At 36.3% G+C, this 64176-nt stretch overlaps 5 protein-coding genes and 1 pseudogene across 7 annotated transcripts; 4 read left to right on the top strand and 2 right to left on the bottom strand.

Moving 5' to 3' along the window:
• The first annotated feature begins 13387 nt into the window (after window positions 1-13387).
• Window positions 13388-17766, top strand: LOC122308823 (transcription elongation factor SPT4 homolog 2). Of its 2 annotated transcripts, XM_043122073.1 has the most exons (5): window positions 13388-13474; window positions 13594-13688; window positions 14355-14410; window positions 15482-15543; window positions 17716-17766. In XM_043122073.1, the coding sequence occupies exons 1-5, from the start codon at window positions 13388-13390 to the stop codon at window positions 17764-17766; spliced, it is 351 nt and encodes a 116-aa protein (XP_042978007.1). The 2 variants fall into 2 exon arrangements, with proteins under 2 accessions (XP_042978007.1, XP_042978006.1); XM_043122072.1 differs by lacking the exon at window positions 14355-14410 and having other exon boundaries at window positions 13594-13746; window positions 15460-15543.
• Window positions 17767-19752: 1986 nt separating this feature from the next.
• LOC122309658 (cytochrome b5) lies at window positions 19753-23019 on the top strand. The gene is made up of 3 exons (XM_043123200.1): window positions 19753-20025; window positions 22278-22344; window positions 22484-23019. Exons 1-3 carry the CDS (start codon window positions 19939-19941, stop codon window positions 22729-22731), a joined length of 402 nt encoding a protein of 133 aa, XP_042979134.1. The 5' UTR covers window positions 19753-19938; the 3' UTR covers window positions 22732-23019.
• A 7511-nt stretch (window positions 23020-30530) lies between these two features.
• Window positions 30531-32406, top strand: LOC122309661 (peptidyl-prolyl cis-trans isomerase E). The gene is made up of 2 exons (XM_043123203.1): window positions 30531-30941; window positions 32010-32406. Exons 1-2 carry the CDS (start codon window positions 30638-30640, stop codon window positions 32222-32224), a joined length of 519 nt encoding a protein of 172 aa, XP_042979137.1. The 5' UTR covers window positions 30531-30637; the 3' UTR covers window positions 32225-32406.
• Window positions 32407-32560: 154 nt separating this feature from the next.
• LOC122309660 lies at window positions 32561-34309 on the bottom strand (annotated as a pseudogene).
• A 6679-nt stretch (window positions 34310-40988) lies between these two features.
• Window positions 40989-46441, top strand: LOC122309659 (fructokinase-like 2, chloroplastic). Its single transcript, XM_043123201.1, has 5 exons — window positions 40989-41936; window positions 42315-42643; window positions 42738-43378; window positions 44026-44497; window positions 46032-46441. The coding sequence occupies exons 1-5, from the start codon at window positions 41893-41895 to the stop codon at window positions 46256-46258; spliced, it is 1713 nt and encodes a 570-aa protein (XP_042979135.1). The 5' UTR covers window positions 40989-41892; the 3' UTR covers window positions 46259-46441.
• A 1699-nt stretch (window positions 46442-48140) lies between these two features.
• On the bottom strand, window positions 48141-52083 carry LOC122311848 (probable 6-phosphogluconolactonase 1). 2 transcript variants are annotated; one of them, XM_043126591.1, is made up of 4 exons: window positions 51916-52083; window positions 50944-51223; window positions 50372-50507; window positions 48141-48951 (listed from the first exon to the last, which is right to left on the bottom strand). In XM_043126591.1, exons 2-4 carry the CDS (start codon window positions 51114-51116, stop codon window positions 48460-48462), a joined length of 801 nt encoding a protein of 266 aa, XP_042982525.1. In that variant the 5' UTR covers window positions 51117-51223; window positions 51916-52083; the 3' UTR covers window positions 48141-48459. The 2 variants fall into 2 exon arrangements, with proteins under 2 accessions (XP_042982525.1, XP_042982526.1); XM_043126592.1 differs by lacking the exon at window positions 51916-52083 and adding an exon at window positions 51745-51901.
• Between the last annotated feature and the right edge of the window lie 12093 nt (window positions 52084-64176).

Here is a 64176-nt window from a genome sequence, read left to right on the forward strand (position 1 = left end):
AGATGGATTTTTTACCTGTCTTCTGATAAAATAATCAAAGGTTTTTCAACCATTTTTAAACTTGTTAAAGTAGGTTTTTCAACTTTATCCTCGATACGGTCGAGTTGTTGACCTATTGTATGGAGGGTTTGGTTGACAAAATTATTTTGTTCAATAATCTTTTTTGTTTTAGTAAAAACATTTTCATTCGAACCTGGATCTGAGATTTTAAAAGGTGAAGCTTTTATTTCTTTTCCTTTAACTAAAACAAGGATGGTTTCCAAAGGAGTGTGGTTGGTTTTCACAACTTTCCTGCCTTCTTCTTTAGTAAAACTTGTTTTTAAAACATTTAAACTCTTTTTTAAATCATCCTTCTTTGAAGTATAATGATTCTCAAGAAAATCAAGAATAAGATGTGTTTGTTAAGCTTATACATTTTTTTCTTCCATTCCCTTCGAATCTTCTGTTTCTTTGAAACTGAAAAGTTCGCATGATAAGTTTTTCGCTTATCATGATTTTCAGGGGAGTTGAAATCAGCAAATAAATTAATCATATTAATATCAAGAGCTTTGTCTAATACCATTAATGAGGTATGGACAGGAGCAACCATATCAGAAACTGTTGGAAATGTTGATTCAGCATCTTTTACTTGTGTTTCTTCCTTTATGGATTTATCTTTAGATTTAAGATCATCTTTGGTTGAATAATAAGCAGAGGTAACCTGGGACTCAGTTGAAATTTCTTTCAACTTTAGGTCTTGGTCATAGGATTCTTCTTTAGGATGAAGTTCCCTAATCATGATTGGACGAGTAGGATTCTCACGATCCTTCAAGCATCTTTTGAGATTTTCATATCTTAGATCTTGGTCCAAGCCAAAGGATGACCTAGAACCAGCAAAAGAATTTCTTCTTTCTCTAACCAGAAGTCGGTCAAAAGATATCTTTACAATACCATCAATACCATCAAGATACTGATGAATATATCTAAGGTCTGGGTCTTGGGCTGGAACTTCTGTTGGAGGAAGTTCTTGCTTAAGAACCTAATCATCTGGAAGATTCACATCTTTCCAGAAAAGCATCTTAGGTGTCATGATGTTGGCGTTCGAGGTCAAACTATACATCAGAAGGGTCTCATTTTTTGGAGATTTAATCTTAGCCTTTGGCTCAAGGCTAGTGCTTAAGACTCTGTAATAAATACAGTAAACTAAAGCCATGGGTTTGCTTCCTTCAATCATATCAAAACTAGAGGTTTGGACATTTAAAGTTAAAACAGAAAACATATTTTTATCAAATAAATCAACAGTTAAATCAGGATAGCAGTTAAAATGAACATGTCCATCAATCAGAGAAGTTTGGACAACTCCTAGAACACTATCATCAAATTTTTTAAATCTGCTATCACGCAAACATAAAAGAATAGAAGCATCAATACCCTTTCTAATCAAAGGGAGGATAGCAACTTGAACAGAAGCAATATGCATAAATTTAAAACCTTTTTCTTGAAAAGATTTAATCATTTTCTTTTGAAATAAAACACATTGTTCATGTGTTTTAGAAACAGGAAAAGTTTGTTCTATGGTTTTCAACTGGAACAAGCTTTTCATTTTTGTTTGCAACCAAGTTTGAGAATAAAGAGAATAAATTTTAATCTTTGGCAAATGCCATTGATCAGAAACTTTTAAATCATTTTCTGAAATCTCACAATCTTCTTCATTAATAATATCAGGAGGCAAACCTGACCTGGAACTTACAGATGAACTAGATCTAAACATCTTGCTCATCTTGGTAAGAACTGAAACAAAACTCAGGTCCTTCCTAGACCTAGCTCATTTCCTTTTCCTAGCTGCAGGATTGACACATACTAGAGGGCTACAACATCAAAGCATCAGCTCTATATCCCTTCAACGTCCTTCACATGCCTACTCGGCTAACACAGACAACACGGGACTCCAGAGACTTACAAATGATGTATTTGACTACGATGGTGTACAATAGGAAAATCGAGAAAAGTAACTAGATAGGAGAGACAGAGTGTCTCCAGAAGTTATCAAGAAAAGAAAGCAGTGAAGATAAATCACATCAATTAGCAACCAGAACCAGAAAATGGCTCTGATACCATAAAAGCGGAATCAAGTTAAGATCGGAAAGAAATGAAAGAAAAAGAATTTAGAGATTAATGACAAGAATTAAATAGCAGAATATGTGGAGTCTCAGACTTCCAATGCATGTAATGCCATAATATGAAATGAAAAATTAAAGAACCAAAACTTTCAAATATTATTAATGAAAGTAAACTTTAAATAAGACTTACAAGCTTGAGATCAGGAAAAAGGGGAGAGAATGAAAGAGAATTATAAGCTTGAAGTAAACTGGGAGTTGGAAGTAGTTATTGCTGAAGGTTGGTCCGGCTAGAAAAGTTCTGCCTTCTAAATGAAACTAAGCGTCATTTTATAAGTGAATGAACCGTTTTTACAAATAGTAAAATCCCTTGAATCACGGGATAAACAGTGGTGAATAGTAACTTTTTACTATTCACCTCTCAGAAACCTTTCTTTCGCCAAAAGTAGTTGTGTCTTCTTCCGTTGAAAGTGAAATCATTCTTTCTGCACCGAAAGCATTTTATCTTCTTGTGCCGAAAGTAAGCTGTAAGTAAAAAAAAAAAACCATCTTTCCGCCTCTCAAAAGCTGAGTCCTGGCTGAAAGATGAAAATAGACAGTGCTGGAGTCTTTTCAGTCTTCATTGCTGTAAACAGCCGGGCATTGCTCAATCATCTCCCAGGCAAGGTGGATAATCTTCAGACTCATGTCTGAAAATATTGCTCTATGGATTAGAGTCTGTTGAAGAGGCCTCTGATTCTTTAGCTAAATCATACTATTGTTTTCATCTTCAATAGATTTTTTCAACACTTTAATTAAATCTTTCTTCTTCAATTTGTCTAAGGGAGACTTTTTCTTTGAAAAAGTTGAATCTTGTGAACTAGTTGAATTATTCTTCTTGGCTGAAGATGATTTCTTCTTCTTTTTGAATGAAGAATTCTGAGAATCTGAAACTTGATCACTTGAACTTGGAATGGTTGGATATGTAATCAAAGCTTGTGTTGAAACCTGTGAAGGGGAAGGGAACTCCTATTTGTTCTTAAGATTAGGAACTGCAAGAGGAAAATCTTTTGAAACATGAGAAATAATGTCATTTGTGTGAGAAAATGTATCCCCCCATTTGACAAAATATTGACGAATCAAGATATCATCATTTTTTGTATATTACCATTTACAGATCCAAGAAAAAGCTTGGTTTCAGAATCTGTTTTATATTGAGAAATTAGTTAAAACAAATCATTTTCAAATTGCTTTAGATTATTTTCCCCAAGGTTTCCACTGGATCCCAGAAAACCAGTTTACCCGTTTTTGATATTGAAGGGAAGGAACCTAAGGGGACCCTGATGGTGTCAATACTCTAATTTATACCGTAGTTAAACATTTTGTTGGAACTCCTTCCAACATCACCAATAGAATTTCTGATTACTTAAATAATTTACGATGCAATAAAATGTCTGATTATTGTTGGTATAAAGATGTTTTTATGTCTCGTGTTATGCTTAGGGATGATTCCTAAAAATCTTATTGGAAAGAGAAATTCATTAATGGATTGCCTCGTTTCTTTGCCATTAAGGTAAATGACTCACTTACTGATATCTTGGGTTATCTGAATTATGACAATTATACTTATGATGACATCATAAATATTATTAAGAAACTTAGTATTAATATGTGCAATGATCAAATGATTATTGCCCAACAGATGAAGGATAGAAAGAAAGCGGAATATGAAATGGGAAATTTTTGTGAACAATTTGGCCTTCCTCCTATTGCTCCATCCAGGCAACATAAAAAAAATTTTAAAAAGTTTTCAAAACCTCACAGGAATTTTAACAGATCCCGTGATGAGTTTTACAAAAAACCTATTTCAAAGCCGGTTTCGAGAAAGAAACCATTTCAGAAAAAATGTTTCAATAAACCCTACTAAGGGAACATGTTTTAATTGTGGCCAACCTGGATACTATGCGAATAAGTGTACAAAGAAGCCACAAGGTTTTAAAAAAAAGCTTAATGAGTTAAATATCAATATCGTTGATCAAGAAGATCAGTTTCATTTACTCGAACATAGATCTCCTACATCTTCGGATGAGGATGAATTTAGTTCTAGTGGTTCAGAATACCACTCAGACTCTGATCATTCTAACTCACCAAAAATTAACCTTGGTTGTAATGATTCTTATTGTATTTCTAAAGTCAAGACAATCAATGTCTTAGATAAAGAGATAAAACAAGAACATGTTTTGAGTAAAGAGGAAGAACATGAAAGAATGCTTCTTTCTATTATCTCACAGGTTGAAAACCCTGACCTAAAAGAAAAATATCTCAAGAAGCTCAAGAAAACAATAACTCGTAAAGATTCATCGTCCTTTAAAGGGAAGATTTCTTTTGAAGAAATTTTGGGACGCTTTCAAAAACAAAAACCCAAAAAAATTTCATTAAAATATTTATAGCATGAAGTGTCTCTTGTTAAAAAAGATATTTCTAAACTCAGATAAGAGATCAAGACTCTCAAAACTGAGAATGTTTCTTTTAAACAAGATTTAGCATGTCTAAAGCTTGATAAAGAATTTGATCATGACAGTCCTTCTGATGATGAAACAAATCAGTCAAACCATGCTGAACCCTCTAGTCCAGCTAAGGATATTTTCTTAATTCATCGTTTTGTTCCACAAAAATGATTTTGTTTGGTAGAGACTATTGTTAATTATGAATACAAATTTTCTGCTATTACTTTGATTGATTATGGTGCTGACTTTAATTGCATTCGTGAAGGTTTAGTTCCTACTTCTTATTTTGAGAAGTCTGATGAAAATTTATTCTCGGCAAATGGATCTAAGATGAAGATCCGTTATGAGCTAAATATGGCTCATGTTTGCAAGGACAATGTTTGCTTTAAAATTTCATCTGTACTTGTTAAGAATTTGACCCGTGATGTTATTCTTGGAATGCCTTTTCTTCACATGATTTGCCCATTTCTTTCTTATGCAAAAGGGATCACCACTGACCCCTTCGGACAGAAAGTTAGGTTTAATTTTGCTTCTAAATTCGAACGTGATACTGCTAGAAGATCTGTGTTTTTGCTTTCTGCTAAAAGAAAACATTTAGATTTTCTTAAACAAGAAATCAAGTTCAAACGTGTTTCTTATAATTTACATGATTCATTGCTTAAATCAAAAATTGAAGATTTTCAAAAAACTTTAATTTCTAAAGTTTGCTCGGAACTTCCTAATGCTTTCTAGCATAGGAAGAAACATGTTGTTTTTTTACCTTATGTTAAAAAAATTTCTGAAAGTTTAATTCCAATCAAAGCAAGACCTATTCAAATGAATGTGAAACTTTGGAATTTTGCAAAACTGAGATTTAGGATCTTCTTGCTAAAAATATCATCAGGCATAATAAGTCACTCTGGTCTTGTGCTGCTTTTTATGTTTAGAAAAATGCTGAGATTGAGCTAGGAACACCCTGTTTAGTCATTAATTACAAACCATTGAACAAGGTATTAGAGTGGATTCGTTATCCCATTCCTAACAAGAATGATTTGGTTCATAGGTTAAGTGATGCAATTATTTTCTTCAAGTTTGACCTTAAGTCTGAATTTTGGTAGATCCAAATTAGGGAGTCAAACAGGTACAAAACTGCTTTCACTACTCCTTTCGGTCACTATGAGTAGAACGTGATGCCATTTGGGCTCAAAAACTCACCTAGTGAATTTCAAAATATCATGAATGATATCTTCCTATCATTCACCATCGTCTACATAGATGATGTTCTTATTTTTTCCAAATCTATTGATGAGCACTGGAAATATCTTCAAATGTTTCTTAAGATCATCAAAAGAAATGGATTGGTCGTTTCAGCCAAAAAGATTAAATTATTTCAAACCAAGATCAGATTCCTTGGTCATGACATCTTTAAATGCAAAATCAAGCCCATTCAACAAGCTATTGAATTTGCTGACAAATTTTTTGATGTTATTCTTGACAAAAATCAGCTTCAAAGATTTCTTGGTTCTTTAAATTACATTTCAGATTTATACAAGAATATGAGAAAACAATGTCGCCCTCTTTTTGCGAGATTGCGTTCTAATCCTTCTCCGTGGACTAACGTTCACACTAAAATTGTTAAACAAATCAAGGCACACGTCAAGACTCTTCTGTGTCTTGAAATTCCTACTTCAAACAGTTTCAAACTTGTCGAAACTGACGTATTAGACATAGGCTATGGCGGCATCCTGAAACAAGTTGTTTCGCTTGGTTCCTCTGAACAAATTATTCGCTTCCACTCCGGAATCTGGAATCATGCACAACATAATTATAGTACTATTATGAAAGAGATTTTATCTGTAGTACTATGTATTTCTAAATTTCAAAGTGATTTGCTTAACCAACAATTTCTTTTGCGCATCTATTGCAAGAGCGCCAAAACTATTTTAGAAGAATATGTTAAAAACATTGCATCAAAACAGATTTTTGCACGATGACAAGCTCTTTTAAGTGTTTTTGATTTTGATATTGAATTTATCAAAGGATCAGATAATTCTATTCCTGATTTTCTTACCCGTGAATTCTTGCAGAAAACATGAGTAAGAAGAAGAAACCAGCCCTGTCAGTTACTTATCCTCCCCCTACTTATCCAATGCTTATGCCTCTGGCATTTGCATCTACTTTGGCTTCCTCCTCACTGGAGATAGCCAACAAATTTACCAGCCTAGGACAAGTTCCTAGACCTATTCCACCAAGTTCTTTTGCTTCAACCTTAGCCATGCCATACAATCCGTATGCAAACCCCCTGACTTCGGTAACACCCAGATTTCCCTCTGCCAACAAGGCATAATATCAAAGTTTTGAAATCCGTTCCGTTCCAACCGGAATTGCCGGAATTTTTCATTTCAGAACAGTAGCCAAAACCGGAACGCTATATATTTTGTTCCGCTACAAATTCCGGCCGTTTCGCCGTGTTCCGGTCCATTCCAGCCGGAATACACTTTCTGGTCCGAAGTTTAACACATGGTGGCATTTTTGTAATTAATATTAACTTCACACCATTTTCATAATTTACATTTTTTCTTCATTTTTCTTTTGGTTTTTTTTCCCCGGTTTCTTAGTTTCTTTCTTTTGTTTTTGTTGTTCTTCTCCGTGAGTCCATGCGCCGTTCTTCAGTTCTTCTCCCAATCCCGATTCCTCATTTCTCCGGTTCTCCCCCCTTTGCGTTTCAGGTTTCAAGTTTCAACTTAGTTTATTTTTCTCTTCCATTTCTATTTTCTTCCTTTCCCGTTATTCTCATTACTGGCCGAAAATCCAAATCTGATCTCCTCAGGAGCACTCCGACGACTCCACCTCCCCGTTGCAGCCGAAAGCTCTGTTCGTGAGTCTAAGGCCTAGTAGCAACGACGCCGTCGCCGTCACCTGCAGCCGGCAGCTCTGGTTTTGGCCTCTGATTTCGTCCATCCAATCTGTGCAGGTATACCGATTACCGTATTTCCCTTCCGATTTCGTCAAATGATGCTAACTTAAAATTATATATTGTAAGTAGATTTTAATTTTTTGTATGAAGTGGCATATATATATACATGCAACTCTCAAGATCAGTTAATTTCTTTAATTTTTCCATTGGATATTGACAAATAAATTGGCATCCTTGTAGCTTAAGATCTCTACTCTTACATAATATTTATGTAATTAAGTTGATCTTGATCTCAGTTGGTACAACTTGATGAACTCCCAGTGTTTGATATTATCATCGTGCAAGCCCATTTTCTTAAATTTTTAGGCTGAAATGCTCCCATTTGAAGGGTGGGGAGAATTTATAATAACTGTGGGTGTTTTAAGTTACATAGTGATCTTTTATGGATTCAATATAGAAGTTAAAATTATTTTATGTGATTATTTTAGATGCTGTTAATTAGTGATTTTAGAGTCAAGAACTCATAAAATAAAACTGTCAAAGACTCAAACATACCAACAGGAGATGAAGGATTGCAAAATTTTGAAAAAAAAAATAGAGTTATTTTTATGGAACTTATTTTAGAAGTATTGCTCTTGCACGGTGTTCTCTAAACTTGTACAATTTTTTGTTTAAGTCTTTCCAATATTTTAGAATTATTTGTACAAGTTGCTGTTATTAGTTGATAATTTGTACAATTTTTCGTTTAAGTCTTTCCAAATATATGTGCATTTCTAAATGAGTTGATTCTTTTTTTTTTCATAATGTAGGGGTATATAAATTATAAATGTCTAGTTGTCAATCAAATAGTGCTACCTCTACGGCATTTGCTCCTGCTAGATCAGAGGATCCAGCATGGTCCCATGCACGTGTAGTGCCAGGAGCAAGAAATAGTACTCAATATCTTTATTGTAGCAAAATTATTAGAGGTGGCGGAGTCACGAGGTTGAAGCATCATCTAGGTGGGATTTCAGGTGATGTAGAAGCATGTAAAAAAGTCCCTGATGATATAAAATGGCAAATGAAAGAGTTGGTCAATGAAATGAAAAAAAACTAAGAGAAGAAAAGAAAACTAAGCTTAGAGATTGGATGTGGAAGCCCTGTAGATTTAACATATGATGATGTTGATGTTGGTGATGATGAGTATGAGGGAGGGAGTCAAGGACCCGTTCATGATTCAAAGGGGAAAGGGAAGGGGAAGGAGAAAGTAGGTGGAAAGTCAACGGGGCCATTTAGCAAATTTTTTGCTCCAAGAACAAGTCCTGGCTCTCAACCTTCTATTAAGAGTGCTATGTGTTCAAAGGAAATGATTGACAAAGCAAAAATGGCTATAGCAAATTGGTGGTATGATGCTAATTTACCTTTCAATGCATCTCAATCTAAATTTTATCAACTAGCTATAGATGCTATAGCTGCCATCGGGCCAGCATTCAAGGGTCCTTCTTTACATGAGTTGAGAGGAAATTTGTTGAAGAATTCTGTGACTGAGGTTCAGAATTATCTCTTAAATATTAAAACATCTTGGAGGGATAGTGGTTGTTCACTAATGGCAGATGGTTGGATAAATCAGAGGCAACAACTAATAATTAACTTTTTGGTTTATTGCCTAAAAGGTACAATATTTTTGAAGTCTATTGATACATCGGGCCTTAGAAAAGATGCTGAAACATTATTTAAAATTTTTGATGAAGTTGTTCAAGAAGTTGGGGTGGAGAATATTGTGCAATTCATAACAGACAATGATACGAGTTATAAGGCTGCAGGAAAAAAGTTACAGCAAAAGTATGGCTCTTTCTTTTGATCACCTTGTGCAGCTCATTGTATAGATTTGATGTTAGAGAATTTTTGTGATCCCAGACATTTTTCTATTATTGATGAAACTATAAAGAAGGCAAGGAAGATAACGAAATTCATTTATAACCATGCTTGGGTTTTGGCTTTGATGAGAAAGGACTTCACCAAAGGTCATGATTTATGTCGCCCTGCAGTCACAAGGTTTGCTACAAATTTTTTAAGTATCCAATGCTTTCTGTTGTTTAAGAAAGAGCTTTGACAAATGTTCACTTGTGATAAGTGGATTGTATCAAGTTATTCTAAAAACAACATAGGGAAGGAGATAGCTGTGATTGTTCTAGAAGATAGAGAGTTTTGGGCTCAATGTCAGTTTATTGTAACAATCAGCGAGCCTTTGGTTCGAGTACTATGACTTGTCGATGGGGATGAGAAGCCTGCAATGGGATACTTGTATAATGCAATGGAGAAAGCCAAAGAGAATATAAAAGCAAGATTGAAGAACAAAATTTCTGCATTTATGCCATTCATCAGGGTCATTGATGCTAGGTGGGATAAGCAACTTCATAGTCCATTACATGCAGCAGGTTGTCTTCTTAATCCTGGAATTTACTTTAACCCTTGCTTTAAAAGTAAAAATGATGTTTCTAGAGGATTTATGACTTGCGTTGTAAAGATGGAACCTGATATTGATAAGCAAGATGAGATCATTTAACAAATTGACATGTATAAGAATGAACATGGTGATTTTGGACAACCTATAGCAATACGCCAGCGTGAAAATAGTAATCCAGGTAACCTCAATATCCTTTTTTAAATAGTGTGAATCTATATTTTAATTCTTTTATTTAATTTTAAGTAATAATTTATAATTGCACTTTTGTTGTAATTGCATGGTGGGGTACTTTTGGAAATGAGTTTCTAGCTCTTCAAACGTTTGCAATCTGCATATTAAGTCAATGTTGTAGTGCAACTGGCTGTGAAAGAAATTGGAGTATATGTGAATTTATTCATTCAAAGAAGAGGAATAGATTAGAACATAAACGTTTGAATGATTTAGTATTTGTTCGTTATAACTTGAAACTCCGTGAGAGGTAAACTTTTTCAAAAATAATGTTTTTAATTGTTGAAAAATATGTAATATTTTCACTTACGTGTGACTTTTATTTTGGCAGAAACATAAAGAGGGGAAGAGATGCTTTGGATCCAATCAATCATGAGAATATTGACTTGATGGAGGAATGGGTAGGTGAAGAATCAGAACTTATTGATGGAGAAGATTTGGATTTGGGAAGTATTGAGGAGCTATTAGCCTCACAAAATTTGGAAGAAGGTGTTAATGTTGGCTTTGATATTGATGATGATGGTGGTGACAATGACATTGACGAAAATATTTTGAGTAGCTTTGCTAATGTTGATCCTTTTTGTCTTATTGATGAAAATGAATGATTACAATTGGATTGAGAACATATGATATTTTATTTAGTTTTATAAATGTGTGTTTAAGACTTGTATTCACTATGGAGAAATATTATTAAGTTATCAGGTATGTATACTTTTAAGAATTGTATTGATTTTATTTTGAAATATAGTTATTATATATAATTTATTTATATAATATCTATCTCGAAACGGTACACCGAAACGTACCGGTACCGAAATATTCCGTTCTAGTGCCTCAACTGGAATGGTCACCGGAACGCATTTTAAAACTTTGCATAATATTTCAAAAAAGCTTGGTTTCATAATCTGTTTTATATTGAGAAATCAATTAAAATAGATCCTTTTCAAATTGCTTTAGATTATTTTTCCCGAGGTTTCCATTGGATCCTAGAAAACCTAGCCAAAAACCTCTCTTTTTACCTTTAAATCTTGGTTCACACCGATTCCATATCTATTAAACCTATTTATTGTAAAGTTGACTCTTCAAAAATCATCTTTCACAATTGTTTTCTTGTTTCTGTTATAACGGAAGAAGAATGGGAAACCCACCCTTAAACTTCTAAAACAATTAAGGATACCAATACTCAGTATAATTATTATGATTATATTGAGGCCTGGTTAAGGTTTCCTTTGTTTCAAACCCCCAATATGCAGCACTCTTAGTTCTTCAACTTTGACAAGAAGTGCAAAAACAGCTTTCCTTTATGATTCCAGAAATGGTAGCATTTCTTTGGCCTCATTACTGATATTTTCCCTGATAATTTTCAACAGTCTATCAGGCATTTTATTATTTCCTTTGCACCCAAGATTAAAGGCGAGATGCCAAACTCCCTCCCTTAATTTATTTCTGTGCCAGATATAAGACCCCTTAGATCTGTAAATGGCAATATACAAAAAATAATGATATATTGGTTCGTCAATATTTTGTCAAATGGTGGATAAATTTTCTCACACAAATGACATTATTTCTCATGTTTCAAAAGATTTTCCTCTTACAGTTCCTAATCTTAAGAACAAAGAGGAGTTCCCTTCCCCTTCATAGGTTTCAACACAAGCTTTGATTACATATCCAACCATTCCAGGTTCAAGTGATCAAGCTTCAGATTCTCAGAGTTCTTCATCCAAGCAGAAGAAGAAATCATCTTCAGCTAAAAAGAAGAATTCAATTGGTTCACAAGATTCAACTTCTTCAAAGAAAAAGTCTCCCTTAGACAAATTGAAGAAGAAAGATTTAATCAAACTGTTGAAAAAAATCTATTAAGGATGAAAACAATAGTGATTATTCAACTAAAGAATCAGAGGTCTCTTCAACAAACTTTGATCCTTACAACAATATTTTCGGACATGACTCTGAATATTATCCCCCTCGCCTGGGAGATGATTGAGTAATGCACAACTGTTTACAACACTGAAGACTGAAAAGACTCCAACGCTGTCAGTTTTCATCTTTCGACCAGGACTCAGCTTTTGAGAGGCAGAAAGATGGTTTGTTTTACTTACAGCTTACTTTCGACACGAGAAGACAAAATGCTTTCGAAAGAATGATTTCACTTTCAAAGGAAGAAGACAAAACTACTTTCGGCGAAAGAAAGGTTTCTGAGAGTTGAATAGTAAAAAGTCACTATTCACTTTCATTATTCACCACTGTTTATCCCGTGATTCATGGGATTTTACTATTTCTAAAAGCAATTTTTTCACTTATAAAAGGACGCTTAGTTTCATTTGGGAGGCAGAACTTTTCTATCCGAACCAACCTTCATCAATAATTGATTCCAACTCCCAATTTACTTCAAGCTTATAATTCTTTTTCCTTCTCCCCTTTTTCTTGATTTCAAGCTTGTAAGTCTTATTTAAAGTTTAATTTCATTAATAATATTTGAAAGTTTTGGTTCTTTAACTTTTCATTTCATATTATGGCATTACATGCATTGGAAGTCTAAGACTCCACATATTCTGCTCATATTTAATTCTTGCCATTAATCTCTGAATTCTTTTTCTTTCATTTCTTTCCGATCTTCACTTGATTCCACTTTTATAGTATCAGAGCCATTTTCTAGTTCTGATTGCTAATTGCTGTTCCTTATCGTTTTATTATTTTTTTGCTTTTTAAAAAAAAAAAATTATAGAGTTTGCAATTTCCATGTATTGGGTTAAAACATGTAATTAGCATTTAAAGAAATTCCATTAGCACCCAATACATGTACATTGTACTCAGCATCCGTGAGAGAGGTGATCGGGCTTGATCTTTAAATATATAAAATATTTGAGTAAAATACTTTTTGAAAAGTGAATGAGTAAAATATATAAATGTAAATATATAAAAAAAGAGTGGAAGGAGAGAGAATGAATGAGTAAAATATATTTTAGAGAATAAATAATAGATCTTTAAATATGTATAAATACTATTTATAATTATGTAAATATTTAAAAATGTATAATCTTATATAAATAAATTTAAGCTCATATTATATAAATATCACTTTGCGACTTTGCACTTGCATATGCATGTACCAATGTGATGCTCTTAGAAAAAAACTAATGTTAAAAAGGAGCCGATAAAAGTTCAAAGTCTGTACTACCTAGTCATCATCAACTTCGTTTATCAACTGCCAAAAACATTGGAGTAGTATATCATAATGGGAAGCGCTGCGGCACAGATCCCGACGAGCTTCGGTCATGAACTGAGGGCTTGCCTTCGTTGTCGTCTCGTCAAAACCTACGATCAGGTGCAATCCTTTCCCTAAAAGATCAGTGTTAGGGCTCGATAGGTTCTCTTCTTCGAGTTTAATTGTTAACATTGATTTGTGTTTTTTTTTTCCACCTTATTTTGAAAAATATTACACAATTTAGGGAGTCAGGGTGCGAGAATTGTCCGTTCTTCAAGATGGACGAGGATCACGAACGTATCGTTGATATCACTACTCCTAATTTCATTGGGTATGCATCTTTTTTTAATTTTTATCATAACTCAACTGTTGGTGATCTTAATGTTACTGTGATGTTTATTACTCCCTCAAGGTGAAAGAGTGCAAAGATCTTGTTTTGTTTTTGTTGTTTTAAGTTATTTATTTTGTTTTCTTTTACTTCTTGTGCTTAAAACCTTTGCCCAACTCACTCCAATGCAACCCATTTGGATGCTTCCCTTGGATTTGACGTATCTGTAAACTAAAAACTTGTACTTTGAGTTGAAAAAAGAACTTTTCCCATTGTATATTTGCTCACTTTTCTTATCTGGGATATAGCAGGAACCAATTTTGTGCATCTTATGATATCCTTATATATTATTCTTATGCATGACTGAAATGTCAATTATCTGAGTATCATTGGGTTCCCTAGGCTAGTGTTTCTGGACAAGGATTCTGTCCATGTCACTTGAAATGGATGGTATTCATATGGTTGAGCATATGAGGTGTTGGTCGTTTCAATTATCATCGGAATCACTTTGAGAAATATAATGATCATAATTCCTCATATTTCCAACTAAATAAATACTATTTACTTCGCAAGGATCCTATTCAAATCTTTCCTGGGCTTGCTGGTTTTTAAATTCACTTTTCCTTTTGCCTATTTTGATCCTTTTTTTTTCCATTGAGATTCTTGCAGTATAATTTCGGTCATGGATCCAAGTAGAAGTTGGGCTGCTCGGTGGTTGCGAATTGGTATGATAAACACCTTTTTTTTTTTTTTTTTGTGTTAGACATCTTCCTATACATGTTTTCACCTCCATCTTTTTTCTTGTTCTCTCTCTCTTTTTGGCTCTAGCTAAATCTTAGCATCTACATAATAATTCCTTAGATCTCTTTTTTTCCACTATTTGGAATTGTTCTGATTGGCAAACACTTGTTATATGCAACTGCAAGCCAAAGTTTCCCTGTAGGTTCATTTCTTAAAAGAGCTAGTAGATTGCCATAGTGTTTGTCAATGTTCATGTTTTTTTTTTTAACTACAATGAAATATCTCTTATTAATAAAAGAAAAAAAATCATATTCTAATGGTCTTGTAATTATAGGATTATGTATTGTTATTGGCATTTCAAGATTTTTAAGGAAGTTAAGTAATCGATTTGATGTAGGAATATTTGAGTGAGCTATACAGGTGCCTTTCTGATAAGAGCATGCAGCTTTGAAACTATACTGAGATTGTTCAGGGCTAATGTTATATTAGTTTGATAACACATAGGGGCATGTTATGGAGGTACATTACAGTTGCCACAGTTTACTGGTATCATGGCAACCCACAATTATAATGCACAAATTTGTCAATCCAGAAGTTTCATTCTTTTTCTTTCTTTGTTACAACTTATTTAAAAGGAAAAATCTAATATAATTTTTTCTATCTTGCTTCAATTATGATACATTTGTTCACAATTATGCTCTAGTTTTGGAAGTTTTGACTAAGACTACATTATCGCATCCTAGCTTCTAATAGAATTAACTATATTAGTTGAATATATACCTCCCACATCAATCATTCCATGTTCTGGGGAGAGTGGTACAATATGCTCTTGTGCCCAGCCTGCATGTCACAATGATCTATATTCTAGGCATACTTTTTCTCTGCTGATAGCAATGCTTCTTCCTAAACAAAGTCGAATGTTATCTAGATCTGGTACTAAGACTTTTTTTTAATGTTTTTAGGTTCATATAGAGTTATGCACTTAAAAAAATCTAAGTTTGCAAGAACTGGTCTTTGTAATTTTGAGTTTGAGTTTCCCCAAAAACTTTTTGCAGGAAGATTTGTCCCTGGTTGTTACACTCTTGCAGTCTCAGAGGCACTTCCAGAGGACTTACAGGTTTCTGTGTGTGTGTGTGTGTGTGTGTGTGTGTTCTCTACATTAAATTAAATTCACATGTGCTTTATTTTATATAGGAAAGGACTTGTGTTACTTTGAAGTATCTCTTTCCTCAAATTAACTCAAAGCATGATCGGCAGTCTTGCATGCTAATCTTGCAATCCATTCATCCATCCAAATTGTTTGATAGACATTTCCATTCTAATGTCATACGAACATTGCAAATTATGTACTAGAAAAAAAAAGAACCAAGGAAATGGTCATGTGATGCAAATTAGTTAGATATATACTCGGCCATTAACTCATATGGTTAGCAACATGGGTGTGTTGTTAATGGTAATTTTATGCAACAAGGCTTCCATCAAGTTCTCGGAGACAAATAAATCAACTAGCCATGTTGCACATGCTAGTTGCAAGCCGCAGGTATTAACAAGAGTCAAGACCAAATGTTGAAACTAGAACAGTCCTTGTGACTTGCCATAATTATAGACCCCATGCTAATAAGAAGCCTGTTGGCCTTGATAGTATAAGCATGGTTGCACATATATTCCTTATTTGTTGACCCATGGCTTATACTACATTTGTTATGGTATTGTCCCAGGAAATCTTTTTTTTGATAGGTAATAAGTAAGCTTTATTAAAATAAAGATGGGCATAGCCCAGGTACACTGGAGGTATACATGAGCATACACCTATTTAAGAACTAGAAATAGAAACAAGAAAATCATGGAAGCTTAGGCCATTAAAATCTAATGCAATGGCCCACAGAAATAAAGTCTTCCAGAAGAAACTCCGAAACTCTTCTGAGGATTGTTCATGATTCTCGAAAAGTCTCTCGTTTCTTTCTTTCCAAATACACCAACAAATACAGATTGGAGCCATCCTCCACAAAGCTGCAATTTGCGGAGTCCCGGAGATTCCTCTCCAGCTTGCTATAAGCTACACCACCCGACCTGGCATTACCCATGCTAATCCCATTCTGTTGAAGAAGTAGTTCCATATCTCACTTGCGAACTTACAATATAGGAGTATGTGGTCCACTGTCTCACCATTGTTTCTACACAAACAGCACCAGTCCACAATTGTTTTCACCATTAATGTTCATGGACTCAATGGCATTGAATCTCCTATGCGCATTAGCCACTCGGTGAAAAAATTGTGTACACTTATCCTCCTCCCTTAGCCACAAAGCCCTTGACTTTTGCCTCCACGATATTTCTTCCATTAAAGTCAGTCTTTCTAATTCAGCAATTACTTGAACTTTACTGTTATTCCCCTCCCCTACACCCTCCAAGATTTGTAACTCTTGAACCAAGTTCTTTTTCTGAGAGGTTACATCACCAAATACCTGTTCATTCCATATCTTCAAATCCTTCTTCAAATCTTTCAGCTTTTCCACCAATATCTTGCTCGGATTGCCATCGAAGGAATATGAACTCCACCATTGCCTAATCAAATCCACAAACCCCTCTACTTTTAGCCACATATTCTCAAACTTAAAAGGCCTTCTACCCCCTTGTATGCCACCACCATCTAGCATTATGGGAAAATGATCCGAACATAACCTTAGGAATCTTTTCTGACTTAAGTCGGGGTATTGTAATTCCCACGAAGGGGAAAGTATAAATCTGTCCCAGGAAATCTAGTTGTTGAGCTTCATGTCTTGATCATTTTTCTTCATTTGTTTACATTGATTTTGTGTAATATTTGCTGAAGCAAATTAGTGGGATATATGCTTGTAATGCATTGAGAGCTAAGTATGCTTTCACATTCTTATTCATTTGTCTTTGGGATAGTGGTTTGGGTTGAAATCCCAATCCGGTTCTGGACTTCTGGTTGTGTTGGTTTGGGTGGAATTTGGTCACCCCAGGGACAAAATGTAGCCCATACTACTGAATGAGTAGCTACGGTAACTCTGTTAAAATTTCAGTTGACACGCATTTGAAAAGTTTATTTTTATTTTTTATTTGTTTATTTATTGAGCGCTCTGGAAAACTAGTTATTTTCGTAGAGATAAAAGGGAGCTTGTAGATATTGTGGAATTAACTCGTCAAAATCTTATGCTTGTTTGTCCCATTACTTATATTCCTAACGTTTTACGCATTGAATTTTCATTTGAACTTGTAACTTGGAATCTTTTCCATTAATCATTCTGTTGGATTGTTTTTGCAGAATTTATGTGAAGACGAGCGTGTGCAATATGTACCACCAAAACGCGTATGAATATCGTTGCAAGTACCTGAAATTTGAATGCTTTATAATGCAAGCAGTTGATGCTTGAAACCTTCTGTAGAAAGATGACATTGAAAAAAGGATTTTATGCCCTCTTTTTTAAACTAAATACTGATGAAATTTCAATTATGCTCCAAGCCTCCAAAGAAAACGGAAGTTGGTGGGACCGTCCTTACTCCCTTCAACCCCTTCGCCTTCTGAAAGAGGTGGCTCGTCCCATAGCAAGTGGGGTGGGACCTGGGTGAGAGGAAAAACCCACTCACTCTATCACTGAATCTCTTTTCCGCTGCTGAGCGATGGTTGATCTTATCTCAACCTATTCCATCGGAGTTCTTCTCTTTTCACTTTCTTCACTCCACCTAGGGCTACTACCTGCCGACAAGTAGCCGCCCTCCCTGTCCCTAGTAACCCACCTGAGCAGGATGGTTATCTATTCCCCACCCTTTTAGAGGGGCAAGGTAGGCAGATAAGCCTGAAATCCTGTTTGGTTTGATCAAAGATGCTATAGCCTAATTAGGAGACTAAGGCCTAGTTTGTTTTCGGAGATGAGATGAAATGAGTTGAGATAAGTTAAATAAAATATTATTAGAATAAATAAAATATTATTAGTATATATTATTTTTATATTAGAATTTTAAAAAGTTGTATTGGGATTTGAAAAAGTTGTATTGGGATTTTATTTTGCATGAGGATTTGAAAAAATTGTAATGATTAAGATAAGATGAGATGAGATGAAAGTTTTGTGAAAACGAACAAGGCCGAGTTAGTTTGGGTACTAGAGTATTACAAAAATATCATTACTATTTATTATTTTTTACTTATTTTTCATTACTTTTTATTACTATTTAATATTTTATTATTACTTATTTTATTATTTTTTCATTAATATTCATAAAATATCTAAGATCACTTCACTACTTAAACACAACTTAAAATTGAAGAGCGGTAGAGTGATGGCTCAGCCCTATTCCAAGTCACATTTCTGATCAATTGAGCAACAGTTTTGAAGTAGGAAAAGGAGGGGGGAGGTATTTAGACTGATTGACAGGGAGTGAAGAAGGAGGAGAATTAATCAAATAAGTTGAGAACCGTGTTAAAATGAAGATGGAGATATGTTATTCATCATTTTACATCAAATATTTTACATATTTTAATATTATTTTTATTAAACTAATTGAATTGTTCTACTTATCATCTATATATCACATATTTATTATAGAAAAAATGAAAAAAAAATTAAAATAAATAGTGTGTGGGATGATAAGTATAATTATTTTAATGGAAAAAGATAAGACAATCGTGAGATAGTTTTTAATTTGATTAATACTGGATATAGTTATTTTGAAAAAAAAATAAAATTTATTATTAAAAAATAATTTTTCTCATGTTTTAAATTTGCTCACTCTTTTAAAAGGAGTATGAGAGATTTTGACGTTTTGAGATTGTAAATATTATTTCTATTCTATATTTAGTTCTATTTATTAGTAAAAATATCTTTGTTTTAAAATATAGGTGGGTAAAAGTTAAAATATGGTGAAAAATATTGTATGTTTATCATTTTTTTATCATGCAAGTCTAATGTATTTTCTTTAAAAAAAATAGTAGGATATATTATTAAAAATGTAATATAAATCTCATATTTATCCTTTAATATTTGAAAAGAGAGTATAATTTGATATTTTAAATTATTATTATGGTGTCCTAACTATTAACTAATAGCGTACTGCTAGGCTATTTAAATTTTGTTTCCTTTTCTTTTATTTTTTTCAACATCTTTAATCATTAAAAATAATTAAAAAAATACATAATTTTATTGATTGTCATTTTTTTAATTATTATATAAAAGAGATTAAAAAAATAAATAAAATAATCGATTGATAATTTGGGCGGTAAATTTGAAAGGCTTTAATAGCATTTTCTTAACTAATAATACGTCCGTACTGTAGTCTGCTAGTTCTAGGTCTAATTAAAATTTAAATGGGTGGTAGGCCCAGCTTGAGGAACAGTGACATCAACTTCAACGCGAGCTAGGGTTGCTTGGTCTTTCCCGATCATCTGTGACTCCGGCTTTTATGTACAGCGGCTAAAGCAGAGGAAGAGACAGAGACAGAATTACTCGGCCCCAAAATATCTCTTGGGCAGTTGGGCGGTAGTTAACCAGAGATGCCGACTCTTACCAAGCTGTATACAATGCAAGAAGCCTCCCAACACAACTCCAAAGAAGATTGTTGGGTCGTCATCGATGGAAAGGTACGCTTCTATATAAACATATGTATATATAACTATAGATATATATATCTATCTTTCTTTCCTATGTAATTTTTGTTTGCCTTTTCGCTGTGTTTTTATTTCTTTATATTCGTTCAGTTTTACCATTGGTTCTGTATCTTCGATGGATGAGCTAGTGGGCGTTTTCTCTTCGAAGCAATTTGATCATCTTAACGTACCATTTGGGGTCCTTTTTTTCCATTTATTTGTGCCTTTTTGGGGGTATGCAGAGCTTTCTTCTGAGATCTGTTCTGCTGTTTAGTTTTAATCCTCGGTTACAACTTGTTGTATAAGTTTGTTACCGTCGTTTTTTAAGTGCAAATCTTTAGTGGGTTTTGTTTATGATAAATCCCAATAGCCTAAAATTTCTTTGTAAGTATTGTAGGATTCCAATAACCTAAAATTTCTGTATAAATGTGTTAGTAGTGCCTGCCTTATAAACCCCTAGGGGATGGCTCAAATGTTTTAAGGCATTGGGCTTGGGTATACTCCCTCCAAGTCTAAGGTTCAAATCTCCTTGGTTGTAAACAATATCTAGTGGTCATTTTCCCTTGAATTACTGAGGTATACTTGCGGAAAACTCTTTGTCGAGAGCCTGTGCACTCCCGAGATTAGTCGGGATGTTGTTTCTAGACACCTAGTGCCAATTTAAAAAAAAAGAAAAAAAAGAAAAAAAGTAGTGCCTGCTTTATAATTTTTTTTTTTACTACAAAATAGATACAATTGATGAAGGGTTTTGAGAGTAAAAGTATATTATTGCATAATTTATTTCTCTGCCTTTATTCTTGGTCTAAATGTATTGTACCTATATTTGTATACTTTAGCTTTGCGTGATGTAGATAAGGAGCGGGAAGGTTATTTGGGAATTGTGGACTCTGTTTTGATTTTTCCATGGTAGGTCGGATATGCTGAGAGCAGTGATTAATCTATTGGCGTGTTGGAAAGGATTTCTGATAGTTGTTGTAATGGTTAAATTTGGAAGGATATTAATGTGTATGATATGGTGTCTTTGGAGAGAAAGGAATGCGGGCTTTTTGGAGAGATGTGAGTCACCATTAGCGATGCTGAATATTTTTTTTCTCCTTGAAGTCTCTCTATGATTAGATGGCATCTACCAGTGCATTCTCTTTTCCAACCATGTCACCCTTTTATCTTTTGAACTTCAGTGGCTAGTTTTTGCTTTTGGATTCTTCTCTTCTATACGTCCCATATATAAGGGTAGCACTCATTTCTGGGATTTTTTATGCTATTTTTTTATTCTCGGAAAAAGGGAGCAATCTTCTCATTTTATTTTGATTTGTCACATGTTTGCTTCAGGCCTTTGACTCAGCATGTACCTGGAGTAAATGAAAAATGCATTTCCATTACTTTTTTCCCTGGGTATCTTGATAGCATTAGGATATACCTTAATGCCAGGATTGCAAATAGTCAGGCCTGGGCTGAGTATGAATTTGCTCAAGTTGACATGACACAGTGGGTTGTTAGGGCTGTATATGTTATTTGAATTTATATCTAAATTTAAGTATGCTTGAAAGTGCTTCCAGAAACAACTTTTGTTACATTGTGTTGTACTTCATGATACCATAAGTGACCCAAGGAGTCTTGGAGTTGTGGATATGGTAAACTTTTTACTTATTGCACATCTTTGAACTCCTTAATTATCTATCTTTGGTGATGGAGAAGTTACAAGGCTCAAATGGCAAGGGTCTTGGTCTTGGGAGAATGCTCCCCCTCAAGTCCAAGGCTAGAATACTTGGATGCAAACAATTTCTGGGGGCCACGTTCCATAATTGAAAGCCGACGATTTACCTGGTCCGTGTGATTTGAGCGCATTACATAAGTCTGGTGTTTAACCGGCTAAAAGACGTGTTGTGTTTACATGATCTCAGGTTCCTTGCATAAAAAATATGATAAAATGACGACTTTCTTTTTTCAATTTAACTAGATGCCTTATTTTCATCTCTAGAATTGTGTTGCAGTTTATCTAGTGCTTTGTTCAAACAAGATCTAAGTTTTATGGGTGGGCCACATCTTTTAATACATGTTGTCTGCTCTCAGCAGCAAATAAATCAACTGCTGGAGGATAGGTAGCCTCTACTCTGTAAAGTTAGGTCGCCGAAAGGTGTCCCTTATCTCATACTTTTAAATGGCCATTCAATGCATGTTGTCTTGCTTCGACTCTCCTCTCTCTCCCTCTCTCGTATTCATTTATAATGTTTCTTTTATCGTTCCAGGTATATGATGTATCATCTTATTTGGATGAGCACCCTGGCGGGGATGATGTAGTCCTTGCAGCAACTGGTAAATTTTCTTGTGCTCCCGCTCCCTAATGGATTATATGTGATGACTTGTCTGGATCATGTAATATTCAAATTTTAAAACTACCACTATAATTGTGATGAAATTCTTGATATGTCTTGTTGCTTTGATTTCATTCAAGGGAAAGATGCAACGGACGATTTTGAAGATGCCGGGCATAGCGAAAGTGCAAAGGAGCTCATGGAGACCTTTTGCATAGGTGAGCTTGACACATCCTCCCCGGTCATTCCAGAACTTGAAATTTCTTCCAAGAAGCAAACAGATTATGCTCAGAAACTCGTGGGATTGACAAAGCAATATTGGGTTGTTCCTGTAGCCGTTGTCGGTATCTCTGTGGTGCTTGGTTTCTTGCACTTGCGTAAGAAGTAATGCAACAGAGTCGTTCACTTCCTGGTTGCTGAAAGAAATTGTCACACAAGTTTTGAATTCTTGTACTTGCGTAAGAAGTAATGCAACACAGTCGTTCACTTCCTGGCTGCTGAAAGAAATTGTCACGCAAGCTTTGAATAATTGGTAATGATAGCAATGAAAAGAACCGTCCAATCGTTATTTACTTTTGTCTTCCTCTAAAACTTCTATATTGGAATGGAAACATGAGTGTTAGATTGGCATACTGATTCGGATGATCAATTGATGCGCATATTCTGTTTCCTATAATCGTGAGTATTGTTTTTGGAATTCCATTTGAAATGAAAAGAAGATAAGGTCTGGGTTTGAATGAAGGTCTTCTCTGATTGCTGACCAAATTGGATGGTCTAATCAAAGTTTTAAAATTTGTTCGGCCAGGCTAGAATTTTTCGTACTGAAATAGTAGTCAGTACAAGATATGGTTATTTTTGTACCGGCTTAAATTTCGGCTGTTTTGGTCCATTCCGGTCCATTTGATATTTTTTAAAATAAATTAAATATTGATGATTGTTATAAAACTATCGAAAGGAGAGAGAGAGATATAGCTCAGAGAAGTTTTGAAATTTATTAATTTCTTAAAGAATTCAACGATATATATAGGCGTACAAAGAGGACTATGCTAGCTTACTATACTAGTACTATGCTAGCACTATGCACTATGCATATGTCGGCCAACTCACTATGCTAGTATTGTGCTAGCACTATGCACTATGCATATGTCGGCCAACTCACTATGCTAGCATTATGCACTATGCATTTGATGGCTAGTTCAAGGTGGTTATACAATTTATTTTACAGCAATGTTATTTTACAACACTCCCCCTTTGGATGACCACATATAATGAATATGCCTCGTTAAAACCTTGCCAAGGAAAAACCCTGTAGGAAAAAACCAATGACGAAAGAAAAAGAGTACAATATTCATGTGTACCGTAAAATACTTTAAGATTGCCTCATTAAAACCTTGCAAAGGAAAACCCAGTGGGAAAAAACCTTAGCGAAGGAAAAATAGTACAATCAGTATAAGTTTTCAAGACATTACTCCCCCTGAAAAGTGCATGATAAAAGGTCTTCAAGTCTCCGCATTCCAATATTCTGCACAATCTTCTTAAATGTTGCAGTTGGTAATGTTTTTGTGAATAAATCTGCTAGATTATCACTTGATCGTATCTACTTGATTTTAATTTCACCTTTCTCTTAAAGTTTATGAGTATAAAAGAATTTAGGTGAAATATGTTTGGTTCTATCACTTTTGATATATCCTCCTCTAATTTGAGTAATATAAGCAGCATTATCTTCGTATAAAGTTATTGGACTATCATTAATCACTGGAAGGCCACACTTTTCTTGAATATGTTGGATCATTGATCTTAGCCAAATACATTCTCGATTTGCTTCATGAATTGCAATGATCTCTGAGTGATTTGAAGAGGTAGCAGATAGTGTTTGTTTGACAGATCTCCATAATATAGCAGAATTTCCATAAGTAAATACATATCCACTTTGAAATCTACCTTTATGTGGATCTGAAAGATAACCTGCATCTGCATATCCAACTAATTGTGGACTTGAACCATGTTGATAAAATAATCCCATATCAACCGTACCTCGAAGGTATCGAAGGATATGTTTAATGCCATTCCAATGTCTTCGAGTTGGTGCGGAACTATATCTTGCAAGTAAATTAACTGAAAATGCAATATCAGGCCGAGTGCAATTTGCAAGATACATCAGGGCTCCAATTGCACTGAGATAAGGTATTTCAGAACCAAGATTTTCTTCATTGTCTTCACAAGGAGAAATGGATCCTTCTGCACATCAAGTGATCGAACAACCATTGGAGTACTTAGGGGATGAGCTTTGTCCATGTAAAAGTGTTTCAAGACTTTCCCTGTATAATTTGACTGATGAATAAGAATTCCATTTGGCAAATGCTCGAGCTGCAGGCCGAGACAAAATTGTTTTGCCAAGATCCTTCATTTCAAATTCATTCTTTAAATATGTAGCGGTTCTTCTGATCTCTTCAGGAGTTCCAACAAGATTTAGATCATCAACATAAACCGCAATAATAACAAATCCGGAGTCTGATTTCTTAATAAAAACACATGGGCATATTGGATTATTCTCAAATCCTTCTTTCAATAGATATTCGCTAAGGCGTTTATACCACATGCGTCCAGATTGCTTTAACCCATATAAAGATCTTTGAAGCTTAATAGAATACACACTTCTGGATGTACTCAGATTAGAAACTTCAGGCATTTTATATCTTTCAGGGATTTTCATATATATGTCATGATCTAATGATCCATATAAATATGCAGTGACCACATCCATCAATTACATATTCAATCTTTTTATAACTGCCAAACTGATTAAATATCTGAATGTGATTGCATCCATAACAGGAGAGTATGTTTCCTCATAATCAATCCCCGGTTTCTGCAGGAAACCTTGTGCAACAAGTCGTGCTTTATATCGCACAATTTCATTGCTTTCATTACGCTTACGTATAAATACCTATTTATATCCAACGGGCATTACACCCTTTGGTGTTTGTATAATTGGTCCAAAGACCTCTCGCTTTGCTAACGAGTTTAATTCAGCTTCAATAGCTGATTTCCATTTTGGCCAGTCATCTCTAAGTCGACATTCTTCGATAGTTCTTGGCTCAATTTTTTCATTACTTCTGGTAATGTCAAAAGCCATTTTATATGAAAATATGTTGTCGACAACAATTTTATTTCTATTCAAAATTTCTCCTGTACTCATGAAATGTATCGAGATCTCGTTATTTTCAGGTACCTGTCCCTCTTCAAGGGAAGACATTTCATGAAATACCTCTTCAGGAGGTTCTTTCTCAAGAGATTTACTCTCTTCAGGAGCATTAATTACTCTTATGGCCTGTATTGGTATGGACTCTTCAGGAGTACCAAATTCATTTTGTATTTTCCTCTTCCGAGGAATTTTGTCCTTAGCACCAATAGGCCGTCCATGCTTCAGGCGTATCTTAGACTCGCCTATTGCTATTTTGGCAACTTGTCCTTTAGGGACTACAATCCTTGCTGGAACATTAACAGCAGGAATATATGATTTTACCACACCTTTAGTGTCAGTAAATACATCCGGTAATTGGTTTGCAACACTTTGCAAATGAATAATTTTTTGAACCTCTAGATTACATTCTTTTGTACGATGATCAAATTGGGAAAGAGCTTTATTTTTCAAAGTAATTTCCTGTCGTGCTTTAGGCACCGACTTCTCATTACCCAATGTTGGAAAAATGGATTCGTCAAAATGACAACCCTCAAAACGTGCCTTAAACATATCCCCTGTTAGAGGCTCAAGGTATCTGATAATAGATGGAGAATCAAACCCAACATATATCCCAAGTCTACGTTGAGGGCCCATCTTTGTACATTGTGGAGGTGCAATTGGAACATATACAGTACATCCAAAAATACGAATATGAGAAATATTTGGTTGCTGACCAAATGCAAGCTGTAATGGTGAATATTTGTGATATGCTAATGGTCTAACTCGAATTAATGATGCTGCATAAATTATAGCATGTCCCCAAGCAGAAATAGGAAGATTTGATTTCATGAGTAAAGGTCTAGCGATTAGCTGAAGCCTTTTAATCAATGATTCAGTTAAACCATTTTGAGTGTGTGTGTGGGCAACTGGATGTTCAACATCTATTCCTATTGACATGCAATAATTATCAAAAGTTTGAGATGTAAATTCTCCTACATTATCCAATCGAATAGTTTTAATTGGATAGTCGGGGAATTGTGCTCGTAGCTTAATTATTTGTGCAAGAAGTTTAGCAAATGCAGCATTTCTAGTGGAAAGTAGACAAATATGTGACATCGACTTGATGCATCAATTAAAACCATAAAATATCTGAACGGTCCACTTGATGGTTGAATAGGCCCACATATATCTCCATGAATCCTTTGTAAAAAAGATGGAGATTCAAAAACAACCTTTGAGATAGATGGTTTGATAATCAATTTACTTTGAGAACATGCAGAGCATGGATATTTATTGGGTAAGATAATCTTCTGATTCTTTAGGGGATGCCCATACGAATTATCAATTATTCGTCTCATTATTATTGATCCTGGATGTCCAAGGCGATCATGCCAAGTCATAAATATTTTGGGATCAATGAACTTCTGGTGCATTACAACATGTGATTCAATTGTTCTCATTTCTGTATAATACAATCCAGATGAGAGGGCAGACATTTTTTCTAATAAGAGCTTCTGGCTCGAAATTATTTTAGTAATGAGAAGATGCTCTTTCTTGTCTTCGTTATTGGTTTCAATATGACAACTATTACGACGTATATCTTTAAAACTCAATAAATTTCTTCTGGATTGTGAAGAAAATAGAGCATCATCAATACAAAATTTGGTGCCATTAGGTAACACAATATAAGCTCTTCCAGAGCCTTCAATTAGATTCGATGAACCGGAAATGGTATGAACATAGGCTTTACTCAATGTTAGATTTTGAAAATATTTTTTATCCTTAAGAATTGTGTGAGTTGTAGCACTGTCAGCCAGACATACATCTTTATTATTCATCTCGGTGATAGAAAGTTCATCAATAAGACTTATGATTATACAAAATATATAAAACTTTCATTACTACAAAACATTGTAGAATAAAAATATTTTACAATAATATGAAGGAAATACATTAATTAAAAAGGAACACTTCCATGATTAACTCTACCACTAGAATCCTCAAAGAAATTAGAAACATCAAGGCTTGTAATATCTTCTCCATCTATAGAATATAAAGCATATGATGGTTCAGCAAAATTTGTTTCAAATTTCTTTGTTTTTTCTTTTATAGAAGATTGGTATAAGTCAACCAGGTGCTTAGCTGTACGACAGGTACGAGACCAATGTCCAATCATACCACATCTATGGCATCCATCTTCATATTTCTTTACAAATTTATTTTGAGGACTTTTGCCCTTCTCTGAGTTGAACCACTTCTGGTGGTATGGTGTATATCTATTATTTTCCCTTTTAGTGTGGTCACTTTTAGGACCTCCACTTCTATAGTTTTTCTTACCACGTCCACGCCCCCTTTTTCTTTGAAAAGATGCACCATTCGCTTCTGGGAATGATGTAAATCTAGTACCATTCACTTCAGGGAATGATATAGATCCAGTAGGACGTGACTGGTGATTCCTTAATAAAAACTCATTATTTTGCTCAACTAATAGAAGACAAGATATAAGTTCAGAATATTTCTTGAACTTTTGCTCTCGATATTGTTGCTGTAGGAGCACATTCGAGGCATGAAAAGTAGTATATGTCTTCTCTAACAAGTCATCATCAGTGACTTTTTCACCACATAATTTCAATAGCGAGCTAATTTTAAAGAGTGCAGAGTTATACTCACTAACACTCTTGAAGTCTTGCAACCTCAGGTGCATCCAATCATGACGAGCTTTTGGGAGGATTATAGTTTTCTGGTGTTCATATCTCTCCCTTAAATCATTCCACAAAATAAGTGGATCTTTCACCGTTAGATACTCAGTTTTTAATTCTTCATGAAGATGGTGCCGAAAGAAAATCATTGCCTTAGCACGGTCCTGCAGGGACCCTTGATTTCCTTCTTTAATTGTATCTCTCAGGTTCATTGCATCCAGATGGATCTCAGCATCAAGGATCCAAAATAAATAATTTTTTCCAGAAATGTCAAGAGCAACGAATTCCAATTTTGTAAGATTTGACATTTTCTACATATATAAATCAGGAACATAAGTATGTTTAATATTTCATATTCATTTTGAAAACTATAAAAATATATTGAAAGACTTACTTGAAGTAGAGGATTACTAGATTCAAAATCGTCAGAACTTTCGTGCTGATAACGTGTTATAAAACTATCGAAAGGAGAGAGAGAGAGAGAGAGATAGAGTTCAGAGAAGTTATGAAACTTATGAATTTCTTAAAGAATTCAACGATATATATATAGGCGTACAAAGGGGACTATGCTAGCTTACTATGCTAGCACTATGCTAGCACTATGCATATGTCGGCTAACTCACTATGTTAGTACTATGCTAGCACTATGCACTATGCATATGTCGGTCAACTCACTATACTAGTACTGTGCTAGCACTGTGCACTATGCATTTGATGGCTAGTTCAAGGTGGTCATATAATTTATTTTACAATAATGTTATTTTACAACAATGATAGAATAATAATTTATGAAAAATGAATAGGTAAAGTGACGATGACATTAAGAGGAAAAGTTAATATAATTCATAAACTGGTATACAGGAACTCTACACTGGCGTACAAGATTTCCAGATTCTAACTTCGTACTAAAAAAATCTAAAGGCTTTAACACTTGAAGAATTCTTATGCTTTGGAAAAGTAAAAAAAGTAGAAAATAAAAATAAAATTTATTCTATAACTTGTAGATCATGATCTAATTGTGAAAACAAAAATAAAAAAGACTATAGCCCAGGAGGGGAAAGTTTTTGTAATAGAATATCGATGTTTTTCATTGATATTTTATCCATTGTTATGTTTTTTATTGCTTATTATTACACTGATATTATTATGAAATATAGTTTATATATATATAGAAAAATTTATTTATATAATGTTTATTCTGAAATAGTACATCGAAATATATCAATATCAAAATATTCCGTTCTAGTGCCTCAATTGAAATGGTCACCGAAATGAAATTCAAAATTTTAAATCTAATTCTAGCGAGAAATATGTATTAGGAGTCCTACTGCCTATATCTGCATGAGTTTCTTCATGAAATTATTTTAGATAGTGTTGACTTTACAGCAGTTTCAAAATTGTCTTTGTTTTTCATCGGACTATCTAGTCGGTTGATCTCGACTGATCTAATATGCAAGAGTACTACTCACTAGCGGACCTACTTTATCACTAACAAAATTTTTAAAAAATCCAAAATTTATCCTATTGGAGGATCCTAATGCAAAAAATCCTCATTACAAAATACCAATTCAGAAAACTCAAAGCAATGTTCCGAGGACAAGAATTGAGCCATAACAAAAAACTAAAAAGTTTAAAAGAACTCCATCAACAAATCTCACAACAAATATCACAAAATTCACAATAAAATCACTAAAAAAATTAAAAAAAACCCAATCAATAAACCTCAAATGAATCAGAGATGATAGAGTTTAAAATGACATAAATGGATGTAGAGAGAAAGAGGGATGGCAACAAAAGAAGAATCCCGTCAATAAATCTTAAATGGATCGATGGCATCGGGGGAGAGGGGAGAGGGGAAAGGGGGGGGGGGAAGGGGGTTAGAGCTATAGCTGTTTGGTGTATTAAACTAAATAACATCATTTCATATATATTTTTTCAAAACTGTAGATATAAAATGATACTGTTTAAATCAATTAAGTGAAACGGTATCGTTTTATATTAGAAATATATACATATATATATTATATCGACCGATTTGACTGTTTGAATTTGGTTTCAAATTAGAACTGAACCAATCGACGTCGGTTCTAGCTATTTTCTACCGTTGACATACCAATTCTCTCCCGATTTCAGCTGATCCCTGACTTTGACGGCCGGTCATCGTCGGCCACGGTCGGTAAAAAACCTTTTAACAGGGGCTTCACGTAGGCCCAAAATACATTTAGCCCAAATGTACTGTGGGGGTGTGGATGTATGTTTCAGATCCATATATTATTAATTTTAGAAATCCATATATTAATATTATTTTCTCGATTCACCCACAATTCCTGCTTCTGCTTCGCTAGTAATTAATGTCGTTCTGGTTGTAAGCACGACAGGGAAAGAAACAAGGTACGAGGAGAGGCAATTGAATGGCGCAACAAGCAGTCCAGAAGAACACGGTGTACGTTGGAGGGCTGGCGGAGGAGGTGAACGAGTCCATCCTCCACGCCGCCTTCATACCTTTTGGGGACATCAAGGACGTCAAGACCCCGCTCGACCAGGCCACCCAGAAGCACCGCTCCTTCGGCTTCGTTACTTTCTTGGAGAAGGACGACGCCGCCGCCGCCATGGACAACATGGACGGCGCTGAGCTCTATGGCCGTGTCCTCACCGTCAACTACGCCCTCCCCGAGCGCATCAAGGGTGGCGAGCAAGGCTGGGCCGCTCACCCCAGTACGTCCTTCCCTTCCCTTTTCTTCTCCTTTTCCATTCCTTCTCTTTCGTTAATACTGATCTGTTTGGGATGGTTTTCTTCATTTTGTTTATTAATCGACTTCGGCCTTCAGTGTTTGTAACGCTATTCTTGCAATTCGTAACTCTGGGTTTAGGGTTTTTAGGATTCTATATACCTTTTAGTTAAATAGCTGATAATTTTCAACAGCTTAAACTTGTACTAACTTTTCATTGAGAATGAAACCATTACTATTCACAACCGCAACATGTATCAACAATTGTTTGTTGAATAAATGCCTGATCGCGAAACTTCCTTTGAATTTTCCTTTGACGCCCTAAAATTCTGGCAGCCAAAATTTTTGAGTAGATTTGCAATGATTGACTCAACGAGTTCAAAGCGTTTCCATGCTACATTCACTCCCTCAATGCCATGAATTGGATTCCCTAATTTCGGATACAGTCTTATGTTAAACCTGCAAGACATGCGAGGATTGCTTCCAGAACTGCTACATTTTATTTTTAATAGGTAGAACTGCTACATAAGATTTCTAGATACCCTGATGAAATTTAATTAGTTCTGAACAATTTGTATGTTAGACTCTAGATGCGGTAAGCAACTCTTGTTAGTGTTGGGGAGTTTCATCTTAACGATGGAAAACAGAATAGAATTGAAAGAAAATAGAAAAGTATGATATCTTTATTTTTTGTGTTCGAGTGTGTTTCCTAACGACTGAACAACCTCTCTAAGATGGGGTCAGATCACATATAATAAAACAGAGTAATTACTGTGAATTTCTCTTTTTGTTCTTTAAGACTCATGGACATTCTCAATCCAGAGAGCTTCAAAGTGTAGACTGACATGATAAGCGACAACTCCGAGACACCTGTTCCATTGTTTGAGGATAGTTAGACCCGATCTTTATTTTGTCGGATGTCAAATGATATGTGCTACTATTTGGTCCTGTGTGGGGTCGATGGTTGTAATACAGCATTGATGGTAAAGCCCCTGAAATAAATTTTTGCTCGTTTGATTGATTCTGTTTTTTTTTTTTTTCTTTAATATTTTAGTTTGGGCGGATGCGGACACATGGTTTGAAAGGCAGCAGCAAGAAGAAGAAATGCAGCGTATTCAGGCAGAGAATCGGGCTACAATGGAGGCTGCAGAGGACTTGCATCGAAAGAAACTGGCCCAAGAGCGAGAAGGGGAAAAGGAAGACGAAATAGAGATCAAAGATGATCCCATGGCTAGGGCTGAAGCCGAGGTTTTGGAACAGAACAATTAGTTCTCAGCTACCAAAACCCGCATTTGATGAGGGAAATGCTTAAAGTCTTACTTTTTCTTGTTTACATCATATCTCTGTAATCTGTCACAGCCTCGATGTGGAACATTGCGTCTGGAATGAATACTTCCATTCATGCAGATGAGCACTTGCTTCTTTGATAAAGCTGGTGGTTTTCATTTTCAGCTTAGCGTTTGATCTTAGATCATGTGGTTTTCCCAGGCAGTGTCGCAAAAAAGCTGAAAACTGAGCAACTTTGCTAGGTACCAGGCAGATAATTAGATATCCAAATTGACCAGTAAATGCCTTCTCTTCCCAGATGTTGACCCATTTTGGGTAGAACTCAACTCTCAGTTGCATCTTTCAACTACTTAGAAGCTACCCAAACTTCTTCACCATTTACAAGTTTTACCATGGCAGTTAGTCAGTCCATAGTGCCTTCCACTTGGAGCCTATTGACAAAGAAATGAGAATATAGTTCAATCCACCAAAGCTTACCGATGAGCAATAACAATACAACAAAATTTTGACGGAGTTTGGGTGCTGAGGGTTGGTGAAAATCAGAAGAAAAAAAGAAAAGAAGCTAGGAAATGCAATGCACTCCGTAAGGTGACGTCAGTGCTAACCACTTGAACAACATTTCACAAAACAAATGTTTCTCGTGAGAGCCTTATGATCTTCTACAACCGATCCAGAGACTAGGAGTGCAGAAGAAAAATATATCGAGATTTCCAGAGGCAAGGCCGTAAGAAAGAAGAAAAGAAAAGAACGTAATAGAATATACATTATCTATTATTCCCTTAATCATGGAAGGATGCAAGAACTCCTTAGCTTTAGCATTGCATCACAGACCTTCACAGCGTCAAGGTTATCTCTTTACATTATGTACTCTAACAATGTTTGCTCCTAAAACGCTCACCGTGACAGAGGCAATAGTGGCAGTACCTCTCTCATCTGCGCCAGTTCGAGAGCAAATGTCAACTAAAAACCTCTTTCTGGAAGGTCCAATAAATATTGGGGCATGAGACACAGCCAAACTTTTCCTAGCAATCTCTGCATGAATGCTTGGTAATCCCCTTGGGATATCCAAATTACGTTCAGTTCTCTTGGAGAATCCAATATCAGGTTCAATCACTATCCTCCAAGCAGGAATACCTGATAATTCTGCTTCCTTAACCCTCAAGTATAACTCTGAAGCTTTCTACCCTCAAGTATAACTCTGAAGCTTTCTACTTACAAACATCACGTTTTCGGAGTTTTGCATTGTGGATGGGTCCCCCCTCGTGCATTGCAACATGTGGAACCTTAAGGCCTGCAACGACTGAACATGTTCAAAGCTAACTGCCCATCAGATGCATCATTCACGAGACGAGCCCCTCTACCAATTGCTTCTGAAGCAACTTCTGAATAGGAAATATCCACTGATATGAGCTTTCCCTCTGCCTCAGGCATCCCTACTACGGCTTCCAAAACAGGGATAAGCCTATCTAATTCTTCTTCAGTGGAAATACAAGAGGCCATTGGCCTTGTAGATTGAGCACCAATATCAATTATAGCGGCCCCCTCAGAAATCATCAAACGCACCTGATAAAGGGCAGACTCCACAGAGACAAGCTTTCCACAGTCACTAAATTTATCTGGGGTCACATTAAGAATACCCATGACAGAGGTTCTCTATGACCAGTCCCATAAACTGTTTTTAACGGGTAAAACCCTTTTTATGCCTTCCTTCCCAATAAGTGATTCAGCACCCATTTTCTCCCATAACTCAGAAAGTCCACCGGTATGCAGGTAGAAGGAATGCCAACTAGTAACTTTATCACAATCTGCTACTGATCGCAGCAAATCCATTAGGGGGGCCATTACAAATGGTCTCTCCCAAATTCTTTCATGGGGTATGGTTCGAATATCAGAGTGCACCTTGAACTTTCCATAGAACAATATCCAAGTCAATGGGTCTTGGACCATACCTTATACCATTAGTACCGCCCATGTCTGTTTCTATTTTCTTGAGTGTTGGGAGCTGTTCTGACACAGAGACGATTCTAAATAAAGGAGGGACGAAATTTAACGTGTTTCGGCAATTGCCTACGTCCACAGCTTCTGTAATTTCACTATAAAATGATTTTTACAGAAAAAACTCTCTGCTCACCCACTCTCTTCTCTCTTCTTTTTCTCTCACACACTGTCTGCACACACGCAGCACACACTCTCTGTTTTCTCTCTACACTTCTCTGCTGCACACTCCACACACTTAAGCTCTCCTATTTATAGGAGAGCAGATCAGTACGTTGCAGCAATTTGCTGCATGATTCTTGGGGAGGTGTGGAGGTGCCTAACAATACAAAGGAGCAAACGGTGCAACGGTGCATTCGGTGTCTTTCGGTGCACTGTTCACTGTTTTTGTCTCCACCTGCAACAATCTCCCACTTGGAGACAAATGAGTCTACATATCTTCATAGCAACTATCACAGCAACTTCAAGTCATGCCTTTAAGTACGAAGTCCAACTGAAGCTATACACAGCTTCAGTTTGTCAGCAGTAACTACTTTTGTGAACATGTCTGCTGGATTCTCTGTTCCTCGAATCTTCTCAAGTATCAGCTGTCCACTATCGAGAAGAGATCGGATAAAATGGTATCGCAACTGTATATGTTTTGTTCTGGAATGAAAGGCTGGATTCTTTGCAAGAAAAATAGCACTCTGACTATCACTGTGCAGAATGCCTTTTTCATTCTTCTTTCCCAATTCCTCCAAGAATGACTGCAACCAAACCATTTCCTTCCCTGCTTCAGTTATAGCAACGTATTCCGCTTCTGTAGTTGAGAGAGCAACAATCTTCTGTAACTTAGAAGCCCACGATACAACTGTACCACCCAGCGTATACACAAATCCAGTAGTACTTTTTCTGCTGTCAACGTCACCTGCTAAATCAGCATCTACATATCCCTGTAGTTTTAAACCTGCTTTTGTAAAGCATAGTGACGTATCTGAAGAGCCTTGTAGATATTTTAAAATCCACTTGACTGCTTCCCAATGCTGCTTTCCTGGATTACTCATGTACCTGCTCACAGCTCCCACTGCTTGTGCAATATCTGGCCTTGTACAGACCATGGCGTACATAAGACTACCAATAGCAGATGCATATGGTATTCTGTCCATGCATTCTTGCTCTTCCTCCGTCTTTGGCGACTGATCCTTAGTTAGTCGAAAGTGACTAGCTAAGGGTGTGCTCACTAGTTTCGCCTTGTCCATGTTAAACCTTCTGAGCATCTTCTTTACATACTCCTCCTGGGAGAGCTTGAGAGTATCATTAGACCTGTCTCTAATAATTCTCATACCAAGGATTTGTTTTGCAGCACCCAAATCCTTCATCTCAAACCGCTTTGACAACTGCTTCTTCAGTTTATTGATTTCCTCGATGCTTGACCCTACAACGAGCATATCATCCACATATAACAGTAGGATAATATAAGAGTTGTCAAAGTTCTTCATATAGCAACAATGGTCAGCTTGCAGTCTTGTAAATCCATTACTGCACATGAAGTTGTCAAACTTCCGGTACCATTGTCGTGGAGCTTGTTTTAGGCCATACAAGCTCTTCTTTAGTTTGCAAACTAGATTCTCTTTTCCCTTCACTGAGAATCCTTGTGGCTGGTGCATATAAATGTCTTCCTCTAAATCACCATGAAGGAATGCAGTCTTCACATCTAACTGCTCAAGATGTAGATTCTCTGCAGCCACAATTGCCAACACTAGCCTGATCGTAGTCAATTTTACAACTGGGGAGAAAATGTCTGTGTAGTCGACACCTTCTTTTTGTTGAAACCCCTTCACGACCATTCTGGCTTTGTAGCGCTTGCTACCATTGTGTTCTTCTTTAATTCTGTACATCCATTTATTGTGCAAAGCCTTCTTGCCTTTTGGAAGCTTAGTTAGCTCCCATGTCTGATTTGACATTAGTGACTCCATCTCATCTTGCATGGCTTTCTCCCACTTGATCGAATCTTCAATTCGTAGAGCTTCATCATAACTTTTCAGTTCAACACTATCTATTAGCAAGATGTAGTATAGAGATGGTGAGAACCGCTGTGGTAGCCTGATTGTCCTTGAAGATCTTCGAGTAACAGTGAGTGGTGTACGTTGTTCGATCTGTGTATCATTATTTTCTTGATCCTCGTTCTGATCAGTGTTGACTCGAGTAACATCAAAATCAACAACCTCAGGTTTCTTTGGCTGTTCCTCAGATTCAACTTGTAACTTAGCTTTGTACAGAATCTGCTCATTAAATATCACATTTCTACTTCTAATGATTTTGCGATTTTTATCATCCCAAAATTGATAGTCAAATTCTTCATCACCATAACCGATGAAAAAACATTTTCTAGATTTGGCTTCTAACTTGTTACGATCAGTAGAATCTATGTGAACATATGATAAACAGCCAAAAACTTTCAAATGGAAAAGATTTACCTTCTTTCCGCTCCAGACTTCCTCTGGTAGATCGAACTTTAAGGGAACTGAAAGTCCCCGATTAATCAAATAGGCTGCAGTGTTAATTGCATCAGCCCAAAAACATTCAGGCAATCCTGAATTCAGCCTCATGCTTCTGGCACGTTCGTTGAGAGTTCTATTCATGCGTTCAGCTACGCCATTCTGTTGCGGTGTCCCGGGAATAGTCTTTTGAAATTTAATCCCATTTGCAGTACAGAATTCTTTGAACCCTCCGTCGATGTACTCTCCTCTATTGTCTGATCTCATACATTTTAACTTCAAGCCTGTTTCATTTTCAACCATGGCTCTCCACTTCTTGAAAGTATCAAATGTGTCAGATTTATTTTTCAAAAAATAAACCCATACTTTCCTGCTTGAGTCATCAATAAAGGAAACATAGTACCGCGATCCTCCAAGAGAAGCTACTGGGGATGGCCCCCACAAATCTGTGTGCACCAACTCCAACTTTGTAGATTTTGGAGTTCTACCATTTTTTAGGAAACTAACATTTTTCTGTTTCCCAAAAATGCAACATTCACACATGTCGAAATCAGTTGATTCCAACTTTGGTAACTTCCCCTTGGATAATAGTACTTTCATTCATTTCTCACTCATGTGACCAAGCCTTTGATGCCATAGGTTGGCATTTGCATCAGCAATTGCAATAGTATCTCTAATGCTTGAAGTCATATATAGAGTACCTGTTTTTGTACCTCGAGCTACTACCATAGCTCCTTTTGTTATCTTTCACGTGCCACCGGTAAAATAGTACCGAATGCCTATCAGCATCAAGTTGTCCTACAGAAATCAGGTTCCTCATGAGCTTGGGAACATGTCGCACCTTCTGTAGCAACCATGCACTTCCATTGGGCAAATTGATTGGTACATCTCCTATGCCTTCGATTTCCAACGCTTCACTATCTGCTAAGTACACATTCCCGAAATCACCAGTGACATAATTCTGCATGATTTCTCGATGTGCTGTAGTGTGGAACGAGGCTCCTGAATCTAACACCCAAGATTCAATTTGGTTGTCGACTGAAAGGAGTAAGGCATCTTGGAGATCTTCTATTGTGGCATTAACAGAGTCATGCTCATTCTTCTTCTTTGCTTCCTTGCAATTATTTTTGAAGTGGCCAATCTTGCCACAATTCCAGCACTGTACTTGTTTTCCGGACCTAAATTTACTTCTGCCTCTTCGGGACTTCGATCTGCCCCGATTTGAACTTCTACTAGCTCCTCTACCTCTCGTCTCGAGGTTTAAGGCAGAACTGGAAGTTGATGCTTCTCCTGTATCTCTTCTGCGAACTTCCTCGCTAAGAATATGGTCCCGGATATCTTGATACTTCATCTTTGTTTTGCCATAAGAATTGTTGACAGCTGTTCTCATGGCCTCCCAGCTCTTTGGCAATTGAGTTAGAGCAATCAGTGCACGTACTTCATCATCAAATTCAATCCCTACTGAAGCTAATTGATTGATGATGGTGTTGAACTCATTCAGATGCTGAATAACTGGAGTTCCTTCTGCCATTCTCAAGTAGAATAGCTTGTACATCAAATGCACTTTATTATTGGCTGATGGCTGCTCGTACATGTCCGATAGAGCTTTCATCAAATCCGCCGTGGTCTTCTCCTTTCCCACATTGTGTGCAACTGATCTTGACAGTATTAGTCGAATAACTCCCAACACTTGTCTGTCAAGGAAACTCCAATCTTCATTGCTCATGTCATCTGGCTTTCTTCTTAGGAGTGGAAGATGTAGTTTCTTCTCATAAAGATAATCCTCTATCTGCATTCTCCAGTAGGCAAAGTCTGTACCGTCAAATTTCTTGATACCAACACCTTTAGCTTCTTCTCCAGCCATAACTTTACAAATGAGTTCAAATTCAAACAAACAACGATCACTGTTGCGTCCGAAACACTCGAATTAGCTGGAAACGAGTCCGGAATGATCCAAATAGTTTGTCAGCACTATTTGATCGTCGCGATAGAACTCCAACTGGCGTGATCTAGCCCAAAAATGATCTGCAACACGTAGATGGTTCAGATCCAATGTATTGATGCCGAATCTCAAAATTTCGATCGTACGGATGAGTCCGGAATGATCCAAATAGTTGGAAAGCACTATTTGATCGTCGAAATCGGACTCCGAATGGCTTAGATCTAGCCAAAAATAGATCTGAAAAATGGACGGTTCTGATCTGTCTGGCGCGTGAGATACACGCGCTGTACAGTGCGCGTGGGCAACGCGTGGGCGCGTGTAATACACGCGCGTACAGTACTGTGGCGCGTGGGGGAGAGTGAGGCGCGTGTGGCACACGCGCCGAACCTCTCTAGGGCGCGTGGGGGGCGCGTGGGCGCATCCTTCACGAGTCTTCAACCTCTGGCGCGTGTGGTGCACGCGTCTTCAACCTCCGGAGCGCGTGGGGTGCGTGGGTTGCAGCAGATGCACGCGCCGATCTTCTAGGGGCGCGTGTAGCCTCGTCCGACCTCCGTTTTCGATTCCGTTTGCGGCAACGGATTCGTCTCGACGCGAGGAACACTGTGGAGTTATCAAAAATTGATTTTGAACAACTTGAATTTTCGGACAGCTCGAACCAGTGCTCTGATACCAGTTGTTGGGAGCTGTTCTGACACAGAGACGATTCTAAATAAAGGAGGGACGAAATTTAACGTGGTTCGGCAATTGCCTACGTCCACAGCTGCTGTAATTTCACTATAAAATGATTTTTACAGAAAAAACTCTCTGCTCACCCACTCTCTTCTCTCTTCTTTTTCTCTCACACACTGTCTGCACACACGCAGCACACACTCTCTGTTTTCTCTCTACACTTCTCTACTGCACACTCCACACACTTAAGCTCTCCTATTTATAGGAGAGCAAATCAGTACGTTGCAGCAATTTGCTGCATGATTCTTGGGGAGGTGTGGAGGTGCCTAACAATACAAAGGAGCAAACGGTGCAACGGTGCATTCGGTGTCTTTCGGTGCACTGTTCACTGTTTTTGTCTCCACCTGCAACATTGAGCACTCCCAATAATTCATGTGGCCTACTTTAGTGACAACTCTAACTGCAGAATTGAGAAAGTGAGGCTGATTGGTCACGTAGGCTGGAGCTGTTTCATACAAACAAGCATGCCTTGTAATATGTATGCCCGATTTTTTCATCAACTCCAAGGCGTTGTTGAAATTATGTAGTCTGTCACCCACATTGCTTCCTAAAGCAATAGCTACTTCCTGCTCTGGAGAATGAACTCAACAGAGGCATTCAGTGATGAATGGCGATAGGAAGATGGCAATACTGCAGAAAAAATGAAATGAGTATATACAAACTGGCCCAGATAAATTCCCCCAAAAAAGAAGGGCGTTTATGTAAGTTGCTTCTACTCAAGAGGATCACTAGTAACCATAGGTTATGTCCTATATGCCACAGTAATCCCTGAGAGCTGATTTTGGTAATCAGGATTAAGTGGTCTAAGTGGCCAATTAAAAAAGCGTAACTTCACCCAATTCAGATGTTAAGTTTTTGAAAAATCAAGAAATCAATTAATCATTAAAACAGGTATCCAGAACTTGAAAATTGAATTTACATCACCTCTAAACCATTTCTTGCTGGGCACGAACTGCTTCAAAGTATTCTTATCGGGAGTGGCTTGTCAACAACGTGAAGTTTGAAGTAAATATTCCATTCCTTTTCAGTCTGCACGGTTATATAATGCGTGGAAAGAAGGCATTTCTTGAAAACTTAAAATCAGAAGAGTTCCCATTTATAAATAAAGGTGATAAAAGGGAGAAAGCCATAAAATAGCAGTCGCAAATTTTTGTTTGCTCAATATATAGCAGCCAAAGCTAAAAGATACAAATTTGTTGACAGAAGGTTAGAGTTAAGACAATTAATATTAAAATCAGAGTCAACTGCTCTGACTGTTGCCTGGCATATAATTCCTTATAGAACTTCTTTTTATCTCTTTCTTTGTGAGGGGGAAAGGACGTAACAACAGAAAAATTGGAAATAAAGTTTCTTGTTTCAATCCCAACCCATGACTGATTGTTATAGTTACTAGTTCAACAGAGCCAGTATACAAACCAAAAAAAAGAACTGCACAGAAACATGTTTGGTTTCGAGTTGAATGCTGATAAAAAGAGTTAATTTTGGATTAGATACAGCCCGGAGAGGACTACTTTTTCAAGTAATCTAAACAACGCACTTTTTTTTTTTTTTCCTTCTAACCGAGCTCCATATATTATAATTAAAAGATACAGAAATACATGAATAAGGGGTAGGGATGAAGGACACTTGCTTGCTTGCTCGCTTTTAAGTTCAGTTGACAAAAGCAGAGGTTCGGTTCTGCAATGCTCCAGTCCCCTTTGCACCGATTTAGACCAGTTGTTAGAGGGATGAAGGACACTTGCTAAAAAATTAGATCCAAAGGTCAACAGATTGCAAGGGTCGGAGAGGATTTGGAGTTCCCAAGACGGACAAACATAGTGAATGAATTTGGAGTACCCAAGACCCAGAAGGAAAACGGGGTTTTGCTCTGGTTGCATCCTTTTACAATATATTTGGCCTATATTTCCCTTTTATCTCCTAAAAATGAAAATATAGAGTACAAACAAAAAAATATTAAGAGAATGAGAGCTCTTCATCCGGCCCCTAATTCCCATTCCAAGACCACACCGACTCCCAAACTCTCAAATTCATGACGGAGTGTCGCACGAAATTGAACAGCAGCGGGAGTACCATCTTGCAGAGGTCGACAAGGCGGGAGAGCGCTTTGCGGAGATCGGTGGAAACCAAAGAGACAACGACCCTCGAAGACCTCGGCATGTGGGAGGCAGTGAACTCGGCGTTCCAGAAGCGGTGACGACGGCCTGGCCTGGCCTGGCCTCGGAAGAGAGACAAGGGAGGAGGCGCGGGAGGAAGGAGAGAAAATAAACCAAGATTTTAGATATGAATGACGTGTCAGAATATTGACCTTTGGATTGTAAATTTGTACATGTTTCTATGTAAAAACCGGAGCAAGGGGACACTGGAAAGCCAAAACCCCCCAAAAAAAAACAGGCCTCATCCACTTACATTCTTAAACCCGTGGCTAACACTACCTCCAACACAAACTCGAACACCCAGTAGTCGGAACTTCTCAGCTGGAACTGGGACCTGTTTTGAAGCTCTTATCTATGGCGGCATCTCTGTCTTTCACTCGGTTTCTTTTATTCCCCAGGTTTTCCCCCTGTCTCTCTTCATGTAGGTATAATCTTTATACATATTGATTACACTTCTAAAACCGATGTTTTTTTTCATGCGCTACAAGGTGGGACAGCGTAGATAAACGGAGCCTGTATTGTCCTAATTGACTATGTAAATTAAGCAAGCTTTTTATTTTAAAAAAAATAAAGGTTTACTGGGTGTTGTGTTAGATATATTTTTTTTGTTTAATGTTTCTAGTGGGGATATATCGAAATGAATCTCAACCCTCTGTCAGAAACTTTGAAAAAAGAAAATCCTAAATAAAATGCTCTCCATTGATCAACTATGGTCGTCTTTTTCACCAACTCCTCAGCAATGGTTATGCCAGTAATTTGGCCCTTCAACTATGCAGGTGCCACTCGAATTGGCCGTGTTATCCTTCACTTAACTTTATGCAGCTTCAGGACATTAGATTACACGGTAAATCGGGCCTGGCATCTGCTTCCAGGAAGAAAGCTGCTGAGAGTTTTGGAGAAGAACCGGCTGATGAAAATGGGGCTGTTGTAAAGAAGAAGACAACTAGGAAACGAGCTGGTAGGCCGGCTAGAAAGAAATCCGTGTCTGATATTACGGAGGAGAAGCCTGAATTGGTGGTAGCTAGTGATGCCACGAGTGATGAAAGCATCATTTCTGCACTAAGTAATGATTCCAAGAAAACACGGCGAAGAACTCGAAAGAAAGGTATTTCCCATACTAGCTACATGGTGTTTGGTTCCGTTCCAAATGCTTTATGGCATTACTTTCATTCCTGATGGGGACTGACTTAAATTTATAGCTGTGTCTGCTTCTACTAGCTTGGAGGAAGAGAAAACTGAGAAGAAGGTGAGGAGGAGGACCAAGAAGAAAGATGATAGAGATGTGGAAGATCAGGGCAGTGAAGAAGAAGTTACTGATCATGAGGAGTCTCCATTTGTTGCAAATGTGGAGGTTGAGATTGAGGAGGACCTGGAGTTGGGAATGATGGAGGGAGAGGATATTAGCTATACATATGGTTGGCCCCCTCTTGTCTGTTGCTTCGGAGCTGCGCAGCATGCTTTTGTGCCCTCAGGAAGGCCTGCCAACAGACTTATAAACTACGAAATCCATGAATCAATGAAGGATGCACTATGGGCGCCTGAAAAATTTATTAGGGCTCCTGGGGGATCTGCAGGCAGTGTTGCAATTGCTCTTGCAAGCTTGGGTGGTAAGGTCGCTTTCATGGGAAAACTGGGAGATGATGACTATGGTAAGGCCATGCTATATTATATGAATGTGAACAATGTTCAAACCCGTTCAGTTCGCATTGATAGTAAAAGAGCGACAGCGATATCACAGATGAAGATTGGTAAGAGGGGTAACTTGAGAATGACTTGTGCCAAACCCTGTGCAGAGGATTCCTTATCAAAGTCTGAGATCAATATTGACGTGCTAAAGGAGGTATGGTAGTTTGGTCTTGTGTAGAAAGATAATTTGACTCACACTTTACAGTGCTTGACTTAAGTTATTATACCTCACTCCTGTCCATTGGTGGTATGGCAATATTTTTGGCTTGATTTCATATACGCTTTGCTTCTTACAGAAGAAAATCCAAGTTTTATTCATATATGATAGATGAAATGAATGATTCCAGGTCTATTTATGTGGATATTGGTGAATTTCAAATCATTCACTTGTATGAAAATGTTGTAGGTGAGATTGAATCTTAAATGAATCACAAAAATCTTAAATGATTCTCTGAAAAATTATCTTCATAGGAGTTTTGTCTGACACTGCTGGCATCTTATTATGCGCTTTAAGATGAAGAGGTTGCTATTGATTGTTTTTTTATTTTTTTATTTTTTTTTATTTTAGGATATGGGTTCCATGGCTAGGGTATTGTATATTGAATTGTATTGATTGCCATCAGCATTTTGTATACCTTCTCCCTTTGAAGTGCCATCCAAAGAAGTCTTGACTGTAATAAAACTCTTCTAAGTCATCTTACTTTATACCATGTAGACTCTGAGTGCAACCCATGCTGCTTTTTAGATTATTCAAATTTGATTAGCTCGTTGGCTTATAGTCTTTAGTGATCTATTATACAGGCAAAGATGTTCTACGTCAGCACACATTCCCTGCTTGATCGAAATATGAGATTGACTACACTGCAGGCTATCAAGATCTCAAAGAAACTGGGAGGAGTCCTTTTTTATGATGTGAACCTTCCATTGCCACTATGGAAGTCTGTCGAAGAGACCAAGATGTTTATTCAACAGGTGTGGAATCTAGCAGATATTATTGAGGTTACTAAGCAAGAGCTTGAGTTCCTATGTGGGATCAAGCCATCAGAGGAATTTGACACTAAAAATAATGCGAGCTCAAAATTTGTCCATTATGATCCGGAAGTGGTTACACCTCTTTGGCATGAAAATCTTAAGGTTTTGTTTGTGACGAATGGGACTTCTAAGGTACATTATTACACTAAGGAGCACAATGGCGCTGTTAGTGGGACGGAGGATGTCCCGATTACCCCTTTCACTTGCGATATGTCAGCATCAGGGGATGGCATTGTTGCAGGTAAAGTCTTGTAAACACGCATATTTGTCAAGGTTATTGCTGGAAATGATGTGTGTGAGGCCTGGTTAGCCTGCATTTTTGTGGCAGCCCCTGGCCATTCACTGGAACCTATTATCTAGTGGAGTACTGGCTTACACAAGAAATGCGACAGCCCAATAGTGTTGTAATAGCCAATTCTCATAGTAGGTGAAGTGCTGTGTCGAAAGGTGTATATTCCAGCCGTCAATATGGTGCACTATTTGGAAGTAATTAATACCAACTAGTTTCTTTTTCTAGTCACTTGTGCTAGGATCTTAGATTTGTGGAAGTTGAACATTAACACCTTGGGGAGTCTCTTGGCAAGTATCTAAGTCAGCCCATTAAGGATGACACCTTAAACAAAAGCATTTTGGGCCAAAGAATATTATGACAATCACATCTACAGGAGGGTGGTGAATGGGGATCTCCACATTGCGTGGTAGGGAGACGTACTTAGCTGGGTTGCAATTGTGACCTTGCGAGTCTTTTGGAGTATAAGACCAAATTAGTTTGAGCTTTTATTGAACTGTTAGGGTGTGTCAGAGCCAATCCTAACTAGAAGTGTAGGACTCGTGCCACAATAGAATGACCTGATGAGAATGTCAGAATTTTGAGTAGGGAATATTGTAATGCCCCACAATAAAGGAAAGTGCTGAATTAGAGATCGATGAATGAGATCCCACATTGTGTGAGAAATAAGTTCTGTCTTTATGATGGTTCTAATCAATTCTAATCTGTACTAGTCCTTGTGGTGTATAAACCTAGATGTGGATTTGAATATTTACAAATATTACATCAAATACTCTCTCGTCGTTACCACCCGATTTTAGAGTCTGCCACTTGATAACCACACCAATCACACATGAATGTTCCAACACATATCCCCTTTCATATGTGTCTTTTATGCAGCTAACCTCTCCCTTGAAAGGAAAAAGGCTTTTCTAAACAATTTGAGTGTCATGCATCACAATCGATAATCCACTTATGTCACATCTACCAATTGGATCATTGGCTCCTTATTACATGTACAGTGCTATTGTAACAAATTACTAGTGAATAACTTTATCTCGAAAGTCATTGTTGCATTTTAATTATTCTTATTTATAGTATCTAATATTGAGTGTTTATGATCTATATTTGTATAATATGGCGTCCATATTCTTGAGGAGAGTACTTTTTAGGCTGGTCAAATCAGTTTGAAAAGATACCTACTAACCATGACCAGGTCTTATGCCAAGAAGCAGAACTATAGGACTTATCATTGATTTTGAAAGAAGCATCCTTAACAAAACAAATTTAAGAAACCGTGTAGGCTAGTGGATGATTGTGAGAAAATGAACTTGGATGCTCTTGTCATGTTTTTTATTCTTTGGCATCATCAATGCATACATATAATTAGCTTCACATATTTTTTTTCACGCTTTGGATTTCAGATGATCTATAGTTTGCTAGATGAGCCTTGATCTTTCACTTCAACTCCACCTTACTTTTAAATTCTGTTTTCTGACAACTCCAGCTCTCATGAGAATGTTGACGGTTCAGCCTGATCTAATAACTGACAAAGGATACATAGAGCACACAATCAGGTATGCAATTGACTGTGGGATCATAGACCAATGGCTGCTTGGGCAAGTGCGCGGCTTCCCACCTGAAGAAGATATGGAAGAAGAAGTGGTCCCTGATCCAAATGGCATTAGGTCGATAACGGAAATGGAATACCGAACGCTAAAGCCTGTAAGTTGATTAAGGTGATTGATTCTTCCCCTATAAGGGGCTCTGATTGATTATTTCCTTCCTAAACTGGTGGGGGATTCTGGACGTTGGTAGTAACACCAATTTTGTATTGTACGGATATCATCTATGATCAAAGCCTGAAAGTAGGAATTCACAGGTCGGTCCCTTTGGTGGCAAAGATCCTGTCTCTGAGTCCCGACTCCCCCCCATCCCCTGTTCTTGCATTATGTACCTTTGAGAGACCCATATCTTTCTGGGTCAACGGTAAACCAAAAGATGCTTTCTTTTGTTGGGGAGAGATTGCATTTTCTCCTTTTGGTCGGTTTACCAGGGATAGATGCATATTGGTTTTACTTAGTTTAAACCACAATGGATAGCACTAATAATGAATGCACTAATCTAGCATATATGGAGAGGTTCCACTTGCAACCCGTCATACAATGGGGTCATTGACAAGTCACACCAAACACTACACAAATTTTTTTAATTTTTTTCTCTTACTAAATGTGTGATGTATGGATGATGAATAAAAGAATTTAATTAGTTTAAAAATAATAAAATAATAAATAAAAATAAGTGTAGTGGTATGTGGAGATAATGAGTAGCAAAAGTCTTTTTTTTTTTTTTTAAAAAAAAAAGTTGGTTTTATTCTTCTTAAACTAATTAAATTATTTTACTTATCATTAATATTCCACATATTTGATAAGAGAAAAAAAAAAAATGTGGTGTGTGAAGATAATGAATAGAATTTTTGGTAGCAAAATTCTTATTTGTCAGGCATGATAAACTACAGTAAGAATGTGTCAATATTATTCCCATGGAATTTGAAAGGGAGTTATTATGCTGCCCAACTCTTACCGCTAGGTGTATCGTTCAGGTTATTTTTTTTTTTTCACATTTTTAAATATATTTAAATATTTAAAAATAAAAATTGCCCAATGGTACACTGTAACGGGAGGCAAACTAGCTTTATTCTAGAAGAATAAGGTTAGTATGCACTACCCTTTTAGGAAACTACAGTTTATGAAATTGAGGGTGGGCGAAGAAGAAAAATTCTTACGTGGCATTCAATAATTGGATTATAAGTAATAGATGACAAATAATTTTTCAATCATTTAGAGCTCATTTGGATAGTGAGACGATGATTTTAGATGAAAATTGAATAAAATATTGTTAAAATATTATTTTTTAATATTATTTTTATTTTGTAATTTGAAAAAATTGAATTGAGATTTGAAAAAGTTGAATAGTTTATTATATTTGATATAAAAATTTGATAAAATTATAATAATGAGATAAGATGAGATGAGATGAAATACTTTCTGAATCTAACAAGCCCTTATTGTCGCATTATTGTTATTCAATTTATTATCTTCAGAATACTCCACTACTATTCATTATTTTATTATTACTTTTCATTTCCTCTTTACTACTATTTAATATTCTATTATTACTTTTTCACTACTATTTAAAACTCTTAATGCTTCTCAACACTTCTTACCACCCAAACTAAGACCCAAGAGATCGTGACAAAAAGGATAGCATATAGCACTTCTTGGGTGAAGAAACTATTCTTTGAAATCTGAGAGTCTTATGTCAGTGCAAGATTTGATTTGTAAATTAAATTTAAAATTCAATTCTCTAAGATGACAAGAAGTGTTTTTGTTTTATGCAAAAATAATTATTTTATTTTCTCAACTGAGCAGGGTGTGTTCGCCTTCCAAGAGGATAATCCTTGCTCTAAATCCAAGAGGAAAAAAAAAGACATTATATGCCTTAAATCCAACAGCACATTAGCAGCCATAGCTTAATGTTACGTTCTGGTGACCTTTGTTTCAACTATTAACTTATCATGTTGTAATAATAACCATAACAATGACAACAATGCGTGTGCAAGTATACGGAAGATCCTTTTGAATTTCACGAACAAAAATATATAAGCACAATTATTTTATTCCAAAGCTTACTCATCAAACTAAGTCAGAACAAAAAGCTTTGGAATTGAGGCCCCAATCTTATTAACACCTTACAGGTAAAAAAAAAAAAAAAAAAAAAGGATAATCACACTTCTCCCAGCCTTGCTGAATAAGAGAGCAAGGAAAGGCAAAATGGAGCATTTAACCCGAAGAGGAAAAGGCAAAAATGGGAAAGAAGATAATCCAAAGGGGTCTTAATCCCACCACTACATACAAGCATACCCAAGCTCAAATCTACTCAGAAAATTGAGAACGGTCAAGTTTTGATGCAGCTGGCTTGTCCAAAAACCATACCAACTTCCCTCTCATTGGCTGGACCATCCTCGCGGGAGGTGACGGGCAGTCACGTCCCACGTCGTCAATTGCCAAGTGCACAGCCTCTGCTTTGCTGTCACCTGTTACAACTATGGCTACATTGAAGGCTGAGTTGATAACAGGCAAAGTGAATGTGATTCTCTCCGGTGGGGGTTCCGGAGAGTCTGTAATAAAAGTTACCCACTCATCTCTTTTGTTGAGCACCGAGTTGTTAGGGAACAGTGAGGCAATATGGCCATCGGGGCCCATTCCAAGGAGTATAAGGTCAAACTTAGGGCAGTCATCAATCTCGGACACACTGACTACACGAGTTTTCACTAATTGACGAATGGAAAACTCGTACTCATCAGCAGCCTCCTCAGCTGACACTGAGACATTAATAGAATGCACATGACTGGGAACTATAGGCACCTGAGAATATAAAATAAAGGTGATCTAATGAGAAATTACACATACACACATCCTTTAACATTGATATGCAATCTAAGATTTTATGAATAAACTAGCACATATATAATCTGTCAACCCGCAATACCATTATGACCCAAAGGATCTTCAAATCTCAATCTTTTTTTTAGCCCATCAGAGACCGTAGACCCATTCGACCTAGAAGCCAGTCGATGGCAAGTAGGTATCTCCAACCCTATGCAATAAGTAGGATTTTGATCCTGGGCTTCCTGTCTATGTCAAGAGACTTACATGGAACTCTAATCAACAAAACAACATTTACATGGTGATATTGGTAGACTGCATCTCGTCAGTGACTAAAGCGAGAAGATTTTGGCTTCTACCTATTATTACTTATTATTTATTCCAGCATCCCAGGACATTTCTTCTAGATCTAAGGTTTTTTTTTTCCTTTATTTAATATTTATTTTTACTTCTTATTTTTATTTTTGCAGATATTTCAGATCCAATTTGTTCTTCTATGTTTACCATCATATATTTGTTTTCCAGAGATCAACAATTAAAGGCACCTGCCAATTGATGACAGGATGTAGAAAGTCATAAAAATGTTTTGATCTTCTGTTACAAAGATCAATACTCTTGTTCAATTTGAAGCTGTTTTCAGCATGAAGAAGGCCAAATACATGGATTCAGGTAATGAGGAATGATATAGTTGCTGACATATATCACACACACACACACACGACTGGATGAAAAATGAAAGTGAAACAGGATATGTATTGCCAACCCCTTGTAGTTTACATTTAAAATAATGAATTCAGTTGAATGGAAGTGCCTTAATTAAACTCTGTAAAAACAAGCAAACAATACTACACAAGGCAACACTTTTTCTAGAAAAATGGGGGGTACCTGATGTAGCTATTGGAAAGTTATTTCAGAATTTGAACTGAAAAAAAAGGGGGACAAAATGGCTACATAACCACCAAAATGATATTTGCCTAAAGTCTTTCCCACCACTTCTACAATCAATTAAGAGCCACTTTTACAAACTTGAATAACCACAAAAGAGGAAAACTTTAACAAACATAGGACAGCTGTAAATATGACATTGTAATATTAAGGAAACCAGGAATTTTAGCATTAGGTAGCAAGTTTCCACGTAGTCTAAACTTGACCAAGTAAATACAATAAGTTCCTTTTACTTCCAATTGCACATTTTGAATGCAACTAATAATTAAAGGGCTGAAGCCTTTAGTATTTTCTATCTACTAGAAAATTCGTGAATCTTTCTTTTTTTAATAGAAGAAATGGCATGCCCAGTGTGAATCTTCTAATCACTCAACAAGAAGAAAGCAATGGACGTATAAGGATGTTGAGGTGTAAGTACTAAAGACAGAAGAATATATGAAGTGGAGGTACAAACCTTGGACAATAGGCCATCCTTTGCTTGCTTATAATTGCTGTCAGTATGATTTTTGGCCACAACACGCTCATCAGCCCAAAATATGTACCATTTGGCCCAGTCTACAGTCTGGTTGTACGGAGCTTCACAGAGTTTTCTGTTTTTCACCTTATTTTTAAACCCAGAGCACCAAAATTGAAAAACTAAGCCTGTTTGGGATTGAGTTTGAAAGTTTAAAAAATGCTTTTAACTGTTTAAAAACTCTTTTAAAGAAAAAATGATATGTTTAGTAAATTTATAAAAAGTACTTTAATCACCTAAAAAAGCTAGAAGTCTACTTTAAAAAAAAAAAAAACAAATTGAAGCTTTTATCGAAAAGCTCCAGCAAATAATTATATATTTTTAAAAAATTAATGTAATTAACTCTAAAAGTGCTCTAGATACATGTTTATCAAATAGTAAATAGCTTTTGAAGTATAGAACTTATTATTTAAGTTATAAGTTATATGCCCTAAAGTTATAAGTTATATTTTCCACCACAATCCCAAACATGCACTAAAGATATTAGACAGCAAAAGGAAAGTTTTGATTACCCTATTAAGTCAAGGAGAGAACCACCAGACAACGCAATGGCAAAGACACCCCGCTCCTTCACCGATGCCTCTGATAATTCAGCAATATAGTCTGCCAAATTGGTGCTAAGCTCATCCAAACTTTCATGGATTCTCACCTCCCCTCTATCGTCACGAGCCTCAGAGACAGCCATGCTTGCAACAATCTATCACCTCTATCCTAGAAACAGGAGAACGACAAGTAGACCGAAATTCAGATTGGTTCTTTTTTTTTTTTTCCCTTCCACGAGTACAATTTCGCCTGCAGTTTCTCGGTTTAAATATAAAGATAGGTCAGAAGCAATATGACAACAATCCTAAGAAAAGAACATTGTATAGTTGCTTCGAAGACAATGGACCAGAACAAAAACATCACCCTCCTTGCAGCGCGTAGGTATGGATTATACAGGGGATGTAAAAGCCTGGATCATTTAGGTTCTACAGAATCCATGTCTGAATGGTTTTCTTTTCCAAAAAGAAGATTTTGGGAATAATGAACATGTGGTAACACAACTCACTCTGTGCATGGAATCAAAACTGAAGACAGGAAGACAATCCAACAAAAGGAACTGAAATCGAGTCGAACAGACATATTTCCCAGCAAAAATAGACAGCCGGATCATAAAACATTTTCAACTCGCAACCCCATTACCCCAAGAAATCAAAATATACAATTTAGAAGGGAAAAAAAAAAAATTGGGAAAAGAAAAACCAATCCCATGCAATCTAAGAGTCCAAGACACTTGACGCTTGTCGGATGACAAATAAAAGAGAAATGCTTACAAGGAAGTAGAAGGAGAAGGGCTATGGCAAGAGAAGCAGAAACCGACGAAGGTGGAAGATTAGTATGAACAAGAAATCACTGTATATAATGCTACACAGGAACATTATTCTATAATCCATTAACTCAGATTGTAACAAAACCTTTCGCAAGTAGTTTAGAAGAATTTTTACCTTCTGGGATTCCAGTTGCGTCCAATGACCGCGACATAACACGCGCGCGCGCGCGCGCGCACACTCTCTCTCTGTGTGCTTTTCCCAGAAGATGACGAGAAAATTCCTCAATTCTAGATCCTCTGCACAAACATCTGAGACAAAAACAAGGAAATATAAAAGTTCAATAAATACATATAAATCTTGTTGGATTATAATTCTGCCGAAAGAAAACAAAAAGCATTTAAATTTTGCAGTCGGCAAGTTGGAAATATTTATAATAATATTTGCAGTCGTAATAACCGTTGTGTAATTATTATAAAAATAATAAATAAATAAAAAATTTAAATAAAAAAATTTAATTTTTTAAATATAAATCTTTTTTTTTTTTTAAGTGACAGCAAGACTCTAAAACCTTAACTACTGAACTTAACATCACACTTGTAACAAAAAAGAGAAGAGTAATGGAACGCTAACCAGACACCTGTCCCAAACTGACGCTGAAACATTGCCTGTGGGTGTTGCTAGGATCATCCATCCTATTAAGGCTAGTGGGATTTAATTTAGTTTTTAATTTGAGAAATTTTATTTTTTTACATTAATATTTCACCTTGTTAAAAAATTATTGATATTTTAATTTTTTTTTAAATTATAATGGTTCTTGTTATATAAATAGTATGCTAGCACACCGATTTATATATAGTAAATTCTTTTTAATTTATCTATTTCTTGTATTGGGTTTTGGGCTTTTTTTTTCTTTAATCATTAGTACACTAATTAAAACAGAGAAATTGAGTTCATATATAATTATATTATATTATATCTAAATTTTTATTTTTATTTTTATTGAACAGTCTGAATTAAAAGAATTTTTTTATTTATTATTCATATATTATACATTTAATAAAAAAGAAATTATTTATAATATGTGATATATGGATAATGAATAAATTTTTTTAATATTTAAATACAATTATCCTTTGGGGTTCCCATTATCAGAAGTCAAATCCACTGGTCCCCTAGATGGGACAACTTGCATTTGCCAGGCCTCCGTTTGCTAACAAACTGGGAATCACATAATCAATACACAAACATTGTTTTTTAATTATAAATATGTGGCGTTACAAAATAGTTGTATAAATAATGGAGACTGGTTTATCAAACATGTCTCATGGTCACTATCAAACATACATCTCAGTAAAGGGACAGTGATAAAGAGTTATTTGAAGAAAGATAATACAAGTGTCACTCGTCCGCATAAGATTCTTAAAAGGAGCTCTCTACAGCAAGCGAGACTCATTTTCCAATCCCTCCCATTCCCTTAAATTGCTATAGCCTACCCATTAGTCATATTGTTTTGTTCGATTGTCATTTGTCAAGAGTGCAAATCATCTTTTTATTTTATTTTTATTTACATAATTTTTTAATCATTATAAATATTTTTTAAAAAATAATAAAATATGTAAAATTATTAAAAAATAATTTCATAATCATTAAGTAAAAATAAAAAATTAAAATAAAAAAAGCAAAAATTTTTGGGAATAGTATTTCTCAAAAGTTTACAGGGTTTTCTCAATCTTTGAGCCTACATTCTTTAATTGTAGAAACCAACTGTTCTCCAACCTCCACATCTAGAAAACAGAAAGCAACGTATCAAGAGAGAGTGACTTAAGAATCCCTCAATATCAAGACCACGCAACAGTGATGAGAAGAAAGTAGATATATAAATCCGCTAATTGAGGTCATAGATTACATAATTGTCATTCATTTCTTTTGAAAAAATGAATAAATATGAGATTTATATAAAAAATTAATTTTTATAATGACGAATTTCACTTCTTTTCAAAATAAATAAATTACGCTTACACAATCGATAATTATATATAACATTACTCATAAAGTCTCGTCCCACTAAATCAAACCCCCCCACATCATGACAAATCAAAACTTCCTACCCCATTTTGAGAAATCCAAGGATTATCAAATCTTGATGTGTATGATGGGTTCCTATCTTCTTTACTCCTTTTGGGATGAATCCGGAGCTATGGAGTATGAACCCTATCTTGACTTGGCATCTTCTCCTCCTTTCATTTTAGAGAGGCATTGAAGACCAGACTCAATATTAATATGGGATATACACTCTTTACTATTCTTGTGATGTGTATGTATTCTAACAAGTAAAGGATAGAATCAAATGCATGTAAACAAATCCAATACAACTCTCTCCCAAGTCTCTCTCAACCTCTCTAAGCCAAAGCTCTCACTTTCTCTCACCCCTCAATCGCTCTTCCTCTCTCTCCCCTCAAGCCCCTTGACAGATCTAAGATGGGGATATATTAGACTTGATTTGGACATCTATGTCAGCCTGTTGCTCTGTAAATAAGCCATGTATATTTGTTGCTTTCAAAGAGAAACAATGTTTTAGTGGCTAATGTTGTGAATCTGGTGTATTTTAGGCTGGTTGCTCTATAAGTAAGCATGGTGTGAATTTGGTGAAATATAGGGCTTAATTTAAAGGCTGATATTATGATTCTCGTTTCCTAAGTATGTTACTTTTTCATAGAGTGGCGACTGGTTTGGGAAGAGAGAGAGATATAGCCTTATGGAAAGGGAGATGAGAGTTGAGGGGGGAGATAGAGGGCTTAAGGAGAGGCGGCAAAAGGGAGAGATTATTTCCTCAAATCAATTCCACCGGGAATACATATAGAGTGCCTACGCGAGCATTTTTTATTAGAGGACGTAAAAATAGCACTTCACATAGCATCCAATTGGAAGGTTTTCTCTTCATTCTACCTGTATTTGTAGGAAAATACTTTAACCATAAAAGGATTACATAAGAGTAAACTCACAAACTGATGTGGTTTGATGTAGTATATCAGATTGTAAAGTTATTTTTATTACAAAGAAGATATAATGGATTTCATAAAATCATATCAGTTTGTGAGTTACCAGTGCTTTGATCCACATACCGGTTGTATTTATATCTCTCAAAATGTGGTCTTCAACTAGTCTCTCTTTCCATTTGCTAACCCAAATTTATTTGCACCATAGTCTACTGTTTCCACTTTTCATAGGTTCTAGCTTACAACCTACCATTCAGATCTCCTCTCCCTTTCCAGCACTAGTTTCCACATTTCCAGATATTGCCAATGTTGGATCTTCGAATGCTTCGCATTCAATACTGACATCTAGTTCTTCTCCAACATTAGTCTCAAATTCTAGCACCTCATATCTAGCAATTTCTCAACATGTCAACACATCCCATGCAAACACATTCCTGCAGTTAGATTTTCAAGCCCAAACAATTCTTAGATCTTCAATCACACATTGCCGAATCAACATCTTTGCCTCTTCTAACATCCCATATTACTGCTTCTAAAAATCCAAAGTGGGCCAAGCCATTAATAAGAAATTCGCAGCCTTACTACAAAATGGTACTTGGGCTCTCGTACCTCCAAAGCCCAAAAAGAATTTAGTGGGTTATAAATGGGTCTTCAAGATAAAACGTGGGGCTGATGGTTCTCTTGAATGTTATAAGGCCCACTTAGTGGCTAAAGGAAACCATCAATAAGAATGTGTTGATTTTGGAGAGACTTTCAGTCCTGTAATCAAACTAGTAACTATACGTCTTCTTCCTTCAATGGCAATTTCTTCCAACTGGTTTATTCAACAACTGGATGTCAAAAACGCTTTCTTACATGGTGTTATTGAAGAAGATGTTTTCATGACTCAACCACCATGTTTCAAACACTCGTCCTTTCCAAATCATGTCTGTCATCTCAAGAAATCTCTATATGGGATGTTTCTGCGGGCTTGGTTCTCTAGCCTTGGCACCAAACCGATTAAGTTGGGTTTTCAAGGCTGAAAATCGAATACCTCATTGTTCATCTACAAACGGAGCCCAACACTTGTTTATATATGTAGATGACATATTAATTATTGGGCCCAACAACATACTCAGAGCCTAGCTCATCATCACTCTACAAATAACATTTGCATTAAAGGACTTCGGCACATTACACTATTTTCTTGGAGTGGAAGCACATTTCACCAAGATTGGTCTCTTTCTAACTCAACAATGCTACATCATATGGTTAATGCGTAAAACCAATATGCTTCAGGTTAAAGGAGTGTCGTCACCAATGGCTTCTACCACAACTCTGTCCCAACAACGTGGAGTTCTGTTTTCAGATCCCACCCTCTACCGCAATGTACTTGGCTCACTCCAATATCTAAGCTTTACACAGCCAGATATCACATTTGCAGTAAGCAAGATCTGTCAATTTATGCATAGACCAACTAATGATCATTGGAGTGCTGTCAAAAGAATTATTCGTTACCTTCATCAATGAGTTCATCACGGACTCCTGCTACGATGCTCCACCTCCAAGGACCTTCAAGCCTTCTCAGACTTTGATTGTGTTAATTTTCCAGATGACGGACAATCCATCATTAGGTACTGCATATCTTTTGGCCCAACATTATCTCATGGAGCTCCAACAAGCAAAAGGTTATGTCAAGATTCAGTACAAAAGTCGAATATAGAGCTATTGCCAATATAACAACAGGAGTCATATGGCTTCAATCACTATTATCTAAGCTTGATATCACCCTCACTTAATCACCTACACTTTGGTGTGATAACCTTGGTGCCACGTAGCCGATGTGTTCACCAAGCCACTTCCTTTTGCACGCTTCTCATTTTTAGATGAATAAATCCACTCAGCAGCCACTATGCGGTGCACACAATACACACATGACGTGTAGACCGGACCGGGTTCACTAACACCACAGAACCGTCTCCCTCATTTCGAATCCCTAATTCGGGCATTAACCCCCCCCCCATTCCCCCCTCCTCCCGAGCGTAGAAAGGACTAAGGGTGCCGAGGACCCTCAGCCCTCACGGTTTCATCTCTCTCTCTCTCTCTCTCTCTCTCACACACACACACACACACTCTCTCTCTTTGTCTCTCTCTCTCTCTCACACACACACACACTCTCTCTCTCTCTCTCTCTCTCTCTCTCTCTCTCTCTCTCTCTCTCTCTCTCTCTCTCTCCTCGCCCCATGGTCGTCTTCCTCTTCTCGCCCAGTCATTGTCGTCTTCTAATCTGTCTCTCTTTCTCTCTCTATCTTGCAGAAACCCTAGCATCTTGTCACTCCGATTGAAGCTTTGTTCCTCATGGCGGTTGTCTTCAACGTTTTCCCTCCGTCGTCAACTTCGGTTTCTCTCCATCACACACTCTCTATTTCGATTTGGGTTGAGAAAACATTGTAGTTGAAATGGGTAAGTAAAATTATTTATTATTTATTTTGTATAGATAGCTTCCTTCTTGATCTGCATGATGAGTTGAAAATCCACTGTAATAACAATAGTGTATATATTTGTGTACGTAGGGAGGAAACCCCACTTGATCCGGTCCAACGCTGTTCCAGGTTAATTTTTCCTAATTTATTTGCTTTACAGTGCTAACTGGTAATCTTAAAAAATGGTACAATGGGAGCTAGGTAAAAATTATTGAATCTTGTTATGTAATTCCTACTTGTTTTTTACTTCTTTGTGTGCTAATTTTTACTCCTTGGTTTTATGAATTTTAGACTAATTTAGGGGTTGTTCAAATGATTTTGTCTTTGAGTTCAAATGATACACCTTAAATAGACGTCATGCTCATTTGTAATACTCTTCATATGAAATGTATACACATCGTTGGGGCATCTTGTTTGGTCGAAGAGCATTTGTATACCACTGACTACTTATTATTTCCATATAATATATGCTTATTATATACACATCCTGCTTATACCAGTAAGAAAGATATGGACTTGTGAATTTGTACAGTTTATTGGCCTTGTTGAGTCATATGGAATGGCAGATTTTGGTCTAATATATGCTTATTATATACACATCCTGCTTATACCACAATGGGGCTTTTAAAAAAGGCAAAGTGAGAAAGATATGGACTTGTGAAATTTGTACAGTTTATTGGCCTTGTTGAGTCATATGGAAGGGCAGATTTTGGTCTAATATATGCTTATTATATACACTTCCTACTTATACCACAATGGGGTTTTTAAAAAAGGCAAAGTGAGAAAGATATGGACTTGTGGAATTTGTACAGTTTATTGGCCTTATTGTATGGAAGGGCAGCTTTTGGTCTAATATATGCTTATTATATACACATCTTGCTTATATCACAATGGGGCTTTTAAAAAAGGCAAAGTGAGAAAGATATGGACTTGTGGAATTTGTACAGTTTATTGGCTTTGTTGAGTCATATGGAAGTGTAGATTTTGGTCCCGGCTGTTGGCCTTGGATTTTTGTATATTTTCATGTGAGTGCTAAAAGGAAAAGTCTATTTACATTTTTACTTATATACTCTTGCCTTGAGCTGCTAATGACCATGGTCTAGAGAAGTTTGAACCTTAAAACTAAAGACCAAACCTATTACCACGTAATCCATTTCCCTATGGTTTCTTGTGAAATTTTTACAGTTTATTGGCTTTGTTGAGTCATATGGAAAGGCAGATTTTGGTCACTAAGTTGGGTGGTTATTAACTCCACCAAGTTAATAGGTCTTTTTTTTATTTTTTTTATTTTTTATTTTTTATATGTCTTTGAACCATCCGAATCATCATCTGTAGTTAATGATTTTGTGATGAAGTCACCAACTTGTTGGTGTGGTTTAAAAACACCACTAAAAACATCCCACACCAAAAAAAAATCCCGGAAGGAGGTTTTTTCCATGCCCAAATTATAATACGGTAATACCCAAAAAATATTATTTACATATCATTTTTTACCCTATTGGGTGTATTGAAATCATGTTAATTAGGAGTTTGCCACTGTGTGCAGGGAGATGCTCGGTGTGAATTTTTCGTTTGGTTGGATATACTGACTCTACTAGGGGAGAATTTTCGTGTCAGAGAGAATAAGGCTTCCTGTAGCTGGGAGGATGTATTACAGCACGACTATGATGTTAGAAAAAGGGAAGAAAAAGTCCGAGATGCTATGAAGAATCTGAAAAATAGAAACAAAAGTTACTGATTATGTACTGGGTTTTGACATTTGTAGTTGTCTTTGCTTGGTTTGGATAAATACCACGTAAAGTGCACAACAAATTTTGGAGCTGTTTGGGTTTTTTTTTTTTTTTGTGACAGCTTGTTAACCCCATGTTGGTACTAAAAACCATGTAAATTTTCATTAGTTAAGGTTGTTAATCCATGTTGGTACTGAATCACTGAAAATTCTGGTTGGAAATAGCTTGTTAATGAGACGTTGGGGATATACTCAAACATTGTAATTTCTTGTTGATGCCTACTGTATAATTATTAACAGTGGATGTACTTGTTGTAGTAGACTGATTATGTACTAGCCACATTGTAATTTCTTGTTAATGCCCATTGTGTAATTATTACACGGAAGATGTACTTGTAGTAGACTGACCATTCTAATAGGAAATACGCAGGTTACATTATGTTTCTGTGAATGTTACATCATTTTCGTGCTTCTCTCTATGCTGATTTCAAAGTGTTTTTTTTTTTCTTACCTGAAATCACAATGCATTGACATATAATTTCCATACTATTTTTACCCGAAACCATTCAGGGTGCACAGGCCACAAATATATGATAAATTAAAACAATATAATTAACATCCGTAAAAACTAGAGGACATTCTAATGAGCACCCGAGTTCAAACATTAGTTTGCCTATACAAAATCCTTCCGCCTGTGACGAAATAGATGACATTCTAATGAGCACCATACAAAAGTAAAAGTGCAGGGGGCCCGAATGTGACTGAGTATTGACATACCCATCAAAATCTGAAATTTAATGCCCAATCTTACAACTCAACCCCATCCCCTCCAAAACCAATATACCAAGTTCAAATGGTATTTTACAAATTTCACAAAACAACCATAAAGTGTGGTTCCCTTGATGTTCTCCAAGATTTTCCCAAGGGGCTTGCTGTAGTTGCTTTCTGCAGTTGGTTTTGATGTTGGTTCTGATGATGATGCTATTTTGTATGATTTCCTCACTTTGGAAGGTATAAAGAGGAACAAGTTTAACTACCACTTATAGCTGCGAATGGGAAAAATAAAGAATGACATATGAGATTGCAATTAAAGTGAAAACTGTACCGAAACTAACAAGGGACTGCCCAAACTGATTAAGACAATGTTTCCAAACCCTATCACCTACAATGTTTCCCTAATAAAACCGACTAGATAACTCTAAATAGAAACTAAAAATTTTCATTAAAAAAATGGACTACCCAACGGTCAAATAACCTCCCCAAGTAGCAATAAATATATATATATATATATATATATATATATATACTCAAATATTGGAAGGTGAGCTTTATGGTACACATATTTGTATACACGGACAATGAACCTCCCCACTCCAACACTCAACTTATAACAACATTATTTCCAATATGCTCACTTTAAGAGTATTCCAAACCATTAACAATATGGATGAACATAGAGAGAGCTTACCAAAAAAGGCTATTCACAAGGCTCCATACCCTCTCCAAATGGTTTCAAAAGTTCCCCAAGCTCACCATTATTCACAAATTCTGTTAGAAAAAAACATTATGATATATTAAAACTTATTCATTGATATTTCTTTAAAAAAATTGGTTGTACAACATGAAGTCATGGTTAACCTCATTTCCTGGTGGGGTGGATTGTGTAATAATGCTGTTTTGTGTCCCAACATATACCCCATCAGCAAATTGGGGCTGTTGAGATCTCGGGTTGTCATCCAATTCTATTTCATCTACCAAGATTTTCCTGCATGTCTAAGTTTCCAAACAATATATGACATATGTTAAACTCATGATGAAAAAGTATTGTATTGAAGGTTAAAACAAAACAATAAATTACCCGTTTAATTTTCTTTGTGGCCATCTTTTCCACTGGTGGAACCCTCCTCTTACTTGGGGGTCTACCTTTACCTCGTACCACATTTGGGCTTAATATTTTTTTCCCTTTATCCAATACCACATCTGCTTTCTCCTTCATCTGTTTGAGTGTCGAGTCTAGTGTTGAGTCTTCACATTTTTTCTCAAAGTCATCAACAACACGTAGGAATGCATGAACTTTTTCATTATTTGAGGCTATTTTGGTTGTTAATTTCAAACATCTCTTAACAACAAGCTCATAATTCCGACTATCCTCTCTGTCACCATGGTCATCGTAACTACTCCTGAGTAAGGTGTATCTCCTCTTTATGTCCTTTCTCCAGCGATCCAACACATATACATTTGGCAGCTCTTTAATCTTCTTCAACTGACAAACTCTAAGTGCATGCCTACATAGAATCCCCCTCGTTTCAAATAGTCTACACGTGCATCGCACATCCACCTCCTTTTCATTAAAGTATACTGAGTAATTGACTGTTTTAATAAGCTCGTAAATAAAAATTTCATCCAACACATCGTATTTTAAAATTGATCCTTCTGTGCTTACCAACGAACATTACAAGCCATTAAGCCTAGCAACTCCCTTTGGACCTCTTTGAATTTTGCATTTGTATATACATATTGGAATTGCTTCTCAATGTTGAAGTGAGATACGTAGGGAATAGTCTGGTTGATAGATTTGAAATCAGCAAGTGTCTCGACCTCGACCTTCTTTCTAAGTGCATTATCAAATTGATCAACAAATTCCTTCAATGTCGTTCCGGAATGCACATACCCATCGAAAAATGCATTTATGCTTTCTGACCTTTGGGTCGTGCTCATACCAGCCCAAAATTCACCTTTCAAGTAAGCTGGAACCCAAAAAGACCTTTCCTCGTATTAGGCTTGGAGCCATTTATTGCCGAGTAGATCATACTTCTCAAGTAGTTCACCCCAACTCTCCTCAAATTCGGTGATGGTTTGTGAATCATATAATGTTGTCTGAATGTCAGTCTTGAACCCCGCATTGAACATGGCGTGAGACCCCAACTTCTCTTGAAGTTTGCGCAAGATATGCCATAAACAAAATCTATGACGAGTGTTGGGGAATACAATGGCAATAACACTCTTCATTGCCCGATCTTGGTCGGTTATGATGGAACAAGAGGCCCGACCATTCATGCAATCCAACCACATTTGGAATAACCACACAAAAGTGTGTGTGTGTGTCCTCACTCGAAAGCAATCTTGCCCCTAGTAATATGGACTACCCATGATGGTTAACACCAATGAATGGAGCAAAAGGCATCCCGCACCTATTTGTTAGGTACGTAGTATCGAAGGTTACTACATCGCCAAAATACTCATAGACCGCTCGACTACGAGCATCAGCCCAAAAGACATTTTGTAACCTCCCCTCATCATCCAATCATTCTTGTCTCTTATTCTTTTGAAATACTGATTAAGTGCATCTCCACCTCCTTTATCCAACCGTAAATGTCTTGCCTTATCAATATAATTTTGACAATCTTTCTCTTGAAACTAAAGATTCTCAAAACCTCCCGCATCAACGACAAGAGAAAAAAAGTTCTTGTTCATTCGTATACCGGCTCGATCATTCAAGTCGAGGACCCTTTGGCTGTATTCATCTAGAACCTTATGAGATCGCAATAGCCTAGTCTTCTTGGGGCTTACAGTTACGTGGTTGTGTATATTTTCTACAGTGATGAAAACCCACTTGTCAGTCTTACTCAATGTCGCATTTACTCTGGCCTTACAATCCATCCTAGTTGTTGGCCGTGGCTTCGACATATTACTATTCTTAGGTTGGTACTTTCCGCCACGGGCACAACCAACGGTCACGTAAACTGGCCTCCCATCATCATCTCTCCTAGTCCTCTGTATCCATACACCAAAACCTTGTTGTTTCGCATAATGCTTATAGTAGGCTGTCAGCTCTTTCACACTTGCAAATTCCATACCGGATCTGGGTGCATCAACTCGTACCTCATCTTCTTGGATAACAGTAGTATCCTCTAAATCTTCATTTATATTGAATACCATTTCTAAATTTATTCAAATATGGATGGATTAGCATAAAAAGAAAATACAGAAACTATAATCAATTAAAAGGAAACTATAAATACCATCGGCGTCATGAACACTGTCATCATTAATCCGTGATGAACACCCAACATTTTTTTCAAATTCAGCAGCAGTTGACTCAAGGGACGCTTCTCATGTCAGGTCTTCCGGATTACTCGGTGGAGGGTATGGCATATAAGGTGGCATATGCTCAAATAGCACATTGTTAGGCAAAATTTTAGTTTCTCAATAAACTAAACAAAATAGAGCCTTTTAAATTTTCAAATAAATATACCTCAAATGAATGATCAAATGGGTTAAAGTCTTCATCAAATGGGTTGGCCATGATTTACATCAAAAGTGAGCAGCAAGCAGCAATTATACTGTTAGTTAGATTCTGCAAATTACATCATAGGAATTGATTGAACGGCGGTAATGAGAAGAAATTACTAAGTTATGGAAATAGTATACTGGTTTTTTCTCTCATCTTTGAAGAATGGGAATGGGAATAAGAATAAGAAATAATACATGAATGGGAATGACTACAAAGGAGCTTAGGAATGGAGAAAAACATATTCAAGTCACCTACCCAATATGGTGAAGGTCGAAAATGTTAAATAACATCTCTTAACAGAGTGTAGTCAATGGAAGAAGAATATCATGAAATATGAATACCAACATCATATTTCATGAAGCAATTATATTCACTAATTCAAGAATTCATCTCCAATTATATTCACTAAATCATAATAACAATTTTTTCTTATGATTTATCAACCATTTAAGAGAGTGTAGTCAACGGAACAATTTGTTAGTTTATTTTTTTGGAGTATGTTACTCATTAAAGTTAATAAAAAAATTAGAAAACTTTTTTCTTAACTCTAAAAACGTCATTCTATCATTCTATCATTTTGGCTATAGACATTCTGTAAATAAATTTGAAAACTTGCTCACACATGTTTCCAATGTGTCTCCAATTACCTACTCTGTAATAAAAATGGAAAACTTGCTCACACATGTTATGTGGTTTATGTAATCTTAACTAAACTCAGTAATCTTCAAACACATTACACATTCTTACGCAATAGGTTGAACCACATCAAGGGAAGATAAATTTGAGATATTAATCTCACAGCTAAATGTATGTACGTACAAGTCATTTACATAAACCTAACAAGCATTTCATTCCTCCATATTCCAAACTTAGAGTACCCATCGAAAAAGCTAAGATTTTTATCTCACAATCCACAACCATTCAAACCTAACAGAATACAAGTAAAAGCTGACA

Source organism: Carya illinoinensis, chromosome 5 (genome assembly GCF_018687715.1).
Source record: "Carya illinoinensis cultivar Pawnee chromosome 5, C.illinoinensisPawnee_v1, whole genome shotgun sequence".
Taxonomy (NCBI): Eukaryota; Viridiplantae; Streptophyta; class Magnoliopsida; order Fagales; family Juglandaceae; genus Carya; species Carya illinoinensis.

Coding starts and splice junctions, on each gene's coding strand:
- LOC122308823 (XM_043122072.1), top strand. CDS start 13,388: ATGGGAAGCGCTGCGGCACAGATCCCGACGAGCTTCGGTCATGAACTG. Junction 13,747..15,459: donor TTGGTGATCTTAATGTTACT/GTGATGTTTATT, acceptor TTTGAGTTTGAG/TTTCCCCAAAAACTTTTTGC. Junction 15,544..17,715: donor CACTTCCAGAGGACTTACAG/GTTTCTGTGTGT, acceptor TTGTTTTTGCAG/AATTTATGTGAAGACGAGCG.
- LOC122309661 (XM_043123203.1), top strand. CDS start 30,638: ATGGCGCAACAAGCAGTCCAGAAGAACACGGTGTACGTTGGAGGGCTG. Junction 30,942..32,009: donor AGGCTGGGCCGCTCACCCCA/GTACGTCCTTCC, acceptor TTAATATTTTAG/TTTGGGCGGATGCGGACACA.
- LOC122309658 (XM_043123200.1), top strand. CDS start 19,939: ATGCCGACTCTTACCAAGCTGTATACAATGCAAGAAGCCTCCCAACAC. Junction 20,026..22,277: donor GGGTCGTCATCGATGGAAAG/GTACGCTTCTAT, acceptor TTATCGTTCCAG/GTATATGATGTATCATCTTA. Junction 22,345..22,483: donor TGTAGTCCTTGCAGCAACTG/GTAAATTTTCTT, acceptor ATTTCATTCAAG/GGAAAGATGCAACGGACGAT.
- LOC122309659 (XM_043123201.1), top strand. CDS start 41,893: ATGGCGGCATCTCTGTCTTTCACTCGGTTTCTTTTATTCCCCAG. Junction 42,644..42,737: donor GCGAAGAACTCGAAAGAAAG/GTATTTCCCATA, acceptor TTAAATTTATAG/CTGTGTCTGCTTCTACTAGC. Junction 43,379..44,025: donor ATATTGACGTGCTAAAGGAG/GTATGGTAGTTT, acceptor TCTATTATACAG/GCAAAGATGTTCTACGTCAG.
- LOC122311848 (XM_043126591.1), bottom strand. CDS start 51,116: ATGGCTGTCTCTGAGGCTCGTGACGATAGAGGGGAGGTGAGAATCCAT. Junction 50,508..50,943: donor TCTCTCCTTGACTTAATAGG/GTAATCAAAACT, acceptor GGTGAAAAACAG/AAAACTCTGTGAAGCTCCGT. Junction 48,952..50,371: donor AGGATGGCCTATTGTCCAAG/GTTTGTACCTCC, acceptor TTATATTCTCAG/GTGCCTATAGTTCCCAGTCA.